The following is a 72,089-nucleotide window of genomic DNA, read 5'->3' as shown; positions in this document are numbered from 1 at the left end:
AGCCATTTTACACACAGCAGGATCGTACAAATAGCAATGAGATGAATGACCGGGTAAAATCTTATTTAGTGATGACGGTTGTGGGTGTAATGTTGGCTAGGACTCATGGGGAACTTTTCAAAATTGATCTTTAACTTTCACCTAAACAGGCAGACAGGCTCTGACTTTAACATCTCATCTGAAAGATGGGACCTCTGACTATGCAGCAATTTCCTCAGCAGTACAGGAGAGTGTCATCCTAGGTTACATGCTTAAATCCTGATTTGGGGAAGGAAAGGGACTGACTGAACTTTTTGTTTGCCTATCCTGTTTTTCTACGTCCTTAAGAAAATTTAAGCAAAGAATTCTTAACTTTAGCTGAGGTATGGCTTTATAAGTTGGTTTGAGTTTCTGTGGTAAAAAAGGTAGCTGAAATTGTGTTAATCACAGAGAAATTGTGTACATGCTTGTGCATCAATGACAATTGGGAAAATACTAAATGTTTGACCAGATTACAGTTTTTTCTAAACAGATGTATGTGGGCCTTTTCCACGGAAGACATGAACTCAACTGTAATGTACTAAAATGTGTCGATTTAAGAAAGTACTCATAAAGTCAGTGACCATATATTTTTTATATCTATGTAAACAACATTCATAATTTTTATTTGTAAAGCTGGCCCACATTGCAAAAAGTAGATGTTTGGGAATAGTCAATATTGAGATGCCCATGAGGTCAATCTATTGAGTGCTGTCATGCATAAAGTCAGTGCTCCAGCCTCAAGGCATCCCATAGTAGTCTGCAGACAGTAACATTTCCTCAGAGCTCAGAGCTGCAAATTCATTGGAAATTATCTAAAATCTTTGCGTATGCTCTTAAAAAGTAAACCAACTGTGATGAAAATTGTTTTTTGCAGCAAGGCATAAGGTTTGATTTTATTTTGTTGCTTTAGTACATGAAACATTAGTGAATTGAAGATTTCAGTCAAGTCTCAACATCTTTCTCCTTCTAAAGAAACATTACTGGCTGAAGGCTGCCACAGGCTGCCTGGAGACAGGAGCATACATTTGTACCGGCAAATCTTACTGCACAACTTCTTGATTCATTCTTTGTTTAGTGCCTTTAAACATTTATTAGCTACATTTCAGGGGGGTGAAATTCGACAAGGAAGGGGAGGCAAAACAGGCGGCATTGTATCTGTGGCCAATTATACGTCCCATCCGAAATTCTGTTTCATCCAATTGAATATCGAACAGGACGTTTAACGGGTGCCAGATACGATACCACCCGTTTTGTGTCCCTGCCCAAGTCGAGTTTCACCATCCAAAAGCCTAGAATTTGTTCACAGAATAAAAAGTCAAACAAAGTTTATAAACATTAGTTTATTGGAGTCACTATCCCTTCAGATATCATACAGGATCATCAAGTCTTATACACTGTGTCAGACTTAAATAAACCTAGCATTGTCTTGGGAGACAAAAGAGACTGGTCTCAAAGTAGTACTTATGAGGCCCTGCAACGTAAATGTTGACTGAACCCCAAGCTGCCATTTTTGCTTCAGCAGAAAACTTTATGGGCTCTAAATTAGGCTGTCTAGCACCGTTGTGTATGCGCTACGTGGACTCCTAAGGACCCAAAATGGCGTCCGAAATGCACGTGCACACTTCTGGTGTGACATATGCCGGACGCCATATTGGAAAAGGCGTTCGCGCACGCGCAGATAACAAACGCCAGCAGCATTTAAAGTAGGGAGCATATGCAGTCGATCAGTGTGCAATGCTGATTTTAAAGGGACAGATGCGATTTTGGAACTCAACGCTCCAGCCAACCTTGCACAGCTGAACAGGTCTTAAACAGCATGGGGGACCCTCCATCAGTGCTATTTAAAGGGATCATGCAGGAGTTACAAGTTAGTTGCTGGATTATTGCTTCTGGCTGCTGATGCATTTGTACTTGCTTTTGGAGATCTCCTATCAGGTCTAGGGGACATAGCCTAAAAATTAGAGCCAGGACTTGCAGAAATCAAGTTAGGAAACGCTTCTACACGCAAAGGGTGGGAGAAGTTTGGAACGCTGTTCCACAAACAGCAGTCGATGCTAGCTCAATTGTTAATTTTAAATCTGAGATTGATAGATTTTTGTTTACCAAAGGTATTAAGGGATATGGGGCTAAGGCAGGCATATGGAGTTAGGTCACAGATCAACCATGATCTCATTGACTGGTGGAACAGGCTCGAGGGGCTAAATAGCCTACTCCTGTTCCTATCTTCCTATGTTCCTATAATAAAGTTTCAATACTCTACAGGGAGTGGGCTGGCTGGCTGACAGGCAACAGCAAAGGCACTGGCGGAGTGGCAGGGGTGGGACAGGAATGCTGTCATCCTGAGAGAGGACAGCAGGTTCATGTTCCATGGAGCCACTGCCATTTGCTGCCACCTGTTATGCACCACCTTCTCCTACAAGAAAGTGGGACGTGTGTCGGTGAGTGTCCTGCAAGATGTTTGGGTGATGTGGTTGTCATCGTTGAATAGTTGCCAGTGTGTATGGCCTGTGAGTTGTGGGTGTGGGGCTTGCAACAGTGCTAATGTGTGAGGGTGAGAGGAAGCATCTGATTGGAAGAGTTGAGTACTGATTGAAAAAGTTTTTTTGGTATGTGGGTGATGGGCGGTGTAGTGGGTGCGGCTAGTAGTGCAGTTGATAGGAAACGCCACTTGACAGTTAAGCTCACTCACCTTGACCACTCATATCAAAGCGTTGAACTTCTTCCTGCACTGCATCCATGTTCATGGTGCTATGTGCCTGGCATTGACTTCGTCCCCTGCTACCTCCCACTGTCTCTTGAGCTAATGTCTGGAGGGCCTCTTGCCCCCTTGCTGATATAGGTTACCCCTCCTTCTGTCCACCTCTAACACCAAGGCCTCTAGTGCATCATCAGAGAACCTTGGTGCACGCTCTCTCGCAGGCCCAGTACAAACTCAGATCAGCAGATTGGTGGGGTCTGGGGAGCAGATTGGAGGATGTGGGATTTAATAGTGTGTATCCTTTATTCAATGTTGTAAAATAACTCAACAGTTTTTAAACATAGGGCTGGTCCTACATCTGTGTTTTACGTGTGCGATGTCTGATCGACGTTCAGACTCCGTGCAGATCCGTATCTTATATTTTGCAAATATCAGAGTCTTGCAAATGTTGAGCAGCCCAGTTGTTGCTCATTAAAAATTCCAGAGGTCCCATCATCACCATGCTGCACTTTATTGCAGCACAGATTCACTTCCCAATTGACTTCCACCACTTCCTGCAGCCACACTGCACCTCCCCTTTAAGAGGCGCAGGCTGCCTTTAAGTGGTGCTAGCCACTCGTGTTATCTGGGCCCCCTGTTGGTGAGCAGCCACTCAACAGCGCAGGTAGCACTGGCTGCACGCAGCAATCAGGTAAATCACCAGGCAGCATGAATGTTACGTGCTGCCTGCATCTCAATGACCGGGCGCAGGATAATTGCACACCGCGACTCCCGCGCCCGGTTTTGGGTTTTATCCAATATAACCCCCTATGTTTGGTGGGAGGGGGGAGATCACTAGATGAAAATCAGAGTTAAAATGGGTTTTATGAATAGGGCACAGAAACCTGGGGTGGGGACCTTCCAGAGGGCTCATATTTCTCTGCATTAAATTGCATCTGACACTTACCTACCCAATCTGATAACCTGTCTATATCCTCTTAAAGTCACTTTTAGTCCTCTTTACAGTTAATCATGCTCCCTATTTTTGTGTCATCTGTAAATTTTGATATTGTTCCCCCATAAACAAACTCACTCTCATACACACACACAAACACACACACACACACACACACACACACAAACTCTCTTGTCTCTCTGCCTTTGTCTCTGTCAAGCACTCACTCTTCCTCTCTCTCTCTCTGTGCCTCTGTCTCTCTTTGTCTCAAGCACTCTCTCACTCTCTCTCTCACTCAAGCACTCACTGACTCTCTCTGTCTCAGTCTGCATCAAGCACTCACTCACTCACACTCTCTCTCTTTCAAGCACACTCTCTCTCTCTCTCTCTCTCTCTCTCTCTCTATCTGCCCGCCTCTCTCAAGCTCTTTCTCTCTTCAGCTCTCTGTGATCTCTTATTTAATGCATCTCACCAACACTTGCAAGTTAAGTATTAAAGCATGGGACAGCAAGTGGATGCTTCCTTTCTCACTTTTTGTTGATGAAGTTGTCATCTAAACGCCTCATGAGTCACAAACACTGGAGTGTAACTCGCATAAATCTCATACTTTGTACCACTCTTAAGCTACCGTAAGCCATCCTTCACTGTAAGCACTGTGGTGAGCCTTGAATCCTAGCCTTCAGAAATAATTGTCCATTACTGGAGCATATTTATATATATTCCCTGAACGAGCATAACAAGGATGCATTTATATAGTGCATTTAACATAGACAAATATCCCAAGATGCTTTACAGAGGCATAAGGAAAATGGACATCAAAAAAAGATTAAGAAGGTTGAACAAAAGGATAATCGAAGAGGTGAGTTGTAAAGAGGGCGTAATGGAGAAGAGGGAGAGGAAGAGAGGTTTAGGGAGGGAATTTCAAAGAGTGGAACCCAGGCAACTGAATGGAGAGGGAATGCAGAAGAGGCTGTTGTCAGAGGACCAGAGAGATTGGGAGGCATAGGAGGTTATAGAGTGGAGGAGGTTATAAAGATAGAAAATGGTGAGGCCACAGAAGGATTTAAATACAAGTATGAGAAACACAAAGTTGAGGCTTGTGCTGCAGAAGTCAATGTAGTTCAGCGAGGAATGGTGTGATGGGCAAATATGGTTGGCGTGGGATAGGATATAAGCAGTAGAGTTTCGGATGAACTGAAGGTTACGGGGAGTGGAGGAAATGAGGCTGACCAGGAGAGCATAAGAATAGTCGAGTCTGGAGGTGACAAAGGCATGAATGAGGGTTTCAGTGGGATGATAGGTTAAGATAGGGATAATGGCAGGCAAAGTTAGTTTCTATGATGGAGAGGATATGAGGTTGTAACTTCAGCTTGGGTTCGAACAGAATGCTGAGAGTGCAACCAGTTTGATTCAGCCTGAGACAGTGGCCAGGGAGAGGGTTTGAGTCAGTGGCAAGGGTACGGAGTTTGTAACAGGGGCTGAAGACAATGGTCTTGGTCTTCCCAATGTTTAACTGGAAGAAGCCTCTGCTCCTTCAAGACTGAGGCCACGATTTTAACTCCAGTCAGACTTCGAGCAGGAAAGTGGCGAGATGAGTGGAAAACTTACCCACTGCTGCAGAAATTAGGCTATTTTAACTCCTGGGCCTCGTTAATATGCTGCTAGTCCACTTCCTGCCTTTTCCAGTGGGAAATAGTGGAAAATCGCAAGGCTCAGAAGCCACTCACCAACACAACTTAGATGATTGGTTCGGGTTCACAAGAAGTCTCACGATTGGGATGGGGAAGGAGAGTCAGGAGGCCGAAGCTTTGCTTGTGGGGCCAGAAGGAGCACCCCTGCTCTTCCTGACCCCACAAAGAAAAGAAAAAAAATGTACCTTTTATGACCTCTTCTGGGGATGATCCTTTTCCGACCTGGTTCAGCCTGGCCGGAATGGTGCACTGGCTTCCCCGCTCAGGCCTGAGTTAAAATAGCAGTAGGGTCCCGATGATGTCATCCGGACCCAACATGCATATGTAAAGAAGGATTGCACGGGGTTTGGGCAGGTGTCCTTGCTGCCTGCACAGGAGAATAGGTTAATATCATGGACGGGGGGATTGTGATGGCTTTCTGTCGGGTAAATAACTTGGGTGATTTTAACTGCCCACCCGCCAGTTTCTGCTGGGCAGGTACGATTAAAATCATCCCCTTGATTTCGGACAAAGAATTTGGCAGCACTTGGGCAGTAGAAGGGTCAAGCAAAGTGGTGGAGAAGTAGAGCCTGATGTCATAAGCATACATGTGCAAGTTAATCCCATGGTTTTGGATGATGTTACCAAGGGACCAGCAAATAGGTGAAGAGGGTTCCAAAAACGGATCCTTGGAGGACTGTGGAGGTAATAGTGTGGGGGTGGGAAGAGAAGCCACGACTGGAGATATTCTGACTGACTGGAGGATAAGAGTGGAAACAAGCAAGGTCAGTCCATTGGAGCTGGACAACGGAGAAGAGGTCGTGTGGTCAACTGTGAAGATCAGTTAAATACATTAAGAAAGTGCAAAGCATGAAACACTGAAGCTTCTAACAGAGTTTTTCTAGTTGTCAGTCTTCCTTCCATTACCCAAACCACTTTCGTTAATTCTTTAATCATATTAAAGAACAAAAGCATGTACTTCTGCCATTTGGTTCTGGATCTGCAATGAAGGAACCAGGGTCAGGAAAGCTTCTTAACATTATCCTTTTATCATTACAATTTAATGTCAGAAAAATACCAGATAAATGCATTGTCTGTCAGCTAGGATTTAACAGTCAAAAGGTTATGGCAACTTAAGCAGCTGAATGTTACATGGATGTGAGCATAGTTAAAGTCAAAGACTTTATTAATCTATGGGTCAGGACATTGAGTGTTCTTCCTGTGTGAAATTAGTGTATTTTTGGCATGAAGAAAAGGATGTCTGATGATAGATTTTATGAATATCTCTGAATTATAATTGATTGTATTCATTATTAATTGTTTTCTGAATTTCTTTTCCTGCTATTTTATTTCTGCACCTGACTAATTTTCCAGACTTGATAAACAGTACTGCTGATGGATCCTTTTGCCATTGAAATCAAAAGCAGTCTTTGACACAAACGAGCTGTGTTTCTCTGTTGCACTCTGCACTAAAGTCCTTCAGGTGTGAAGTCTTTGATTATGTCTCAATCACTTGTACTTAAGAACAGGAGTAGGCCATGTGGTCCCTCGAGCCTGTTCCGCCATTTAATTAGATCTTGGCTGATCTGTACCTCACCTTAGTTCGATATCCCTTGATATCTTTACCTAATAAACATGTATCGATATCTTGAAAATTTTAATTGATCCAACATCCACAGTCTTTCGGGAACGAGAGATCAAGATTTCTATTATCCTTTGTGTGAAGAAGTGCTTCCTGATTTCACTCCGGAATGGCCTGGCTCTAATTTTAAGATTATTCCCCCATGTTCTGAATTCCCGACAAAAGGAAATAGCTTCTTTGAATCTAACTTATTGAATCCTTTTATCATTTTAAACACCCCAATTAGATCACCCCTTCACCTTCTAAATGCAAAGGAATATAACCCAAATTTATGCAATCTATTCTCATAATTAATGCTTTTAGTCCCTATACCATTCTGGTGAATCTGCGCTGTACCCCCTCCAAAGGCCAATATATCCTTCCTGAAGTGTGGTGCCCAAAACTGAATGTAATACTCCAGGTGGGGTCTGACCAGAGCTCTGTACACAGGATGAGGTGGGGAACCAGCCCATTCGCAAATGCAGGGGAAAATAAATCAAAGGTCATTTCTGCTGTTAACATTACATGTGTAGTAGGCTCATGAATTAAAGTTTCATTGGTGAATTTCATGTTATTGTTTTACTACTTCTTTCTTGGCTTATTTTCTCAATGCTCTGTTGACTCCCTCCCTGCCACAGTCTGCACTGTTCCTAATTGAGGAGATGTGCAAGCATCCTTAAGAACATAAAGAAACATGGAAGAAGAAAAGGCCATTCAGTCTGTCAGACCTGTTCCTTCCACAGACTACCTACAATTTATCACCCAACCCATTGAATCCAGAGGAAAGCTTCTACAACATTTCTTTCTCCCTCCCCTCCTGTCAGGATATCTGTCGGGCCTTATACGTCGTACAGTATTCTCTCTTTGACACAAAATTACCATAGCGCCAGCATCTCAGGAACCTTGGCTTTCCCACTCTATGTTGTGAGAAATGTTCCACTCTGCATGTGAGTAGCATGAACTAACTTGATATCTGTTTGATTATTTCTACTTTGACAAGTGATTTCCCTCCACTCAGTGCCCCTCCAAATGGTGCTTGGCTACGATGGGAATTAATCACATTGGGGGGCCAAGATATGTTACACTAATGCATCACACCTGTGAATGTTTTCAAGACTGCATATTGGGGGATACCTGAAGTTAAATTTTCTTTAATGTAGTGTCACCATGATCATTATCGTTCAACCTTATTACTCTTTGTGGAGTATAGATCTTCTACTGTTTTTCGCCATTGAACTGTTTTGGGCACCACTTCCAACTGGTCCCATGTGTAGCCCACTCATTTTACTTTGGCATCTACAGCTCTATACCAACTTTTTTTTGGTCTGCCTAGTCTCTTTTTCCCTTGGCGATGCCATTTCAACAACTGTCTAACGATCTAGATTTGGGGTCGTCGAAGGTCATGTGTAATCCAACCCCATTTTCTCCATTTTATTTGTTACTCTATTCTCTCCTGTCCACTTTTTTCCCTCGGATCCTCATTCTAGATAGTCTCTAATGAGCATATGCCAGTATTAGCAGTTCTAAAATGTCGAACCAAAACAGGAACAGGAGCAGCCTATTCAGCCCGTTGTTCTGTCACAATCAATAATATAAGGTACCAATGTTCTCAAGTACAAAAACTGTTTATATCCAAGGCAAGTGTAAAATAACTTTACATTGTTTCTGAATTTCCATAGCTATGTTAGCCCCCTTCCCCATCATATTGTAGAAGAAGGGGTATGCATGCTGGCCTACTATGTATCCTTGTACATTTTGTTTCCCATACATTTTTCCTATAACCCATGGCAGGAGTCCAAAATTAACAATGTCCAGAAAAACCTAGCAAAGAACTTTTCCATTGCAATGTTCGGAAAATAAAATTTCAGTTGTGACTCTCATTACTGCCTTGTCCCTCCACATGTCTATTCTGCTCATGTGCTACATCACAAAATGCTAATCAAGGCCCACTAATGCACTTTGTCCTCAAAAAGGAATTTGTTCATGTATTGCAGCAGTGAGACAAACTGTTGATTTTGTACATGAATCCATCAGACAGTGTGACAATTAACTTTGCATTTGTCTGCATGCCTGTGTCCATAGAGATGTATCAAGGACCAAGCACTTTCTTCTGTTTTGAGCTCACATTACTTGCAAAGCAACTAATCTGTCACTTTACAGGCAGTCCCAATCCAGCCACAACAAAAACAATTTAGTTTGTCGCCAGCTTCATTAGGCTGACCTCTGCTGTGCCCAGTCTGATTAAACAGGCAACAATCTGGAGAGATGATTCACTTAGAACAAAACACCAATTCCACTGTTGTTGTGCGCATATGTGGCTCCCTCCCCCCAGTTTTCTTTTTTGCCCTCCTCCTGGTGACTTTTGCAGGGCTACATTTTCCACAGGCACTGGCAGTTCCAAATCACCATTCTTCATGTGTGAGTCCAGACAATGATTGTTTGCAATCTGTTTGTTCACAACCTGTTTGCACATGAAAATCATTACACCCAAGCCCAATCTTACCTGACAACCATGCATGCATACTTTGGAGCAGGCATCACTGGTAATGATCAGGAATGGGATTCCTGGCTGATTTTCATCTTGCCTAGCTCAGGGGTCTGCGGCCAATGATAGCACCCCAACTGCTGCCATGGTTGAGATCTGCTAACTCAACATAGTCTGGGATCCAACCTGGAACCTTCTTGGCTGTATCGCTTAAGATCACACAACATAGTGCCTTTACCAGCATCTTGGATCTAAAGAATATTTGAGTAACATATAACATTTAATCTTTTTGTTTCCCCCCAGGAGCTTTTCTTCCTATTGTAAAGCCATTTGCTACTGTAGATTTTCTGCAAACAAACAGTTGAAGTGCCGTGCAAATGCAAGGAAGTCAAACTTACTATGACGGCAAGTAAAATGTAGATTGGCCTCCTGTGGCTGTGAGTGTGAATTCTACGAAGGCAGATGCTGGTAGATTAATAATACAGAGTATTAACTGTGCTGGTGGAGGGTACAATGCTGTTAATAAAGGAGCAGCTTGTTCTCTGTTCCAATGCTCTGTCCATATATGAGTGATACCTGAGTAAATTCTGCATCTCCACAGGTTTGTTGAAAAGGGTGCATATTGTATTCTATCCAGCAGTGTTGAAGCTTCAACAATATTATCATTAATAAAATTCACATAGAGGCTGACACCACACGAAGATATCATTCTCTAAGAGGTACCTTTTATAATGATTGATCAGCTTAGTAAAGCCATGGTTTTTTGCTCCAACACAAATTCAACATGTAATCAATTAAAATATTCATACTTCAAATGTTTCAGTTGCGTGCAAAAAGATCTACAGGGGTTCTGCAAATGTCAGCTTAATAATCGGCAGGTAAAGTTTGCAGGAGTGGGAAGATCATGTTCATGTCATTTTAGACATCTTGGGGGTTAAATTCGATCACTCCCGACCCATATCCAGGTGCGGAGGTTGCAGGGTGCCATTAACCCACGCCCAGTCGTTCCGTGCAGATAGTATGTGAGATTCGTGCTGCATGCACACTTACCTGATTCCAGCGCGAGCAGCCAGGCCTAGCTGCATTGTTCAATAACTTCTCACCAGCATGGGGGCCCAGATATCACGTGAGAGGCTCGTACCTCTTAAAGGCAGCCTACACCTCTTATTTGCAAAAAATAAGATACGGGTCTGCACGGAGCCTGAACAAATATCAGACATCGCACACGCAAAACACAGATGCAGGTCCCATCCCTTTGTCTACAAACTGTTGAGTTATTTTAAAACATTGAATAAAGGTTGCGCACTACTAAATCCCGCATCCTCCAATCTGCATGCCAGACCTCACTAATCTGCCGATCTGAGTTTGTATCAGGCTTGCAAGAGAGCGTGCACCAAGGTTCTCTGATGTTGCACTCGAGGCCTTGGTGCAAGAGGTGGACAGAAGGAGGGACATCCTATATCCGCAGGTGGGGGGGGCAAGAGACCCTTCAGACATATGCTCAAGAGACAGTGGGAGGCAGAGGGGGACAAAGTCAATGCCAGGCATATAGCAATGCGAACATGGATGCAGTGCAGGAAGAAGTTCAATGCTTTGACATGAGTGTCCAAGGTGAGTGAGGTCATCTGTCAAGTGGCATCTCCTACCAACTACACCACTAGCCGCATCCACTGCTCCATGCACTGCACCCCCCATCACCCACATACCAACAAACTCTTTCAATCAGTACTCAACTCTTCCAATCAGGTGCTTCCTCTTACCCTCACACATTACCCCTGTTGCAAGCCACCCACCCACAACTCACAGGTCACACACACTGGCAGCTATTCATCCATGAGAGCCACATCACCCAAACATCCTGCAGGACATTCACCTCTATATATCTCGCTTTCTTGCAGGAGAAGGTGGCGCATAACAGGTGGCAGCAAGTGGCAGTGGCGTTTAGACCCTCGAGCCTGTTCCGCCATTCAATGAGATCATGGTTGGTCTGTGACCTAACTCCATATACCTGCCTTAGCCCCATATCCCTTAATACCCTTAGTTAACAAAAATCTATCAATCATAGATTTAAAATTCATAATTGAGCTAGTATCAACTGCCATTTGCAGAAGAGCGTTCCAAACTTCTATCACCCTTTGCGTGTAGAAGCGTTTCCTAACTTCACTTCTGCAAGTCCTGGCTCTAAATTTTAGGCTATGTCCCCTCGTCTTAGTATTCAAATATAGGAGACCTCCAAAAACAGGTACAAATGCATCAGCAGCCAGAAGCAATTATCCAGCAAGTAACCTGTAAATCCTGCATGGTCCCTTTAAATAGCACTGGTGGGGGGGTCCTCCAGGCTGTCTATGACATTTTCAGCTGTTCATGGTTAAGACAGTGCGTTGGCTGGAGCATTGTGAGCCAAAATGGTAACTATCCCTTTAAATCAGCACTGCGCACTGATCTAACACATATTCTCCTTGCTTTGCATGGTACCGGTGTTCGTTATCTGTGCATGCGCAAATGCCTTTACCAAGATGGTGTCCAGCGCATGTCACCTAGAAGCGTGTGCGCGCATTCCGGACGCCATTTTGGGACATTAGGAGGCCGCATAGAGCCTAAAAAACGGGCGCTACACAGCCCAATTTATAGCCCCATATTAAGCCAATAAAATGAGTAGGATTGGAAACACAATAACACTATATCACACTGAAAGAAATTCACATTTAAGTAGTGCCTTATCACACCACACAGCTCAAACATTTTCACATGCGGTGAATTAATTAGAAATTGCAATCATTATTACTATATAGTCAAATGAGGCAGATATTTTGCACACAGCGAAATCTCCTCATCAGCAATGAAATAAATGCCCATTGGTGGTGTTAATAGAGAGAACATGGAAGAACTCTTTGAATAGTTCCAAGTGATGTGGAATAGGCACACAGGGTCTTAGTTTACCATTTCATCCAAAGAATGGCACCTTTGGTAATGCAATACTCCCTCACTACTACCCTGGAACGTCCACAGGGCCTGAAATCACAACCTTCTGACTCATGAGTATGCCACGTGAACAAGGCTAACACAGCTCATACTGATTGCACGTGCCATCATAGTTATCATTCTTCTCTTACTCTTTTTTTACAAAAAAAATACACTGTAAAATTCCATCGCAGAATAAAGACGTCAATTATGGTGGTGTGGAAGAGGAATCTTCTGATGGGGCTGTTTCAGCAATTCATCCTATCTCCAATCTCCTCATTGGATTGTGGATTTCAATGTTACTAAGGCAATAAATATGCCAGTTGATTTTTCCACTGCTTCGGCCATTGCAATGTACACAGAACAAAATATTGTGGCCTTTACAGTTTAAAAGACAATGAAAAAGAAGCTAAACTTTAAACCATAACCAAAGTAATTCGTTTTTAATTTTTAATCAATTTCCGCTGCTATATTCCCAATTTTTTTAAGAATTCCTCGTGTTCATTGATTTTCACCCAAAAATGGACATTTTTCAACCCACACAATTCCCTGAATTCTCACAATGTTGCAATTCTCACCGTGTGCCTCTTTCAGCTGCACATAGAAACTGTATGCGATATGGAATGTGGCAGTTTTTTCTCAGCTCTTGACCATGATAAAATTTAAATATTTGGCAAACCTAAACAATCTTTGTTTGAAACTTGGAAAAAGTGCTATAAAACAAATTGTAAGCTCATAGAAATTTCAGCACATAATAAGGCCATTCAGCCCCTAGTGCTACCTCCAAATCAGAGCTATCGACTCCCATTTTCCTGCTCTTTCCCCATACCCTTTAATATTTTTCTTCCCGAGAAGTTCATCTAATTCCCTCTTCAATGTTGTGCTTGACTCAGCTTCAATAGCCACTTTCCAGATCGGTGGAAGATCCTTCCTATTCAGTCGCCCCCCAAGTTTCCCAGTATCAAAGGTGCCAATGTCCAGCCAACTTAATGCACTCAATGTGACATTAGGAGATAGCTGGGTGCACTGAAAATTGCAAAGGATATAAGCCCTGAAAACATCCCAGCTGTTGCATTGAAGACTTGTGCACCAGTACGAGCTGCCCCCGAGCCAAGCTGTTCCAGGACAGCAATGACACCTGTATCTACTCAACATGTCCAAGTCAGGACACTGGGATCAAAGGAAGTGAGAGAGATTGAAATAAAGGGAGAGACAGACTGAGGTCATAGCTACAGATGGACAGACAGACTGGGGTCAAAGATAGAGAGATAGATTGAGGTCAGAGAGAACGAATGAGAGACGTAAATCAGAGAGAAATGGGCAAGAGAGATGCAGAGAAACTGGGATAGAAAGAGAGGGGTGAGAGAGTGTGTATCATTCTTCATGCTACTGTTTCTTTAATTTTCCTAAACAACACCAGTTGAAATTTGAAGTCAACTGATTATCTCATCCGTGTTTTGAATACAGTTAGAAATGGTTAATGCTAATCTTTTACACCGGTGAGACAGAGATTCTAATTTCTAACACCTATAAAACAGAGAGAGAGATAAATAGAGAGAAAGACATAGGAAGTTTCTTTCATCAATCTAATTCGATTTCTTTTTTTGAAAGTTTCATTTTGAAACAAAACCTCTTTGAGGGAAACAGAGGAAAGAAGGGTAGCATGAGGAAGTGGAGGTCAGAAACTGTTTGAGGCTGAAGTGGCTTCTGGTCTCTTGCCACCTGTCCTTGCGGGGAGCAGATGGGAGGTGAAGGGTGAGGTGAATGATAGCAGAGAATGGGGCAGGGGAGGATACATGGGTTCAGCAAACAGTTCAAAGAGAAATAATGATAGGAGTAAGAGATTGGAAAACCCAAAGATGTTTTATAAATACATTAAGAGCAAGAGGATAACTAAGGAAAGAGTAAGGCCTATTAGAGACCAAAAAGGTAAACTATGTGTGGAGGCAGAAGATGTTGGTATGGTTCTTAATGAATACTTTGCATCTGTCTTCACAAATGAGAGGGACGATGCAGATATTGTAGTTAAAGGGGAGGAGTGTGAAATATTGGATGCGATAAACTTAGTGAGAGAGAAAGTATTAAGGGGATTAGCATCTTTGAAAGTAGATAAATCACCAAGGTTGGAGGAAATGTATCCCAGGCTGTTAAATGAAGCAAGGGAGAAAATAGCAGAGGCTCTGACCATCATTTTCCAATCCTCACTGGATACAGGCATGGAGCCGGAGGGTTGGAGGACTGCTAACGTTGCACCATTCATCATCACTGGGTTAAAATCCTGGAACTCCCTACTTAACAGCATTGTGGGAGAACCTTCACCATACGGACTGCAGCGGTTCAAGAAGGCAGCTCACCACCACCTTCTCAAGGGCAATTAGGGATGGGCAATAAATGCTGGCCTTGCCAGCGACGCCCACATCCCATAAACGAATTTAAAAAAACATTGTTTAAAAAGGGAGCGAGGGATAGACCGTGAATTACAGGCCAGTCAGTCTAACCTCGGTGGTGGGCAAATTATTGGAATCAATTCTGAGGGACAGGATAAACGTCACTTAAAAAGGGACTGAGTAATCAAGGACAGTCAGCATGGATTTGTTAAGGGAAGGTCGTGTCTGACTAACTTGATTGAATTTTTTGAGGAGGTAATAAGGAGGGTCGATGAGGGTAACATGTTTGATGTAGGGTACATGGATTTTAGCAAAGCTTTTGACAAGGTCCCACATGGCAGACTAGTCAAAAAAGTGAAAGCCCATGGGATCCAAGGGAAAGTGGCTAGTTGGTTCCAAAATTGGCTCAGTGGCAGGAAGCAAAGAGTAATGGTCGGCGGGTGTTTTTGTGACTGGAAGGTTGTTTCCAGTGGGGTTCTGCAGGGCTCAGTACTAGGTCCCTTGCTTTTTGTGATATATATTAATGATTTGGACTTAAACGTAGGGGGCATGATTAAGAAGTTTGCAGATGATACAAAAATTGGCCCTGTGGTTGATAATGAGGAGGAAAGCTGTAGACTGCAAGAAGATATCAATGGACTGGTCAGGTAGGCAGAAAAGTGACAAATGGAATTCAATCCGGAAAAGTGTGAGGTAATGCATTTGGGGAGGGTGGGGAGGGCAAGCAAGGCAAGGGAGTGCACAATAAAATGGGAGGATACTGAGAGGTGTAGAGGAAGTGAGGGACCTTGGAGTGCACGTCCACAGATCCCTAAAGGGAGCAGGACAGGTAAATAAGGTGATTAAGAAGGCATTTGGAATACTTTCCTTTATTAGCTGAGGCATAGAATATAAGAGCAGGAAGGTTATGCTGGAACTGTATAAAACTCTGGTATTCCACAACTTGAGTATTGTGTACAGTTCTGGTCACTACATTACAGGAAGGATGTAATTGCACTAGAGAGGGTACGGAGAAGATTTATGAGGATGTTGCCAGGACTGGAGAATTTTAGCTATGAGGAAAGATTGGATAGGCTGGGGTTGTTCTCTTTGGAACAGAGGAGGCTAAGGGGTGATTTAATTGAGATGTACAAAATGATGAGGGCCTAGATAGAGTGGATAGCAAGGTCCTATTTCCCTTCGCAGAGAGGTCAATAACCATGGGACCTCGATTTAAAGTGATCGGTAGAAGGCTTAGAGCGGAGCTGAAGAAAAAAAATTTCACCAGTGGGTGGTGGGGGTCTAGAACTCACTGCCTGAAAAGGTGGTGGAGGCAGAAACCCTCAACTCATTTAAAAAGCACCTGGATGTGCACCTGAAGTGCCGAGACCTACAAGGCGACGGACCAAGTGCTGGAAAGTGGGATTAGGCTGGGTAGCTCATTTTAGGCCGGCGCGGACACAATGGGCCTCCTTCTGTGCCATAAATTTTCGATGATTGATTCTATGATTGATTGGAAGAGGAACGGTTAGTGGGAATGTGAAAGGGTAGGTGAGGTATTGGGATCAAGGGGGTGAGAGAAGTATGAGTGATTGGTGAAGGACACATTTTCCATACAACCACCATTCCAAAAGCAGCCTGCAACCCTTGATGGCTCCATTCCCCCCATACCTCACCACAACATACCACCCACCACTTCACACCCAAAAGAATGAAAAAGACACAAGAGAGAGGCAGAAGAGAACAGAGAGAAACAAAATGAGTTACGGGAAGAAAGGTAGTAGAGAAGAGAATAAGAAAAGGAGACAGAGAGAGAAACAGCAATACAAAGAGATTTTTGATCGGTAAGAGAATGACCATACTCTCCAACTTACTATGTGCAATGCTATGGGAGATCAACTAGTATCCATTAAAAACTAACATCATGCTTTGCAGATGCTTCTTGTAACAATCCTTAATGTTTTTCATAACATTCCCTCAAGTAAAGCAGCTCAACAGAATTTGGAACTCCTGTCAAGAAATGTACAAATCTAATCGATGGTTTGCTTTTACACATTACAAAAAATCAGTCTGACTACAGAAGAAAAATTCACGTTGATCAATGGCCTGTTTATTAAGCGTACATTGGCATACCCCTTATTCCTTTTCAAAGATCATTTTCAAATAAAGGATTCATATCATTGTTTCCTTGACTATCAGACAGTAGAATGATGATTTACTGTATGGATGCTGTTGCACTTAATTCTATAACAATCCAGGAAAAGAGTGAATAGATTTTTTTTTATGTTGTCATAATCTCGTTAGAACATAAGAAATAAGAGCAGGAGTAGGCCATGCAGCCCCTCGAGCCTGCTCTGCCATTTAATAAGATCATGGCTGATCTTCAACCTCAACTCCACTTTCCTGCCCGATCCCATATCCCTTGATTCCCTTAGAGTCCAAAAATCTATCGATCTTAGTCTTGAATATACGCAATGACTGCGCATGTACAGCCCTTTGGGGTAGAGAATTCCAACCCTCTGAGTGAAGATGTTCCTGCTCATCTCAGTCCTAAATCGCCCACCCTTTATCCTTAGACTATGCCCCCTAGTTCTCGATTCTCCAGCCAGAGGAAACAGCCTCTTCGCATCTGCCCTGTCGAGCCCTCTAAGAATTTTATGCATTTCAATGAGATCACCTCTGGCTTTTCTACATTCAATTCATTCAAGGTGTGTAATTTCCCAGAGGTACAGTCAGATAGAAAGATTCAAGATTTTCATATACCTGCAAGGTTTTCCACTGTTGTGGGATGGAGAGTGATGGGGGATTTTCTATTTCATGCTTTAGGTATCACTTACTTACCCTCTCCCTGTGCTGTCATGACCACAGATAATGTGAGGTAATTAACATTCCATCAGCACTAGATTTACTTCTAATTGTGCTACCTATCAGATGTTTAAACAATATTGATGGAACAATTCCTATGTTTGCTATTTGTTGTTGAAGAAAAAAGACTTGCATTTATATAACGCCTTTCATGCCCTCAGGATGTCCCAAAACACCTTACAGCCAGTGAAGTACTTTTTTAAGTGTAGTCATTGTTATAATGTAGGAAACATGGCAGCCAATTTGCACTCAGCAATCTCCCACAAACAGTAATGTGACAATGATCACATAATCTTTTTTAATGGTGTTGGTTGAGGGACAAATGTTGGCCAGGACATCAGGAATAACTCCCTGTTTTTCGAAATAGTGCCATGAGATCTTTTACATTCACCTGAGAGGGCAGACAGGGCCTCAGTTTAACATCATCTGAAAGACAGCACCTCTGACAAAGCAGCACTCCCTCAGCACTGCACTGAAATGTCAGCCGAGATTTCATGCTTAAGTCTCAGAAGTGGTACTTGAACTGACAACCTTCTAACTCAGAGGTGAGAATGCTACCAACTGAGCCACAGCCGGCACTGTTAAATCGAAAGCACATGTATAAAGAACACGTTTGTTTATTTTGCTACACATAATAAAAAGAGGAAATCACCTTCATCATTTCTTCATTGTTTTCAACAATTTGGATATGTTATCAATTCAGATTTTTAAAATATGATTTTATAAAGCTATTTTCATACAATTATGTAAGCATAACTAGTGTTAAGCTTAACTGTGCTATTTCACAGTATTTTCTTCAAATTTTGGTTCATATAGGGAATCAGCACATCCCACGATTAGCTTTGGATGGTATTTAAAAATAAATCTTCGCATTGCACCTAAACAACCCGCTAATTGGAAATTTCAGTTAATAGCACAAGATTTTCCCTCTGTAATTGTGTACAAGTTTGTGCATGAAAATTGAGAGACATGTCCTTATCACCAGTAACTGTTGTTTGAATGTTGCAGTTAGACAGCCAGTTAGATCCAGATCGAGCAAATCAGACAGTCTGCAAGATGGAGAATTTAAGCAAGCAGGAGCAACTGTATGTAAAATTCTTTTAAACCGTACTAAGTCTATTCTTTACTTGTTTCATGTTGTATAATCAGGAACTGTAATTACAATACAAGAATGACAAACATTGTGAGAGTGCTAAACAGAAAAAGAAAGAAAAGCTTGCATTCATACGGCAGCTTTCACAACCTCAGGACAATGAGGTACTTTTGCAGTGTAGTCACTGTTGTAATGTAGGACAAAAGGAAAGTGCAAACTCAGTAAGTAATTGAAAATAAGAAAGAGCCATGTGTAGTAGAGTAAAATAGATTGAAATAGATCATTTGCAACCTTCAACTAGTCATCAGGTGACTGAGAACCTTTCACAAAATTGGACAAGGTTTAAACGATGGTTGGAAATGTATCAGCTGTTACAGCAAGAAGATGAAAGGAAACATTTCGTATACGTTGGGGAAGCAACATTAATTTCAACTTTGAGGAGCGGTAGAATTTGGTACTGGGTGTAACAATCAATAAGCTGGAGAAATACCACAATCCGAAGCAAAATGGGATCTGGAAAAGGCACATATATGTCATGTGTGTGCCGAGAAAAGGAGACACCATTTATCAGCATGCAGATGGATTGAGAACTCCAGTAAGGCCTGGGAACTGGCAGAATCACCATAACAGGACAGGATAATTTATGTAATGGAAGTTAACTCTCTGACTGGAAGGCTTCTAAGGGAGTAAGAGCTGACCTTAGACAAAGTAGTAGGTACATGCAAAGTAGTAGAAAAAAAAAGGCCAAAACAAAAAAGCCAACAAGTTGTACATTAAGAAAAATGGAACCAGCTGGGCAGCAATGGATACAGTAGCATAGTGGTTATGTTACTGGACTAGTAATCCAGAGGCCTGGACTAATAATCCGGAGTTATGAGTTCAAATCTCTACCACAGCAGCTGGGGAATATTAAAGTCAATCAATTAAATAAAATCTGGAATTAAAATACTAGTATCAGCAATGGTGGCCATGAAACTACCGGATTGTTGTAAAAACCCATCTGGTTCACTAATGTCCTTTAGGGAAGAAAACCTGCCGTCCTTACCCGGTCTGGCCGATATGTGCCTCCAGACCCACAGCAATATGATTGATTCTTAATTGCCCTCTGAAATAGCCTAGCAAGCCACTCAGTTGTAAAATCTCGTTGAAAAAAAAGTCACAATAAGAATAAAACCGGACGGACCACGAGGCATCGGACACGACAAAGGCAAACCAAGCCCAGTCGACCCTGCAAAGTCCTCCTCACTAACATCTGGGGACTTGTGCCAAAATTGGGAGAGATGTCCCACAGACCAGTCAAGCAACAGCCTGACATAGCCATACTCACAGAATCATACCTTTCAGCCAACATCCCAGACTCTTCCATCACCATCCCTGGGTATGTCCTGGTGGAGGTGGCGGTACAGTGATATACAGTCAGGAGGGAGTGGCCCTGGGAGTCCTCAACATTGACTCTGGACCCAATGAAATCTCATGGCACAGGTCAAACATGGGCAAGGAAACCTCCTGCTGATTACCACCTACCGCCCTCCCTCAGCTGATGAATCAGTCCTCCTTCATGTTCAACACCACTTGGAGGAAGCACTGAGGGTAGCAAGGGCACAGAATGTACTCTGGGTGGGGGACTTCAATGTCCATCACCAAGAGTGGCTCGGGAGCACCACTACTGACCGAGCTGGCCGAGTCCTGAAGGATATAGCTGCTAGACTGGGCCTGCGGCAGGTGGTGAGCAAACCAACATGAGGGAAAAACTTACTTGACCTCGTCCTCACCAATCCACCTGTCGCAAATGCATCTGTCCATGACAGTATTGGTAGGAGTGACCACCACACAGTCCTCGTGGAGATGAAGTCCCGTCTTCGCACTGAGGACACCATTCAATGTGTTGTGTGGCACGACCACTGTGCTAAATGGGATAGATTCAGAACAGATCTAGCAGCTCAAAACTGGGCATCCATGAGGCACTGTGGGCCATTAGGTGCAGCAGAATTGTATTCCAGCACAACTGTAACCTCATGGCCCGGCATATTCCTCACTCTAACATTACCAACAATCCAGGGGATCAACCCTGGTTCAATGAATGTAGAAGAGCATGCCAGGAGCAGCACCAGGCATACCTAAAAATGAGGTGCCAACCTGGTGAAGCTACAACTCAGGACTACATGCATGCTAAACAGCGGAAGCAACATGCTATAGACAGAGCTAAGCGATTCCACAACCAACGGATCAGATCAAAGCTCTGCAGTCCTGCCACATCCAGTCGTGAATGGTGGTGGACAATTAAACAACTAACGGGAGGAGGAGGCTCTGTAAAGATCCCCATCCTCAATGATGGTGGAGTCCAGCACGTGAGTGCAAAAGACAAGGCTGAAGCGTTTGCAACCATCTTCAGCCAGAAGTGCCGAGTGGATGATCCATCTCGGCCTCCTCCCGATATCTCCACCATCACAGAAGCCAGTCTTCAGCCAATTCGATTCACTCCACGGAATATCAAGAAACGGCTGAGTGCACTGGACACAGCAAAGGCTATGGGCCCCGACAACATCCCAGCTGTAGTGCTGAAGACTTGTGCTCCAGAACGAGCTGCGCCTCTAGACAAGCTGTTCCAGTACAGCTACAACACTGGCATCTACCCGACAATGTGGAAAATTGCCCAGGTATGTCCTGTCCACAAAAAGCAGGACAAATCCAATCCGGCCAATTACCGCCCCATCAGTCCACTCTCAATCATCAGCAAAGTGATGGAAGGTGTCGTCGTCAGTGCTATCAAGCGGCACTTACTCACCAATAACCTGCTCACCGATACTCAGTTTCGGTTCCGCCAGGACCACTCGGCACTAGACCTCATTACAGCCTTGGTCCAAACATGGATAAAAGAGCTGAATTCCAGAGGTCAGTGAGAGTGACCGCCCTTGACATCAAGGCAGCATTTGACGGAGTGTGGCACCAATGAGCCCAAGTAAAATTGAAGTCAATGGGAATCAGGGGGAAAACTCTCCAGTGGCTGGAGTCATACCTAGCACAAAGTAAGATGGTAGTGGTTGTTAGAGGCCAATCTTCTCAGCCCCAGGACATTGTTGCAGCAGTTCCTCAGGGCAGTGTCCTAGGCCCAACCATCTTTAGCTGCTTCATTAATGACCTTCCCTCCATCATAAGGTCAGAAATGGGGATGTTCGCTGATGATTGCACAGTGTTCAGTTCCATTCGCAACCCCTCAAATAATGAAGCAGTCCGAGCCCGCATGCAGCAAGACCTGGACAACATCCAGGCTTGGGCTGATAAATGGCAAGTAACATTTGTGCCAGGCAATAACCATCTCCAACAAGAGAGAGTCTAACCACCTCCCCTTGACATTCAACAGCATTACCATCGTCGAATCCCCCAACATCAACATCCTGGGTATCACCATTGACTAAACCTTAACTGGACCAGCCATATAAATACTGTGGCTACAACAGCAGGTCAGAGGATGGGTATTCTGCGGCGAGTGACTCACCTCCTGACTCCCCAAAGCCTTTCCACCATCTACAAGGCACAAGTCAGGAGTGTGATGGAATACTCTCCACTTGCCTGGATGAGTGCAGCTCCAACAACACTCAAGAAGCTCGACACCATCCAGGACAAAGTAGCCCGCTTGATTGGCACCTCATCCACCACTCTAAACATTCACTCCCTTCACCACCGGCGCACTGTGGCTGCAGTGTGTACCATCCACAGGATGCACTGCAGCAACTCGCCAAGGCTTCTTTGACAGCACCTCCCAAACCCACAATCTCTACCACCTAGAAGGAGAAGAGCAGCAGGTGCATGCTAACAACACCACTTGCACGTTCCCCTCGAAGTCACACACCATCCCGACTTGGAAATATATCGCCGTTCCTTCATCGTCGCTGGTTCAAAATCCTGGAACTCCCTTCCTGACAGCACTGTGGGAGAACCTTCACCAAACGGACTGCAGCGGTTCAAGAAGGAGGCTCACCACCACCTTCTCAAGGGCAATTTGGGATGGGCAATAAATGCCGGCCTCGCCAGCGATGTCCACATCCCATGAACGGATTAAATAAAAGTTCGGAAAGAGGTGAAGGAGCAATCAAATGAAAAATCTAAAATTCTATGGCCAGAATTTGCTAGGAAAATAATGGTGAGTTTAATGCGCACATCGTTATTAGTGTGTAAATAACCCAGCAATTTGTGGCGAGGAAGAGATACGTGTGAGTTGCGAATTGCGGCAAATTGCTGGATGATTTGCGCTGTTCCGCCATTAACATTGCAAAAACGGGTGCTCGCCATCAACCGCCCATTGAGTTTCAAGAAATTGCTGAATTTGCACTGTTAAAACAAATTAAGCTCGCTGCAGAAAGTTAGGGCTGGTACTTAATGATAAGAACATAAGAAATAGGAGCAGGAGTAGGCCAATCGGCCCCTTGAGCCTGCTCCGCCATTCAATAAGATCATGGCTGATCTGATCCTAACCTCAAATTTAAAATCATGTCCAATTTCCTGCCCGCTCCTTGTAACCCCTAATTCCCTTTACTTCTAGGAAACTGTCCATTACTGTTCTAAATTTATTTAATGATGTAGCTTCCACAGCTTCCTGGGGCAGCAAATTCCACAGATCTACTACCCTCTGAGTGAAGAAGTTTCTCCTCATCTCAGTTTTGAAAGAGCAGCCCCTTATTCTAAGATTATGCCCCCTAGTTCTAGTTTCACCCATCCTTGGGAACATCCTTACCGCATCCACCCGATCAAGCCCCTTCACAATCTTATATGTTTCAATAAGATCGCCTCTCATTCTTCTGAACTCCAATGAGTAGAGTCCCAATCTACTCAACCTCTCCTCATATGTCCGCCCCCTCATCCCCGGGATTAACCGAGTGAATCTTCTTTGTACTGCCTCGAGAGCAAGTATGTCTTTTCTTAAGTATGGACACCAAAACTGTATGCAGTATTCCAGGTGCGGTCTCACCAATACTTTATATAACTACAGCAATACCTCCCTGTTTTTATATTCTATCCCCCTAGCAATAAAAGCCAACATTCCGTTGGCCTTCTTGATCACCTGCTGCACCTGCATACTAACTTTTTGATTTTCTTGCACGAGGACCCCCAGATCCCTTTGCACTGCAGTACTTTCCAGTTTCTTGCCATTAAGATAATAACTTGCTCTCTGATTTTTCCTGCCAAAGTGCATAACCTCACATTTTCCAATATTGTATTGCATCTGCCAAATCTCCGCCCACTCACCCAGCCTGTCTATATCCCCTTGTAGGTTTTTTATGTCCTCCTCACTCTCCACTTTCCCTCCCATCTTTGTATCATCTGCAAACTTTGATATGTTACACTCGGTCCCCTCCTCCAAATCGTTAATATAGATTGTAAAGAGTTGGGGACCCAGCACCGATCCCTGCGGAACACCACTGGCTACTGGTTGCCAGTCCGAGAATGAACCATTTATCCCAACTCTCTGCTTCCTGTTAGATAACCAATCCTCCACCCATGCCAGAATATTACCCCCAATCCAGTGATTCTTTATCTTGAGCAATAATCTTTTATGTGGCACCTTGTCGAATGCCTTCTGGAAGTCCAAATACACTACGTCCACTGGTTCCCCTTTATCCACCCTGTACATTATGTCCTCAAAGAACTCAAGCAAATTTGTCAGACATGACTTCCCCTTCACAAAGCCATGCTGACTTTGTCCTATTAAATTATGTTTATCCAAATGTTCCGCTACTGTCTCCTTAATAATAGACTCCAAAATTTTACCCACTACAGATGTTAGGCGAACTGGTCTATAATTTCCAGCCTTCTGCATACTACCCTTTTTAAATAAGGGTGTTTCATTCGCGGTTTTCCAATCTGCCGGGACCTTTGCCGAGTCCAGAGAATTTTGGAAAATTATTACCAAAGCATCCACAATCCCTACTGCCACTTCCCTCAAAACCCTAGGATGTAAGCCATCAGGTCCAGGGGATTTATCCGGCTTGAGTCCCATTATTTTACTGAGTACCAATTCCTTAGTGATTTTAATCATATTTAGCTCCTCCCCCCCAGAGCCCCCTGTTTGTCCAGTGTTGGGATATTCTTAGTGTCCTCTACCGTAAAGACTGAAACAAAATATTTGTTCAGCATTTTTGCCATCTCCATGTTTCCCACCATTAATTTCCCGGTCTCATCCTCTAAGGGACCTACGTTTGCCTTAGCCTCCCTTTCTCTTTTTATATCACTGTAGAAACTCTTGCTATCTGTTTTTATATTTTTTGCTAATTTATTTTCATAATCTATCTTCCCTTTCTTAATCAATCCTTTAGTTACTTTTTGCTGTCTTTTGAAGACTACCCAATCTTCTATCCTCCCACTAAGTTTGGCTACCTTATATGTCCTTGTTTTTAGTCGGATACTATCCTTAATTTCTTTACTTAGCCTCGGATGGCTGTCATTTCTTTTACACCCTTTTTTCCTCAGTGGAATATATATTTTTTGAAAGTTGTAAAATAACTCCTTAAATGAACACCACTGCTCATGTACCGTCTTACCCTTTAATCTATTTTCTCAGTCCACTTTAATCAATTCCGCTCTCATACCATCATAGTCTCCTTTATTCAAGCTCAGTACGCTTGTTTGAGAACCAACCTTCTCACCCTCTAATTGGATATGGAATGTAACCATGTTATGGTCACTCATTCCAAGGGGATCCTTAACTAGGACATTATTAATTAATCCTGGCTCATTACACAGGACCAGGTCCAATGTTGCTTGCCCCCTTGTAGGATCAGTTCCATACTGCTCAAGAAATCCATCCCTAATACACTCAATAAACTCTTCCTCAAGGCTGCCCTGCCCAATTTGATTTGTCCAGTTAATAAGATAGTTAAAATCCCCCATAATTATAGCTGTTCCCTTATTACATGCCCCAACTATTTCCTGATTAATACTTCTTCCGGCAGAGTTGCAACTATTAGGAGGCCTATATACTACGCCCACTAGTGTTTTTTTCCCCTTATTATTCCTTATCTCTACCCAAACTGTTTCATTATCCTGATCCTTTGTCCCAATATCATTTCTCTGTATTACAGTGATTCCTTCCTTTATTAACATAGCCACCCCACCTCCCTTTCCTTCCTGCCTGTCCTTCCTGATTGTTAAATACCCTGGCATATTTAATTCCCAGTCATTGTCACCCTGCAGCCATGTTTCTGTAATGGCCACAAGATCATACCCATACGTCGTTATTTGTGCCGTTAACTCGTCCATTTTGTTACGAATGCTACGTGCATTCAGATAAAGAACTTTCAAATATGTTTTGTGACACTTAGTTCCTGCTTTTTCCTTTTTTAACACTTTACCTTTTACTCCATACCTTCTGTCCCTTCCTGACACGCTTTCCTCTGTCTCCCTGCTCAGGTTCCCAACCCCCTGCCACAGCTTTGATGCTGGGTTAATCGCCTTACGCCTTCTGGTTTTTATTTTATCTGTCGTGCCTAAAGTACACTTTCTTTCCGCTGCTCTACGCTTTTCCCTTTCACTTGTTCTAGAACAACTGTTTGTACTATTTGTATTGTAGATTTCCCCTGGGTCTTCCCCTCTCTTGCTGCTCTCAACTTTATTCCCTTCTGACTCCCCGCTCAGGTTCCCATCCCCCTGCCACTCTAGTTTAAACCTTCCCCAACAGCACTAGCAAACACCCCCGCAAGGACATTGGTCCCGGTCCTGCTCGTGTGTAACCCGTCAAGCTTGTGCAGGTCCCACCTTCCCCAGAACCGGTCCCAATGTCCCAGGAATCTAAATCCCTCCCTCCTACACCATCCCTGCAGCCACGCATTCATCCTGTCTATTCTCCTGTTCCTATACTCACTAGCACGTGGCACAAATGATGTAAGGTCCTTTTTAATGACAAGATTTATGTTCCTGCAATGCCACTCAACCTCTTTGGCCCAGAAAGGGAACAATTGAAACTGTGGAGTCTCATTCCTGAAGGTAGTAAATTGTTCCTAGAGATTTTTTTGCATTTCAAACTTTAATTTTTTTTTTACTTTTCCTTTCTGTCTCATTTTTTCGCTCTCTCAATTCAATCTTTCTTTTCCTTTCTTCATTTCTCTTTCTGTATCTAATTTGACTCTAATTCATCCTATTTCCTTCTCCATCATTCATTTGTTTCTTTCTCTTATACTTAAATCTCATTGATTAAGGAGATAGACTATTGGTCCCGCCGTTCACCAAGGTCCTAGATGCCCTGTTGACCTCACCTCACCTTTATCAGCTCACATTTCCAGTAATATGTGACAAAAATAATTTTCAAGCTGAAGGGTGAAGGGTGAGGGAAAAAAATCTAACAGAGCACACTCCAGCAAATTCTGGGCCAACCTGAAGAGGGAGAAGAACCAAGACTTTGTATATGATGTGGAACACAATATGGACTAAAATTTTGTTCAGCCTTTGGGAAAGCATCCAAAAGGTTTGGACAAAGGCGACCATTTCTTCATCATTGCTGAGTCCATTTCCTGGAATTACTTCGCTAACACCATTGTGGGAACACTATCACCGCCATCAATTCAAGTGGAAGGTCCACCACCTACACAGGGCAACTAGGGATGTGTAATAAATGCGGACTTGCCAACATCGCTCACATCCCAAGAACAAATTTTAAAAAGTGTGTAAAAATGACTAGGATCCAAGATGTTGCAAATCACAGCACAGGCACTTGCGTTTCATTTGGATATAATAGCTGCAAGACCAAACAAATGAGAAATTGGCTGCTACCATTAGTTGTGGATTACACAGTGATATCATTTAAAAATTGGACACCAAAGCACAAGTGAGTATCATGTCTGAGATTCCGGGAGATTACAGCATTAACCTAAACTGCAGGAGACTAAGATAAAAGTGGTGGGATACTCAGAAGCAGACGTACTGATAAAAGAACGATGCATTGTTGTATCACATATAAGGATATCAAAAATACAGAATGAAAGGAAAGAACATACGAAAGTGCAAAGAATAGTGTAGATCCAGGGGACTGGGAGAGATATAAAGAACAGCAAAAGAAGACAAAAAAGATCGTAAGAGCTGCAAAAAGGGTATACGGAAAGAAACTTGTGAGGGATATCAAGATTAACACAAAAAGCTTTTACAATTATATTAGAAGAAAAAGGGTAATGTGGGCCCTTTAAAAACAGATGCAGGTAATATTGCAAATGAAAATTAGGAAATAGCAGTCTTGTTGAATAATTACTTTGTGTCAGTCTTCACAGTAGAGGAAGAGGAAAGTACACCTGACATTCCAGGGAAACTAATAATGAATCAAGGACTGAAACTCACTAAAGTTAACATAAGCAAGAAAACAGTATTAGAAAAAATAATGTCACTAAAGTCTGACAAATCCCCAGGACCTGATGGTTTCCACCCCAGGAAGTAGGTGAGGAAATTGCAGATACTTTAGCCATAATCTTCCAAAGCTCTCTCGATTCAGGAATTGTCCCTTTAGATTGGAAAATTGCAAATATAACTTCATTATTTAAGAAAGGTGAGAGAGAGAAACCAGGAAATTATAGACCTGTTAGACGAACATCTGTGGTGGGGAAGTTATTGGAATCTATAATTAAGGACAGTGTGACGGAGCACTTAGAGAAATTTGAGCTTATTAGAGAGACTCAACATGGATTTGTAAAGGGTAGGTCATGTCTAACACACCTAATTGAATTTTTTGAGGAAGTAACTAAAGTAGTAGACAGGGGAATTTTTTTTTCATTCATTCATGGAATGTGGGCATCGCTGGCAAGGCCAGCATTTATTGCCCATCCCTAATTGCCCTTGAGAAGGTGGTGGTGAGCCGTCTTCTTGAACCGCTGCAGTCCATGTGGTGAAGATTCTCCCACCGTGCTGTTAGATAGGGAGTTCCAGGATTTTGACCCAGCGACGATGAAGGAACGGCGATATATTTCCAAGTCGGGATGGTGTGTGACTTCGAGGGGAACGTGCAAGTGGTGTTGTTAGCATGCACCTGCTGCTCTTCTCCTTCTAGGTGGTAGAGGTCGCGGGTCTGGGAAGTGCTTTCGAAGAAGCCTTGGCGAGTTGCTGCAGTGCATCCTGTGAATGGTACACACGGAAGCCACTGTGCGCCGAGGGTGAAGGAAGTGAATGTTTAGGGTGGTGGATGGGGTGCCAATCAAGTGGGCTGCTTTGTCCTGGATGGTGTCGAGCTTCTTGAGTGTTGTTGGAGCTGCACTCATCCAGGCAAGTGGAGAGTATTCCATCACACTCCTGACTTGTGCCTTGTAGATGGTGGAAAGGCTTTGGGGAGTCAGGAGGTGAGTCACTCGCCGCAGAATACCCAGCCTCTGACCTGCTCTTGTAGCCACAGTATTTATATGGCTGGTCCAGTTAAGTTTCTGGTCAATGGTGACCCCCAGGATGTTGATGGTGGGGGATTCGGTGATGGTAATGTCGTTGAATGTCAAGGGGAGTTGGTTAGACTCTTTCTTGTTGGAGATGGTCATTGCCTGGCACTTTTCTGGCATGAATGTTACATGCCACTTATCAGCCCAAACCTGGATGTTGTCCAGGTCTTGTTGCATGCGGGCATGGACTGCTTCATTATTTGAGGGGTTGCGAATGGAACTGAACACTGTGCAATCATCAGCGAACATCCCCATTTCTGACCTTATGATGGAGGGAAGGTCATTGATGAAGCAGCTGAAGATGGTTGGGCCTAGGACACTGCCCTGAGGAACTCCTGCAGCAATATCCTGGGGCTGAGATGATTGGCCTCCAACAACCACTACCATCTTTCTTTGTGCTAGGTATGACTCCAGCCACTGGAGAGTTTTCCCCCTGATTCCCATTTACTTCAATTTTACTCGAGCTCCTTGGTGCCACACTCGGTCAAATGCTGCCTTGATGTCAAGGGCAGTCACTCTCACCTCACCTCTGGAATTCAGCTCTTTTGTCCATGTTTGGACCAAGGCTGTAATGAGGTCTGGAGCCAAGTGGTCCTGGCGGAACCCAATGAATGTCTATGGATGTAGTTTATATGAACATCCAGAAGACATTTGATGAGGTTCCGCATAAGAGACTGTTAGTTAAAATTGTAGCTCATGGAATTGAAGGCAAGTGATTGACCTGGTTAGTAGATTGGTTACTAACCAGGTCGACAAAGAGTAGGGGTAATGGATATGTATTCGAATTGGAAGGAAGTGACTAGTGGTGTCTTTTTCTTTTATTCATTCATGGGATGTGGGCATCGCTGGCAAGGCCGGCATTTATTGCCCATCCCTAATTGCCCTTGAGGATCCCACAAGGATCTTTGCTGGGGCCTCAACTATTCACTAAATGTATTCATGACTTCGATAACACAATATAGTTTGCCAATGACCCAAAGATTGGTGGCATAGTAGGTAGTGCAGATGGAAGCATAAAATTACAAAAGAGACATTGATAGATTCAGTGAGTGGGCAAAACTGTGGCAGATTGATTTCAAATCAGGTAAGTGTGAGTTCATCCATTTTGGACCTGAAAAGGATGGATCCAAGAGTTTTTCAAATGGTGAAAAGCCAGGATAAGGGGAGGTCCAAAGAGATTTAAGGGCCCATGTACACAGATCACTAAAATGTAGTGCTCAGGTAAAAAAATAATCAAAAAGGCTAATGGAATGTTAGCCGTTATATCTCGAGGGCTTGAATATGAAGAGGAGGAAGTTTTGCTACAGCTGTACAAAGCCCTGGTTAGACCACATCTGGAGTACAGTATACAGTTCTGGAAACCGCGCCTTGGAAGGAGTGCAATGCAGATTCGCCAGAATGTTACCAGAGCTGCAAGGGTTAAATTATGAGCAGAAATTACATAAACTAGGTTTGTATTCCCTGGATTATAGAAGGTTAAGGGGTGATCTGATTGTGTTTTTTCGGATTTTGAAAGGAATTGATGGGGTAGATAGAGAGAAACTTTTTCCACTGGTGGGGGGAGTCTAGGACAAGGGGACATAAGCTTAAAATCAGAGCCAGGCCATTCAGGAGAGAAGTTAGGAAACACTTCTTCACACAAAGGGTGGTAGAAGTGTGGAACACTCTCCCACATAAAGCAGTAGATGCTAGCTCAATTAATAACTTTAAACCTGAGATAGATAGATTTTTGCCAGCCAAGGGAATTAATGGACATGGAGCCAAGGCGGGTGAATGGAGTTCGGATACAGATCAGCTATGATCTCATTGAATGGCGGAACAGGCTCGAGAGGCTGAACAGCCTACTCCTGTTTCTATGTTCTTATGTAGAGACTGCCATTCCTACTGGTTCCAAAAAATGTCTAGCCAATTTTAAATCTGAGGTCTGTGAAAAACTTCGTCTAGGTATGAGGGTACTGACAATAAAAGCTTAGTGCTATGGAATACAGAACTATTGGTGCTTAGAAGGATAAGAATGAATGGCAGTCCTTCCCTCTGTCTGCACAGCTGCACAGATGACCTAGAGATGGGGCAAAGGGGCAAGAGTTAGCTCATAATGTCAATGGTAAACAGTAACGGATGAGTGACAGCGCAATGCATTGCCAGGTTGTCATGGTGAGTGTATATCAGTGCGTGTGTGAATGAGCGGATTAATGGAAAGGGAAAAGGAAGGGAGGATGCCCAAACATCCTGCTGTGCCTGGCCTCCAGCCTGGTCACCACCAACGCTGTGTATCCTCCCTCTGCCAATGATGTCGATAGCTGTCTCCTCCATTCATGTCAGAGTTTGTAGCCCAACAGGACTCCCTCCTGTTCTTGAAAGTCTCACTTCAGTTGAGCGCCAGCTCCTCCTGTAAGGAGAATGACAGTGAGTTAGTGTGTGCTCTGTTGAAGGGTTTTAATATGTGTGAGGCAGATTAGCAGAGTGTGAATGCTGAGAGGAAGAAGCAGCAAGTGTGGGCAAGTGGGAGAGTATTTGTGAGGCCGGAACCAGCTGTAAAGTGTGTGAGTACAAGCAGAAGGTGCTATTGTGAAGTGTCCTGTGTGATTGAAGAAGAGGCAGCGGAAGCAAGGAAGAGAAATATTGACAGTGCTGGGGATAAAATTATGTGGTTTTGGGCTGTACAGAAAGTAATAGAGATGAGAAGAGGAGACTTACATTGGCAGATCTGGGGACGTCATTAACTTTCTTCCTGCACTGCAGCCAGGCCCTTAAAACAATGCTGCTAGCATTGATCTGCTCATTCACCCCTTTCCAGTATTTCTGGCTAATTTGATGTTGTAGCCACCGTCTATCAGAGGTGAAGGCCTCCTTCCTGTTTCTCATTTGCTTCACAAGCACTTCCATGGCTGCATTGGAGAATCAGGGGGCCATGCATGATGCTAACCTGACCGCTCCTTCAATAACACGTTCTCCACTGGCTACCTTTGAAAATTGTACCTTCCCTTTAAGGACCATCAGGCCGCCCCAACAGATTTCCCATCCTCCCAAATGGCGAGCTGCATATAATAAGAAGGGCAATTTTTGCTGGCAGCTCATGTGTTGCTCACAAATGAGGCTTGACCACAAAAACTGTGGCCGTCCCACCCACCCGATATGTGCTCCACACAAAAATGTGTTTTTGTTTTGTTTACATGATATTTCCTTTTGAATCCAAACATTTTTTCAGGAAGAGGCTTCTGGCTGTGGCCAGATATCCCCTTTGATGTCTAACAGCAGCATGATCAGCACATGGACGATTTATGATTGGTCGGAAATAATGTAACCTCGCATGGCAACCTGTGCCCGGCTTATGATTGGTGTTGACCCTCGTTAAGTATGTTCCAACCCTATTGATTTGTATAAAAACGTGTGGACTTCTGTATGTTGTTGTTCTTGCTCTGCCAGCATAGAGGGACTCTATCAGGAGTCCAAATCAATGCTGCAGACTAAGAACCCTGCTATTAAAGATGTGTTGAACTTTAAAATGTATTCGACTTCAGTTATTACTGAACCAGACTGAGGGGAAAGAATCCGGATCGTCAATTGGTGTTTGGTGGTTTTTTTTTCCTGTTTGGTTTCTCATGTCTGTGATTCAGATATGAGTTGTAGTCTTTCCACTGCTAACTGGAATTGTTACTATTATAATTCAGACTTTTCCCCGTACTTTTAACTTGTGTTCACAGCAAAAAGGCACCTTCTGGAAACAGACCGAGTTTTTTTATGAACTGAAACTTTCAGCTTTATGTGTGCCATAGATTGGATAATGTGCTACAGAAGTACCAATGATCTCTTAACTATTGTATAATACACCAGAGACCAAATGAGATGTCCACCAGATTCTCCTGCCTACTCTGAAAGGCAATAAATAGCGTTACACCATTGCATTCTGGCTAAAATAAATAGATTTATTTATAAGTAAGATATTAGTCACAGCGGGATACTAATGATTGTATTCCGCTGTGTCTAACTACTTAGAAAACAATACAGATAGAATCAGTCCATAAGAGGTTAAAGTTCCTCTCCTACACAGACCAATAATGCAAGAGTTTTGGATGAACAAACTTTCATGGACTTCCCAATGCAACGGCAAACAGGGTAATGTGAAATTCCTGCATACTACATGGAGTCCAGCTGTCAGTTGGACTGAATTAAAGATTACAAGAACAATCCAAAGTTCTTGTACAACAGTTGGGTCTCCAAAGTCAGACTCTTTGCACCCAGCAACAAAGACACTGCAGGAAGGACTGTTGCACAGCATACAAATAAAAAACTTGATACACCTTGATACACATCATCTGTGCCCCACACTTCGAGATCAAAGCCCTCTAATCTGCTTAACTGCCAAATCAATCAAGGTGGCCTTTCCTCCCATAGATAGTCTGACTCCAGTCTCCATTTTGAAGATTAGTGAGAAAAGACAGCATTCATTTTGTTTCTAATAATTTTAATATAGAGACATTTTCTCAATTTGATGCAGGACAAAAACCCTGCTTTCATCAAAATTACTTGTAAATTAAAGTACTCACATCTCATATCCCCGAAAATAAAATAGCCTGCTAGGAGCTTTAATTGCTCAGGAACTAATAGTAAGTGAAAACGAACTGTTGACAAATGTTTGTTCATCAATAGTTTCACCTAATTTTACTCAGATTTTAATCTTCTTTAAAAGAAAGGCTTCCACTTTCGTCGCATCTTCTCATGTGTCCAAAATATCTCAATCCACATCTCATAAAATGAAGTTGAGTGCCTATTGTTATGTGGAAATTTAGCAACCATTTTGTGCACAGCAAGGTCACAAAAACAGCAGTAAGATAAATATTGTACCATAATTTGCTGTAGCAGGGTATCTAATGGTAACAGCAGTTAGTTAGACCTACCTTTGCAGGTTTAGGTTTTTACATTTTTAGCGTGGCAAGTTGCTGATAGTGCAACCTGATAACTTTGCAGAGAGGGAAACAGGGTATCTGGGACCTGAGTGAACAGGGCAACCAACTGTGTCCCTCCTTAACCAAACAGATTGAAGGATTGAGAAATTAACAGCACAAGGACTGAGAAGGAAGTGTAAATTAGAGTGGGTGAATTCAATGTCAAATCAGGTACAAAAAGAGAAATGAAGAGAAGGAAAGAAAAATTGGATTAAGAGAAAGAAAAAAGAGACAAAAGGGAAAAGTAAAAAAAAATTAAATTCAAAATTTTACATTTTTATAATCTCTAACAACAATTAAAACCTGAAGGAATGAGACTCCAAACTTGTAATAGTTAATTTTCAATGCCAGAGAGGTTGATTGGCAGTAATTATCACTTATCATGTCGTTAAAAGGGTACTTAGACTTGAAATGACAAGATTTAACTTTCTGTGGCGAGTTTAGTTCATATCTCCTGCACAAATTCAGCAACTTCACGCCATTCAATGCCTTTCAATGGTAAGGCAGACAGCGAGGTGCTGTTTTTGTGACGATAATGGCAGAATGGAGCAACTCGGGCAGCAACTTTTGGATATCCGCGTTTAACCATGCATCTGCCCCTTGCCTGAAGTTGCTGTAACATTTACACATAAATAACGGCAAGCGCCATTAGCCTCACCATTATTTTGACAGCAAATTTTGGCCCGATAAGTTCATTTGTTTTTGGTATTAATTGAGGGAGGAATTTTGACGAGGACACCAAAGAACTCTTCTTTGAAAAGACCTTGTGGTTTTAAATGTCTGCTGCTTCAAGTGGACATCTTATTCCCTTTGGGCTGGACTTGGATTGGCAGCTCAGGTTTAGGCATGGAGAAGGTTTGGAATCCACAACTTTGTACCTCAGGGATGAGGATACCATCAATTCAGCCAATCTGTTTTTTTACTGAAAGAAAACTGAAAGCATGGTAAAACACATGGTAAAGCCTTAGAGGGGGTACAGAAAAGATTTACTGGAATGATTCCAGGGAAGAGGGACTTCAGTTACTTGGAGAGGCTGGAGAAGCTGGGGTTGTTCTCCTTCGAGCAGAGAACGTTGAGAGGAGATTTGATCGAGGTGTACAAAATCATGTGGGGTCTAGACAGAGTAGATAGAGAGAAACTCTTCCCATTGGCAGAAGGGTTGAGAACCAGAGGGCGCAGATTTAAGGTGATTGGCAAAAGAACCAAACGCGAGATGAGGAAAAACTTTTTAACACAGTGGGTGGTTATGATCGGGAATGCACTGCCTGAAAGGGTGGTGGAGGCAGATCCAATCATGGCTTTCAAAAGGGAATTGGATAAGTACTTGAAAGGGAAAAATTCTGCAGGGCTACAGGTAAAGGGCAGGGGAGTGGGACTAACTGGATTGCTCTTGCAGAGACCTGGCACAGGCTCGACGGGCCGAGTGGCCTCCTTCTGTGCTGTAACCATTCTATGATTCTATAACACTGGATGTAGTACAGCAAAAAGTGGCTAAAAATAAGTTCAGAAAATTGTAAAATACTAACACCAAAAACTGGGAACCCAATTAATTTCCTGGCTTTCTTGTTAACTTCAACTCATTTTTCTTCCTGCCCATTATATTAATTACCATTGTTCTTTAGTTCACAGTTATTTGGAAATCCTCTAACATCACTAATTTGACCTAAAAAGCTTTGGCTCCTTTTAGCACATGTACATTCACACACAGTTTTCTGTTTATTTCTGTATATTTTGATCAACAAAGATTTGTGTTTTTTTTAAGGAACAGTAAAAGTCCATTAAACCCAGTAAGCTGGACCTTTTTCATAAATCCACACTACCTATCTGCCTTTTCATTATTTTTTCCCTCCCTTCTTGTTCCAGAAATACATCTAATTGTTTCTTAAATCCATTTGCACTATCCACTTCAATAGATTTCCTTGGTAATTTACTCCACCACTCCATCTTGTTTTGGATGAAAAACTATACCTGATGTCTCTTCTTACTCCCAATTTCCTAATTTCTAACTTGAGTCTCCTGGTATTTAAACCCATTGACATAGTGAACAATTTGCCCGAATCAACTTTGCGATTTCCCTTCGAAATCTTCAATTAATTCACCTCACAATCTCCTATTTTCTGAAGAAAACAAGCCTAAGTACTTTAGAGTTAACCTCAGGGAATTACAATAGGTGCACTTACATGAAGTAGACCTCCTTTTGAGTTCATTTTGTTTTGAGTTCATTTATTTGAAATTGTGATTGCAGCAAGGAACTGGAAATTCATTTACCCTGCAAAGGAGTTAGTGACTGCAGAAAATAATTTATTATCCTCAGTTGAGGGTGTTAAGTCTCCAGCTGGACACTGCTAATGAGCTGGATTCTAATGAGTGACAGTTAGTTGTTCTTTGAATTAGTTATCGAAAATAGTTCTGCAGGTCATAAGTGATTGAAGTAATTCTGTATTTACAAAAATAGAATTACATTTGTGGTGACCTATGTTTCACGCTACTTTCCCATGGAAATTTTCCAATCTGAAATTCAGCTAATGTGTGAAAATTCCAACTGGCGACAGTACTTTCAGTAGTGAGAACTAGGCTGTGAAATTTTGTGATTTTGCTGGCTTCCCAACCGATTCACACTTCCCATGATTGGATTCCCATAAGTATTGCTCACTGTCACGCAGAATGTGCAAGACCTTCATTAGACAATGAAATTCAATGCGAATGAAGGCATTATGATTTTCCTAGTTTCACTCCCAGCACTGTCCACCCATTTAAAATTGGCATTAAAGTCCAGAGAGGTCACAGACCAGGAAGGGATCTCTTAAAAATATAAAACCAATTTTATAAATCAGTCATTCAATTGCAAGTTGTGGGGATTGATTTTAAAGTGCCCCATCACAGAAATTTGTATAATAGGATAAAGACGGTTAAAGGGGGATCATATGGCACCAGAAGAGAACTCCCAGAACTGACATTATTGCAGCCAACCATATCTGCAGACCCAGGCTCAACTATTTGGCAGTGACTAAAAGAATCTTCCACCGCAAACATTGATTCAGCAAGGAGACAGAATTGAGTCATCTGTTACAAGGAGGCCTACCACCAACCTCCAGTATAGTGACAGGACTGCCAGTGCCATCCAAAGTTACCTCCTCCCTCAGTGTTTCTATCTCCACCTCCTTCCAGGTTACTGTAAGGATCATCTGCAGTATCAGCCAATGTGCTACCCATAGATTTATCAAACATGATACATCTATGGGTAGCACATTGGTCAGATGATGCATTGTTCAGCTGGGCTAATGTTTTAATTTGATTTGCCAATATCTAGCAAGAGGATCATGCCATAGCTGCCCAGTTTCCCCATTCTCCTGGATTTCCCAAAGTGCAAGGGTATTCATATGGCCATTCATTAGGTTCCTGCTCCTCCTCTGGCAAGAACATTTATTCCTCATCTGTGCACTGCGACTCACCCAGTGCTATCTCCTTAAGTGCATCATCTGCATTCTCGTGGGGGTTGGGGGGGGCGTCTGGAAGCTTTGTGCTGGTGTTTGGAAACATAGATGTTTGTAGCACAGAAGGAGACCATTTGGTCCATCTTATCTATGCCAGTTTTTCCTCGAGCAATCTCAAACTACTTCCACATCCTGCTCACTCTCCATGTCTTTCTCTGCTTCAAATATTTATCCACTTTTCCCTTAAAAGGTGTAATGGTCTTTTCCTCAACAACTTCCTGTGGTAAAGTATTCCATGCTCCCATAATTTTCTATATAAAGAAATTTCTCCTAAGCTTTCTTTTTTCCTATGACAATTTTAACTTGATGATCGCTCATCATTGACTCCGTAGTCAAAGGAAACAGTCTTTCACTATTCACTATCAAAGTCCTTTCATAATTTTAAAAAATCTCTTATATTTTTTGCTAGCCTTGTTTGTTCCAGTAAAAATAATCCCAGTGTCTCCTCATAGCTAGTTTCTCATCCCTTGCATCACCCTAGTTAACATGTATTGTATGCTGTTTATGGCTTTAAATTGTTTTTTATAATAGGCCACCGAAAACCGTACACAAAACTTTAACTGTGGCCTTACTTTAACCACGGTCTTGTACAAATTTACTCTTGTACTCTACGCCGTTGTTTGTAAAACCCAAAATGCTACTGGCCTTTTTATGGCTTTATCTACCTGCACTTGCATTTGTAAGGAAAGATGTATTTGAAGCACTGGGACTCTATTCGTCCACACCCCTCAGTATCTTTTTTTTGAGTGGAAACTCCCATTCCTTATTTTTCCTTCCAGAATGTATTATCTTGTATTTCTCCACTTTAAATTGTGTCTGCCATCTGTTGCCAACTTTGCTAACCTGTCTATGTCCTCCTGAAGTGTTTTATATACATCGAACAGGAGTAGGCCATTCAGCCCCTCGAGCCTATTCAATTTGGTTATGGCTGATCCATACCTCAGCTCCATTTACCCGCCTTTGGTCAATATCCCTTGATACCCTTACCTAACCAAAATCTATCGATCTTAGTCTCTCATTCCTCACTGTTCATCAAACCCCCTACTTTTGTGTCATCAGCAACTTTCAATATTGTGCTCCCTATCACCTCTATGTGCAAAATCATCCATATATACTAATAACAAAAGACACCCAACACTGAACCCTGGAGTACCCTTTTCCACTCCTGCTCCGATCTTAACACTTACCTTCCAGTCCATTAACCAACTTTCTATCCATGCTGTTGTACTTGCTCTCATACCAAATGCCTGAATTTTTTGATAACCCTAATCCAACACCTTCTAAACATTAATGTGTATCACATCTACTGCATTCCCTTTAAATATGCAATTGGTTATTTCCTCAGAAAACTCTATTAAATTTGTCACCCACAACATGCCTTTAACTTTACCATGCTGAGCCTTCTTGAGCAACCCAAGCTTTTCTAAATGCTCACTAACATCATCTGAAATTGTGAATTCTAAAAGTTTGTGCACAACTAATATTAGATTAATCGATCTATAGTTACCTGATTTATCCTTCTCTCCCTTCTTGAACAGAGGTGTCACATTGGCTACCCTACAAACCCATGGCACAGGTTAATATGAGGTGCTGTCTTGTTCTGGTCCACTGCCAATGCTAATAGGCTACTTCTCTAGGCCTACCATAAGTCAAAAGGAACATTTCATGGAATGTTGATTCTGAGACATACATAGCTTACAGTTCAGGGTACCATGTGTGATGTTCTTGTGGTTGTGTAATAGCCTATGTGTCAGTGAGTGAGAAGGAGGACAACACATAAGAGCAGAGTAATAGCCCCGAGCCTGGGGGAAGTCTCACCTTCCCTGACTTTCTTAGTGCTCTCATGATCAAGGGTGACCTCCTCAAAGGTGTTCCATGATTCATAATTTTTGGATCCTTCTTCAGCTCTGGTCTCTTTCCTTTTATTCTGTGCCTTAGGAAATGAGGAATCAGAGGTACTTTCTCATCAGCAAAATAGAACCTAATTTATATATCTAGATTTGTTTTGATAAGAAATAAACATAATTTGAGAAAAACATAATTTTTACTAAAAGCAGATCAAGAGAATGGAATGTGTCCCCACCCCCATCCATTCAATGCATTCAGCTTGAGACAAATGTCTCTTGTAAATGAGATAATAGTTCCAAACTCTCCTGGCTTTTCACACACCACTAATGTATCACTTCTCTAGACTCTCCATCTGACTGGATTTGTGCAGGAAAGAAATAAAAACGTGATTGGGTTTTGTGGCAACATTTTTTGTTTTCTTTCTTGGGAGATGAAGTTTTGCTTATTTTGGATCTCGAACCATTCAGTGCAGATTTGCCAATTTCATTGTTTCAGGGATGGAGGAGCATAGCCTTTTTGGAAAGCAGTCACACTTGGTTCTCACAAGTAAATGAAACAAATAAGCATGGCTGGTTTAATACAGATTGACATGTGTTCCACTGCGAGACATCAACCAAGCGTTTGAGCCTAAAAACGAGGATTGGATAGGTGCTGCTGTATAGCCAAATGGTACTGAAATTTTATGGAGCCTCATCTGTTTGGGGCTTGCATGGAATGCTTAGATGACCAGCTGATTGGTGAGCCTGGAGACCTAAAATAGCAGGTGTTCACAGAACTAGGATTAATTTAATTACATTAATTATGAGGTTGAACACTTTTTAGATTTTTTTTTGAAGGGGTTGGGATCCTTTTAGTTGAACTAAATGTGAGGGTAGTACACATGTGGTATGTGACCACCCCCAGTCTGAATTTAAAGGGTTCACACTTTCTAAAACTGCCAAAAACACACTTTTAAAAAAAAATAATTGCCAGCCTTGTACATGTACTGCTATTTTTTGAAACAATAAAAGAAACTCCAGGTGTTCTTGACACAAAACACTTACTATCTTCGTTGTGCCACAGGTTAAAAGAAAATAGCAATCCTGAAAGCAGTTGGAGTTTGTGTTGTGTTAAAGTAAGCCACCCCAATTACTTGTAGTAGAATAAGACTTCCTGACTTCGCAGTCTGTAAGATACTGCAGATGCTACGCCCCACAGTGAGGTGCCATGCAGAGCAATGTTCCAAATTCAGCTCAAACTTCTGTGAAGTCAGGAAGTACCCAGGGTATCAGTCAGGAAGATGAAACTCTGTGTGGTGGCGGTGGTGTTTACATAAGATGAGGTGCAACAATCACATAATCTCCCTTGACTATATTCATTTATTGATGATTGTTCCCTGTGAAATGTCTTACATTTTCCCAGCTTTGAGTGATTCAAATAAATGATTGGTGTCTAACTTTTGACTGCCAGTGGCTTTCACAGTAGCTAACAAACTGTTTTTCCCAATTAGACATTACTGGATTAAACAATATCCCCATGATAATACGATCAGTGATTCTCACTGCCTGAAACAATCACAAAGTGTACTGCAGTACTGGTGATATCCTCACATCTCAACGCTTTCATTCTGTTATTATTTTACTTGTTTGCTGCCCAAAATGAAGGAATTAGAAATAGAAATAAAAATAGAAAATGCTAGAAATGCACAGAAGGTCCATCAACAGTTGTAAAAAGAAAAGACCAGTTAATGTTTCAAGTGTGAACCCTTTCATCAGAACTGGAAACTTGAAGATAAGTGAGCTTTTTAATGGAATGGAGCAGAATGAAGCAGGGGATGGGTAGGTGACAGGAAGAGAGATAATGGCTGGAATGCCCAAATAGATATTTTTTTAACACTGAAGAAAGGTGAAAACTGCTGAATAACTTATGAAGATCATTTAATGAGCCACAAAAAAAGTATTAAAAGAGCAAGCGACCCTGGAGCCTTTTGGTGTGGACATTGACAGTAGCAATTTTCCGAGAGGCGGAGATCCTGAGATGTAAGGTGAATTTACCAGTGTCTGAGATGAGGGGGTGGGCATTGTGACTGTGATCTGGACACTTTGTCAGAACACTGTTCAGCACGTTTTTGGGCGATCTTTTCTCTTTCAGATGCTGATTGACTGCAGTAGGTTTCCAGCACTTTCTGTTTTTATTTCATATCTCCACCATTTGCACTTCCTCTCATTAGCTGTGTTCTTTTAATGCCTTTTCACTGCCTCACAAGATAATCTTTATACATCACTGCCTAGTTTCCTCCTCTTTTCAACTTTTCCAAATACCTACTTGGGCATTCCACTCATTGGGCACGATTTTAAAAGGGAAAAACAGGTGGGTTGGGGGCGGGGGGGTGGGGGGTGCAACCAAAATCGTTGTTTTCGGGAGCGGGCAGACATCCCGGCTAGAACCCGCATATTTTTGAATGAGACTCAGGCAAATGTGTGTGCGTGCCTATAGCAGATACCAGGAAGTCCCGCCCCCATTTAAATCCGGCAAGCTGATAATTAAAGGAGCAAATGTACCTCATTGAGTACAGGGTGGATAAAGGGGAACCAGTGGACGTAGTGTATTTTGACTTCCAGAAGGCATTCGACAAGGTGCCACATAAAAGATTATTGCTCAAGATAAAGAATCACTGGATTGGGGGAAATATTCTGGCATGGGTGGAGGATTGGTTATCTAACAGGAAGCAGAGAGTTGGGATAAATGGTTCATTCTCGGACTGGCAACCAGTAGCCAGTGGTGTTCCGCAGGGGTCGGTGCTGGGTCCCCAACTCTTTACAATCTATATTAACGATTTGGAGGAGGGGACCGAGTGTAACATATCAAAGTTTGCAGATGATACAAAGATGGGAGGGAAAGTGGAGAGTGAGGAGGACATAAAAAACCTACCAGGGGATATAGACAGGCTGGGTGAGTGGGCGGAGATTTGGCAGATGCAATACAATATTGGAAAATGTGAGGTTATGCACTTTGGCAGGAAAAATCAGAGAGCAATTATTATCTTAATGGCGAGAAACTGGAAAGTACTGCAGTACAAAGGGATCTGGGGGTCCTCGTGCAAGAAAATCAAAAAGTTAGTATGCAGGTGCAGCAGGTGATCAAGAAGGCCAACGGAATGTTGGCTTTTATTGCTAGGGGGATAGAATATAAAAACAGGGAGGTATTGCTGCAGTTATATAAGGTATTGGTGAGACCGCACCTGGAATACTGCATACAGTTTTGGTGTCCATACTTAAGAAAAGACATACTTGCTCTCGAGGCAGTACAAAGAAGGTTCACTCGGTTAATCCCGGGGATGAGGGGGCGGACATATGAGGAGAGGTTAAGTAGATTGGGACTCTATTCATTGGAGTTCAGAAGAATGAGAGGCGATCTTATTGAAACATATAAGATTGTGAAGGGGCTTGATCGGGTGGATGCGGTAAGGATGTTCCCAAGGATGGGTGAAACTAGAACTAGGGGGCATAATCTTAGAATAAGGGGCTGCTCTTTCAAAACTGAGATGAGGAGAAACTTCTTCACTCAGAGGGTAGTAGGTCTGTGGAATTTGCTGCCCCAGGAAGCTGTGGAAGCTACATCATTAAATAAATTTAAAACAGAAATCGACAGTTTCCTAGAAGTAAAGGGAATTAGGGGTAACGGGGAGCGGGCAGGAAATTGGACATGAATTTAGATTTGAGGTTAGGATCAGATCAGCCATGATCTTATTGAATGGTGGAGCAGGCTCGAGGGGCCGATTGGTCTATTTCTGCTCCTATTTCTTATGTACTTAAGGTAGTTTATTTTTTGTGTATTGGATGGTTAAAAAGATTTTAACATTAACTGGGCAGCTTTCCCACAGCTTCCCATTTACGCCTGGTAAAACCAGGCGGGAAGGGCCGGATCAGGCAAAAATAAACTAAATAAATTAAATTAAATTACATTTCTCATTGCAAACAAATTAAATAAACATACCTTAAAAAACAATGTTGCCTGGACCCCCCCCCCACTCTGATCCCAATGTTTGCCCTCTGATCCCAATGTCTGCCCTCTGATTTGTATAATCAATGTTGAGCAGCTCTTGTGTAGATCACCAGGGGGCATTTCTGCTTTGTTGTGTATTTCTGACCTCCTGCTCAAAGACCGCTGGTTGTTAATAGTCTTTTGAAATTTTACAATAGCTTTTTACCTCTGTTTGGAAACATTCACCTGGAATTTCCGCAGAAGTTTCTGCCGTTTCCCCAGGGTCTCTGCCAACGTTACAGTGACAGGTTGGAAGCAGCCCACAGAAAGTTTCCCCCATTACGTGTAAAACAACATCACTTGTATTTATATAGCGCCTTTTACGGAGTAAAATGTCCCAAGGCACTTCAAAGGAGCGTTATCGAACAAAATTTGACACCGAGCCACATAAGGAGATATTAGGACAGGTGACCAAAAGCTTGGTCAAAGAGGTAGGTTTTAAGAAGCGTTTTAAAGGAGGAGAGAGAGGCGGAGAGGTTAATGGAGGGAATTCCAGAGTTTAGGGCCTAGGCAGCTGAAGGCACGGCCGTCAATGGTAGAGCGAGGAGAATTGGTGCTACACTTCCCAATTTTCAGGTTCAACTAATAAAACACCACTGGAAATAAGTCTGCGTTTATGTCAGTAAGATCAATTAAAACCTCTCAGCGGGGTGAGGGGGGAAACAATATCAGAAACCAGTCGGTGTTGCAGGTGAGAATGGTTCAGCCATTTGGATGGTTCCTCCAGCTCCTGATGGCACTCTGTGCACATTAATGAGTCCACCAGTTCCATTGTCCACACCATACGGTACTGTTCCTAAAATGTCCCGATTTTACTCTGATTTTCATTTTAAGAATTTTTAAAGACAATGAATGTACAGATAAAACGCCAATTTAATGAAAAGTTAAAAGGCAAAAATAAGCACAGAAAGCTGGGAATGCAAATTGTAATGTAGACTTTTGTGGATACTTGAGTTAAGCTCTTTTTAAAAAAAAAATCAGCTCCCAATAAGATTGGCCAGTGGAAATGCAGTCATGCGCAGAGGGTGAGGTTACTAGGTGAGAAGCTAAAACTGCAGCAGTGAGAGTGCGCAGACATTTTAAGAAGGGATAGTCCTGTTTAGTGTCATTGTTTGATCATATTATTTCAGCTTTGCCAGTTAGAACAATAAATAATTAAACTTTTCATTGTGTTCCACCTAGAAAACTGACAAAAGCTGATCGACAACTTCAAGAAAGCTGACATGAGAAACAGCCTTTTATAGGTCTTATGACACATGTAAAACAAGGAGTTAGACTGAAAGTGCAACATTTAATAACTTAAGCTGCAGGTATACCCAGTTTCCTTCAATTTTGCAGGAGAAATAGCTAAAGTACACAAAAGTGCAGTTTGCATCAGTAGTGGATTTAGAATTTATTGAAGGAGCATGTGAACAAAATTAATTTCTCCTGAAAGGATGACACATATTTAAAAAATGAAAATAAATGAAGTTGCAGGGATTTCAATACAACTTTACAGAGTCCAGTAAATTTGACCCGAGATCCGTACATACATTTGCAAACTGAAATCGTTACAACACAAGATACAATTATCACGAGCAGTAGTGCATTTTATATGCACAAAACAACATTTCTCATTATTGCACTTATCTCTGACCCCTACCCCATAGCAATGTGGAGATCAGCGTTTGATTATATGAACTGAGATTATGCTGATTTAACTATTTTTAAGTAGCTTCAGGAGTGAGTCATTATCATTGAAACAAAACCATAGAACCAAGTTTTGATGAAGGGTAATAAAGAATGAAATAACTTGCATTTACAAAGTGCCTTTCACAGCCTCAAAACGTCCCAACGTGCTTTGTAGCCAATAATTACTTTTGAAGTGTAGTCACTGTTGTAATGTAGGGAAATGTGGTCGCCAATGTGCAAACAGCAAGATCCCAGAGAAATTAGTTAAATACCCAATTAAACTATTTTAATGGTGTTGGTTGAGGGCTAAATATTAGTCAGGATACCGGGAGGACTCACCTTCACTTCTTCTAATAGTGCCATGGAATAAGACCATAAGACCATAAGAGATAGGAGCAGGAGTAGGCCATTCGGCCCCTCGAGCCTGCTTCGCCATTTAATGAGATCATGGCTGATCTGATTATTACCTCAACTCCACTTTCCCGCCCTTTCCCCATATCCTTTGACTCCCTTGCTGATCAAAAATTTGTCTAACTCAGCCTTGAATGTATTCAATGACTCAGCCTCCGCAGCTTTTTGGGGTAAAGAATTCCAAAGATTCACGAGCCTCTGGGAGAAGAAATTCCTCCTCATTTCCATCTTAAACGCGCGACCCCTTATTCTGCGACTATGCCCCCTAGTTTTAGATTCCCCATCCTCTCAGCATCTACCCTATCGAGTCCCCTCAGAATCTTGTATGTTTCAATAAGATCTCCTCTCATTCTTCTAAACTCCAATGAGTATAGACCCAACCTGTTCAATCTTTCCTCATAAGACAACCCTTCCATACCCGGAATCAACCTAGTGAACCTTCTCTGAACTGCCTCCAATGCAAGTATGTCCTTTCTTAAATAGGGGCACCAGAACTGTGCGCAGTACTCCAGGTGTGGTCTCACCAGCACCCTGTACAGTTGTAGCATGACTTCCCTGCTTTTATACTCCATCCCCCTAGAATTAAAGGCCAATATTCCGTTTGCCTTCCTGATTGACTGTGTTTCATGTACGAGGATACCCAGATCCCTCTGTACCGCAGCATTTTGTAGTATTTCTCCATTCAAATAATATTTTGCTTTTTTATTTTTCCTCCCAAAGTGGATGACTTCACATTTTCCCACATTATATTCCATCTGCCAAATTTTTGCCCATTCGCTTAACCTTTCAATATCCCTTTGCAGACACTTTGTGTCCTCATCGCAACTTACTTTTCCACCTATCTTTGTATCATCAGCAAATTTGGCCACAAGACACTCTGCTCCTTCATCCAAGTCATTGATATATATTGTAAATAGTTGAGGCCCCAGCACTGATCCCTGCAGCACCCCACTAGTTACAGATTGCCATTTTGAAAATGATCCTTTTATCCCGACTCTTTGTTTGCTGTTAGTTAGCCAATCCTCTATCCATGCCAGTATATTACCCCCAACACCATGAGCTCTTATCTTGTGCAGTAATCTTTTATGTGGCACCTTATCGAATGCCCTTTGGAAATCCAAATATACTGCATCCACTGGTTCACCTTTATCCACCCTGCCCGTTACTTCCTCAAAGAACTGTTATGTCCATCTGAGAAAACAGACAGGGCCTCAGTTTAATCATCTGAAAGACGGCACCTCCAATATTGCAGCATGCCTTTAGTACTACACAGGAGTTTGAGCTGTGATTATGTGCTCAAGCCTCTGGATTGGAGCTTGAACCGCACCTTTCTGACTTAGAGGCAAAAATCATAGAATCATAGAATTTTACAGCACAAAAGGAGGCCATTCGGCCCGACGTGCCTTTGCCGCGTCTTTGAAAGAGCTGTCCAATTTAGACCCACATCCCAGCTTTTTCTCCATAACCCTGCAAATTAGTCCTCTTCAAGGACAGTGTCCAATTGCCTTTTGAAAGTTCCTATGGAATCTACTTCCACCACCCTTTCAGGTAGTGCGTTCTAGATCTTAACAACCTTCTGTGTGAAAAAATTTCTCCTCATTTCCCCACTAGTTCTTTTTCCAATTATTTTAAATCCATGACCTCTGGTTATCAACCCACTTGCCAGAGGAAACAGGTTCTTCCTATTTGCTCAATCAAAACCCCTCATTATGTGAATACCTCTATCAGGTCTCCTATAACCTCTGCTCTAAGGAGAACAGTCCCAGCTTTCACAATCTCTTCACATGAAGTCCCTCATCCCTGGCATCATCTTGGTAAACCTCCTTTGTACCCCCTCCAAGGCCTTGACATCCTTCCTGAAGTGTGGTGCCCAGAATTGTACACAATACTCCAGCTGAGGCTTAACCAGTGATTTGTAAAGGTTTAGCATGATTTCCTTGTTTTTGTGTTCAATGCCCCCATTTACAAAGCCATACCCTTTGTTAACTGCCTTATCAACTTGTCCTGCCACCTTCAAAGATTTGTAAATATGCACCTCCAGGTCCCTCTGCTCTTGCACCCCCCTCAAAATACTACTATTTACATTATACTGTCTCTCCATGTTGTTCCTCCCAAAGTGCATCACTTCACACTTATTGGCATTAAATTGTATCTGCCATGTGTCTGCCCATTTCACCAGTCTGTCTATGTCCTCCTGAAGTCTGCTACTATCCTCCTCACTATTTACTACGTTGCCAAGTTTTGTTTCATCCAAAAACTTCAAGATTGTACTCCCTATAGCCAAGTCCAGGACATTTATATATAACAAGAAAAGCAATGGTTCTAATACCGGCCACTGAGGGACCCACTGTATACTTCTATCCAGTCAGAAATACATCCATTCACCACTACTCTACCTCTATCCCTTAGCCAATTACGTACCCAAGTTAGCATCGTCCCTTTAATCCCATGTGCTTCTATTTTCCAAATAAGTCTGTTATGTGGTTTTTAATCAAATGCCTTTTGAAAGTCCATATATACAACATCCACTGCACTACCTTCATTAACCCTCTCTGATACTGCGTCAAAGAACTCAGTCAGGTTAGTCAGACATGATTCACCTTAAGAATGTTGCCACTAAGCCAATGCTGACACCTATACCTATCTCTTCCTCTTTTAGATGCTGATCAACACACTGGGCATTTCAAACATTTTCTATTGCCTGAATCTAGAAATTACTGTTGGTGATCATAGTGGATGAATGCTTAATACACTGGGATTATATTTTTCTGCCCGTTATTTTAACAGAGGGCTTTACCTTTTTAAAACAAATTGGGTTTGTATCCTCCATTAAAATAGTGGACAGAGAAGAAAAGCATTTATTCAGAGTGGTGAGAATGTAGAACTTGCTACCAGATGGAATGGTTGAGACGAATAACATAGATGCATTTAAGGGGAAGCTAAATAAGTACATGAGAGAGAAAGGAATGGAAGGCTATGTTGATAGGGTGAGATAAAGTAAGGTGAGAGGAGGCTCATGTGGAGCTTAAACACTGGCATAGACCTGTTGAGCCACATGGCTTGTTTCTGTGCTGTAAAATTCGATGTAATTGCATGTAATTCCAATGTTGTAAACATTCATCTGTAATTATCAGCAGTAATTTCTGGCCTACTTCGCTCTTCTATCTCTGAAAAATATTAATTTTCTTCTACTGGAAATAAAAACAAATACACATTGTGATCATCAAAAAAACATGCACAAAAACATGGTTTGTAGAATCAGTGCTGAATTTTGTGCTCTCGGGTGGACCTGACTGACTGCCTCCTGTCTGAGGTTTGCAATCTATTGTACTCTTGTTGATTATTAATGTCAACTCTTCAGTTTTCCCCATGGATGTTGACCGCTCACTCCCTGATTAACATATAATAACAAAGGAACCTCTACTGTGAGTGTGAAAACAAACTGAAAACCGCTTTCAAATTTACAGAACATAGCTGGTTTCTACAACCTTCACACAAACAGGCCAACTGTCTGCATCATATTTCATAGCAGCATTTTGTATTAAAATGCTATTGTGGAAAGTGTGCATGGCATGTCTGCCAATACCTCACAAAGTTGCAGCTGTACCTCAATCATTCTCATTCCCAACAATGGTCCCCAGAGTTCTGCATCTGTGTCCAGCTGAGCAGAGCTTGGAGAGGAGTGCGCCTTTTGACGCGGACTCTCCACAGCTGCCCCTGCCACCAGTGTCAGCACGTGCTCACTTGTGAGTTGTGAACCACCGGGCAACAACCCAACTAACTGTCTAACAGACCCACCGAAGAGCCAGTATCTGCGCTGGTGCATGCCTGTATGTCCTGTGACGGTGCACCTCAGAAAGAATGAGCTCCTCTGAGGGATGGTTTTATAGATCTCTGATTATTGTTCTTCTATGCGTGAGGCCCTGGAAGACAAAATAAAGCGATATGAATTAGTTATGTCAAACTAACAATTTTGGCAATCCCTATACTCAGTCTTCTCATAATGTAGTCAGTCACTCATGAAATAAAGGGCAGAATTTTAACTGTGAAAAATGGGTGGGTTGGAGACGGGGGGGGGGGCATTGAAAATTGCAACAATTTCAGACCTGCCCCAAACCCGCCTCAACCTGCCCATTTCTGGTTTTCACCAGGGTGGGACGAGGGGTGGGCAGCCAACCCACTCACAACGAGGCTGCGGGCCTCCATTTTGAAAGGTTTTGCAATTTCAACCCCTGGGGGCCGGCATTCCTGGGCCTTCTCCTTCACGCCACGAGAAAGGAGGCGAGAAGGCCCAAATATGCAAGTAAGTGCCTTTATAGCACAGCTTGTGGGCCCGGAGGAGTCGGAGTGCTTCCCCCAGGCCCCACAAGCCTACCCGCAGTGACCCCACGCCACAACGAAAGCGGACCCCCCCCCAACGATAGTGGAGACCCACCCCCAAAATGATCGGAGCCCCCCCCAATGATTGCAGACTCCCCTCAATGATTGCAGACCCCCCCCAATGATTGCAGACCCCCCCAACAATAGCAGACCCCACCCCAACGATCGTGGACCCCCCACAACAATCGCGGACCACCGCGATGACCCCCGATCGCACGCCACACTCCCTCCCGCCCCCACCCCCATCCATACAATCTAAGACTTACCTGAAGACTTACCTTTTCATGTCCTCTTCCTTGCTCTTCTCCCGTCCGACAGAGGCCAGCCTGTCAATCAGTCCGGTCTGTTGGACGGCAAACCGACAAAAAAAAAGACGTCCTTACGTCAAAACCATAAGGATGTCTGGGAAACCCGTACTTTTGGGTTTCCTATCCCCGATTCAACTCCCCCGCCCCCTTCCCGGCTCCGAGTCAAAGTCCTGGCCAAAGTCATTGTGTGTGTGAAAGATGTTTAAATTCTGTCATCAGGCATCTGCGGGTTCCCAGTCTCCATCTCCGATTGAGAGGGATGCAGATGTACCACTAATCTCCATGGCATCCTCCTCTGCATCTGTCAGCTGGACTATTTATGGAGGCCCACCTCCAGTCCTCTCCCTCTCCCTTGCGTTTTGCGCTCTCTTCTCCTACAAGGGGTGAAAGAACAGACCTGTGAGTGACTGAAGGTGACATATTCACCCGATGGAGGCAGTACATTGGGTGAGGGTGACCATGAGACAGATGCACCACATTGTATAAGGATAGGGGTGGTGGCAGCGGCGGACGGATACATGGGGAGGTGAGGAAATGCATGGAAAGTGAAGAGTGGTTGCTGCTGAAACTTAAGTGGGTGTGAGGAGTGATGTGATGGAGTATGGTTGGCAAGACAGAGTGAGAGTGTACACCACAGGATGTCGGTGAATCAGAAACTGTACTCACTTTTCCTGACCTGACTAGGTCATTAAACCACTTCCTGCAGTGCAGTCAAGACTGGAGCAAAATGATCCTGCTGCTCACCTTCTCTGCCACCTCCAGACATGCCTTCTTGGTAGCAAAACCAGGTTTCATCACTGCTGGGATAAATGAATTCCCTCCTGGTCCTCACTGCACCCAGCAGCAGTTCAAGGGAACCATCTGTGAATCTGGGTGCTGGCCTTGCTTTCTTTCAATCTATGGCTTCATTTCCTCCTCCTCTCCTCCAAAATCCATTTTTGCATTGGCCCTTTAAATAGTGGACTGCAGATCACGTCATGCGGGTGCGCAGTACGCCCGCGACGTAGCTTGGAAACGTGAAACCCGGAAGGAAAATTTTTTGGCTTCAATTAATTTGCGACACGCTCACTTCACTTCCGGGTTTCATGCGTGAAAATCCATCCCCTCCTCCTCTGCCCAGTCTATTCCCGGCTCCAGGTAAAAATCATGCCCCTTGTATCTAATCCTGTGAGCCAACCTATAGATTACTTTGAAGTGCTGAGGTTTGTATTACATTTTGTTGTCAAGGACAGTCTCACCTGTGACCTCATCTAAACACATGATCATGAACCAAAAGAGAAAAGAAAGCAGTTAATCTTCAGAATGCAGTGGCTTTGAGAAAGATTTTAAAAATCCATTTGAATATGTTTGTGAGAAGGGGTGATGCACATGACTGGATTAGATATTGATTTTCAATTTAGGTAGTCACTTGTGCTCTTCGGGACCCCAGTATTTCAGCAGTCCTTGTTAAGCATGTAAAGGAACGTAAAAAAAATTGTAAAGTGTGAAATCCAACATTAAAAAAAAATCTCAGCTGGCGATTTGCTTTCTTTTTGATGATTTAAAATAGAAATTGATACTTAGAATAATAAAATCTCTAGTTGCTGAAATGTTGTTTCTGTAGACTCATTGTGCATGCAGTGGATTCAGAAAGCTGTTTTTCTCGAATGTCAAAGGCAGTTGAGTTTTTGGAAGGTGAAATTGGGTAAGAGGCATACTCAGTATGGCACTGTACCCTTAATTTCTGTCTTAAGATTGGTCACCGTGGCTTACAAAAACAAAAAAGTAAGCATTTTTTGCTATTAAGAACAGAAAATGCTGTAAACACTCAGCAGGTCAGGCAGCTACTACGGAGAGAGGAAGGTAGGGTTCACATTTCAGGTCGATGACCTTTCATCAGAACTGGAATTTGCTTTGCTGTTGTTTCCTCTCATTATTGTTTTAGTTCACATTTGCCTTTCTTCCCTCGGCGTGATGGTCTGCAGCTATGAACCTCAACTCAGTTCTATAGGTTAGAACTGGCCCTTTTGGTTCTACCTGTTGCCACAGCTGCCCATGCCATGGAGGGGCTCAGCTGAGAACGGGCAAAACTCATTGTCGGAATATTTGAGTATAAATGAGAGTCAAATCTGTGATTTGACGTCAGGTAGTATCTAAGTTTTCTATCACTGGAACTACTGAATTATTGTACATTTTAGTTCAAGGTCAACAAAAATAGCATCATGGGAGTAAAAGAACTTACCCATTCAAGGAATCCTGGGATGCCTGTGGATTTCTCTGATTCTGTTCCAATACTTCTGTTTCACCAAAAATTATATTTACACCGATGTAAAAAAGTATGCTGTATTTTTAAAGCTATAATTGGAATTAAGTACTTTAAATGTGAATTATTATGGACCATTATATTCTATACACTTAAGTAAGATAACTTGCCTTGTCTGAGACATAGTGATGCAATCAGGTGTGTAATGATGCCTTTGAATCAATCTTATGCATCCAGTTTGTTGTTTTAAATTATTGTTCAAAAGTCCACATTTAGTTAGTAATGTTACTTACTACTGTAGCTAACAAGGAAGAAGAAATCTTGGCAACCCAGACAAGCTAATTAATTCTTACACTATGGCAGCTGCAGGGAATTCAGTACTCAATTGTTGCATCTTGGCTCACATACTATGTGATTAAAAATTCACCAGATATTATAATAATAACGCCACGGCAGTGTGAGCAGTACCTATATTACTGCAATTTTAATGTAATACTAAATATATAGATATATATTTTTAAAATACTGAATTAAAATGTTCACTATCTAGAATTCTGTGGCAAATACAAAGCAAAATACTTTAAATACTGGAAATCTGTAACAAAAACAGAAAAAGCTGGCAACACAGCAGGTCGGTCAGCATCTGTGGAGAGAACAGACGGTCAATGTTTCAGGATCGTAACCTTCAGGACTAAAAAATAAGAGACAATCAAGCATATTCATGGAAATTTCTGGTTCTATTAATGTGCATGTTCGTCTCTCATTCTTTAGTTCTGAAGAAGGGCACAATCCCGAACCATCAACTGTCTGCTCTTTTCACAGATGTTGACTGAACGACTGTGTGTTTACCAGACCTCCTGTGGCATTGCTCACAGTAAGTCAGATGATGCATTGTGTTATAAAGAACATTACACCATGCAATCCACAATGTATTATTCAGCTACTAAAGTGATTCTGTGTATAATAAATATATCCTGTCGCTTTAAGACCACACAGTCCATTAGAGGATAATTATTTTCTATAGATTGGCAACTGCTTGTAAATCTCTGGGTCCTCCTGAAAGTCAAAACATAACAGTGGGAAATGATGGAGCAAGATCAGCCTTGGCCCAGTGGTAGCACTCTCACCTCTGAATCAGAAGGTTGTGGGTTCAAGCCCTACTCCAGGGACTTGAGTACATAATCTAGGCTAACACTTCAGTGCAGTACTGAGGGAGCGCTGCACTGTTGGAGGTGCCATCTTTTAAATGAGAGGTTAAACAATGATCCCTTTCCAATGGACATTAAAGATCTCATGGCATCATTCAAAGAAGAGCAGGGGACATCTCCTGGTATCCTGGCCAATATTTATCCCTCAACCAACTTCGAAAAGGATTATTCGGCCACTTATCTCTGTTGTTTGTGGAACCTTGCTGTCTGCAAATTGGCTGCCTCATTTGCCTTGCAACGTGACTACACTAAAAAAATACTTAATTTTGGCTGTGAAGTGCTTTGGGACACCCTGACGTTATGAAAGCTGCTAGATCAATGCAAGTTCTGTCTTATTACTCTTTTTTTGTATACTTTTTAAAAAATCTCATGCAGAAATTTGCAACTATGGCAAAGTCTGACATGCATACATACATCTGCTAATATTCCTATCATTAGATTGACTCATTTGCCACTGTGTCCACTGAATTCCATTCTGCTTTAAACCTGGGTTCCACAATTCAAAATTTTGCTAATTAATTGACTGAATACTTATTCCAAAGAGGTTTCCCAGTCATTCAAGTGACATTGCTGTTAGACCAGATCAAGTTGTCTCCATGGCAGTGGCCTGCGAGCTACGTGACTACAGTGAATCTGACCAGAAGAGTTAATAAAAAAGAGCAGAAAAACACTTTGAGCTATTTAATAAAGGAAAGTAGATAGTATGTCCAAACCAGCAGTGCAGTACATTATCGCACTGCTGGCCACAATGTATTCTATTTATGACACTGGGGCCAAAATTTCTTCTGTGTATAACGTTCGCAAAAAAGTTGGAATGAATTCCTGTTTTGTGCTGACAAACCTCACCCTGATGTTGTTTTCTACTGGAAAAAAAATAAGTTTTTTCCTTGTTTTTGTTGTTCATGAAAATTAGTTGAAGCTGCTTTGTAACAATAGTTTATTTCTACGGGTATGTCTCCACACAAGCGAATAATGTAATGAAAGTAAATGCTTTACCACTAGCATTCAGTATACTTCTAAGATATGTAGCTTGCAATAGCTTGAATAATCAAAAATCAGATTTCTTTTTAGAAAACAGTATCAGAATAACTTTTTGAATTGCTGTTATAGATCCACAGGTCTCTTTATTTGATTTAGCTGAAATAAGAAATTCCAGTTATTGGAATATTAGCTTTTTGTTTAAAATGAATCTTATTTTTTTTCTCATGTATTTTTAAAGCCCTGCACAAAAATGAAATAAGAAAAGAAAGTCAGATTTAAAATGTCATTGTTATCAGATTGTTGTGTCTTCTCTTGTGTATAAACTAAGGAGAGTATAGTGATTCAGTTACTAAAATAATTAATGTTTTAGGGAGGAAAACAAATTAGAAAAGATTGGCATTATTTTTATCGCAGTGATGTCATGCACAAGCAGCACGATGTCAGCATATTTATAAACATGGCTAGAATACTTATGGCCAATAACTTTCCAATGGTTATGATGCCTCATTAAAAGTACATTGCAAAAATGACATTTCACAGAATCCATCACAGCAGGTAGGTTTTCAGAGCATAATGTTCCTAGCTATCACAGGAACTGAGAGCAAGCTCTCTCCCACGATACTGATGATACTCCTTTAACAACATTTCTGCAAGCCACAGAATCACATATAATAGTTAAAGATTAATGTGCTTCTGTTTATGCATCTGGATTCCCCTAATAGCCACACTAATCCTATGGTTCACTGATTGTCAATTAATGCACACCTCAGGTCAGAGTTTATTGTTGTTTAATTATTTACTGGTATCTTCTTTTAAACATGAAATTGAAATGCTACTGTGGAGGTGGTAAAGGAGGAGATTACATAACAAAGTAGCAAAAGCTCACTCTTTAGGTTGTCATGCTCTTCACACTATTGCTGTGAGGAGGAGACAGACTGATTGATTAGTTGGCTGGCTAGTTGTCATGTGAAAGCAGCCAGGTACCGAGACAGCTGTAGTATTTGTAGTTCTGTTCTATTACATCCACTGAAATGTACTTACTTATACCCTTCTAAAAGTCCAGTACTCTCAGCCAAATAACCTGAGGGTGATTTGATGTCCTCGAAATGACAGCATTTCTAGTATTGAAGCTGGGGGCATGATTTACTTTCTGTCCAATTCATCATCTCATAATTTCTCATATGTCATCTAGAATGTTTTCCTCTAAATTCTAGAGGATTTGTGGTCTTTTTATTGGAACAGCCTCTATCCATTATGAATATTTCATTTGCACTGTAGATGAAAATATATATTGTATTATTACTATATTCTATATTACTTCAATGTTTGCTTTCAAGGTTATGTTATAATCTAGTGACATTTGTAAAATCTATAGAAAACAGAGCTGATGAAGCATTAAAAAAAATAACATTTAAATAATAAATAAACAAGATAGACTCCCTTTACTCTGCTGTCTTTTGAAGCCAAAGAAAGAAAATTAGTTCTGGTAATAAGGATGTTACATGCTTCACTGTGGGAGACTATTATTGGTGTTATTTCCTTCTTTCTCAGTGGAGAGGTTGTATGCTTCTATCTCGGTGGGGGTGTTATATGCTGCTCTCTCAGTTAGTGCTATTGCTGCTTGCTACTTTTTTCTTGCTCAAAGAGTCTTCCGGGTGTTACATATACATCCCTCTCAGTAGGTTTTTTTTACATCTCTCTCTTAGTGGGGAACATAAAGGCGTTATACATTTCTGTCTTGGTCATGCGGTCTTATAACTGTTCACTGCTTCTCTCTCAATGTGCGAGTTATTATTGGTTTTCTAAGTTGAGGAATATGTGGGAGTTGGTTGCTTCTGTGTCAGTCATTGAACACGTGGGTGCTGTCCGCTTCTCCGTCACAAAGCACGTAGGTGATGTTTGCTTTCCTCGCGATTGGTGAATGTGAATGTGTTACATGGTTCTCTCAGTTGTTGAAAGTGTGGGTGTTATATGCTCTTTCAGTCATTGAATGTGTGTGTGCCGCATACTTCCCTCAGTTGGGAAGCACATGGGTATTGTATGCTTCCCTTTTAGTTATGATGTGGAGATGCCGGTGATGGACTGGGATGGACAAATGTAAGGAATCTTACAACACCAGGTTATAGTCCAACAATTTTATTTTAAAATCACAAGCTTTCGGCGATTATCCCCTTCGTCAGGTGACGAATTCACCTGACGAAGGGGGTAATCTCCGAAAGCTTGTGATTTTAAAATAAAATTGTTGGACTATAACCTGGTGTTGTAAGATTCCTCCCTTTTAGTTGTTCAAGGTGTGGTGCTGCAACCAGGGATGTGTGGCTATTGTATATGTGGGAGTTATGGAAATCATAGTTTATCAGATTTAGTGCAGGGCTACACAAGATAAAAATGTATCATACAATGGGTTAGCCGTTGACTTTTCACTTTTGAGTTGTTTTCATCCCAGTGAGGACAAACTCTTCCTCTCTGCTGGCTGTTAAGCCACTGTTTTCAATCCATTTCCTAAAAGCACTGTGCAAAACTGCCCATAATTCAACTTTAAATATCACTAAATTAAAAATCTCATGTTGCAAAAGTTCTGTTTCAGACTGTTACTATGAGTAATTTGGCCTGAGTACTTCTTACAGATATTGTTTAATGCCCTGTAGTAAGGACATTGATTTGGATTTCTCAATGGGCATCCTTGATACTGAGGTGCTCATTACTGGCTCAAACAAAACAAAGGATGACAAAGAAACTCTCGGCTGAAAATCACAATAAAGCCTCCAACCCAAATTATATCACTATTGTTATTAACTTAAGTGCTACAGGTTTAATTCTGTACACTCATGGTGCTTTCTGATGTTGAACAAGACCAGGGATTTCTTGAAAACTGTATGCATTGTGAACAAACCGATGATCTATTCTTCCACTGTTAAGTCTTGTGCACACTTAGTCATTTGTCTCAGTAACAGGTTGAACTGTCTCCACAACAACCAGCTACTTAATGCTGATAAGGTATTTCATTGGCCATTTTAAACAAACAGCTCATCAACCCAAAATGTTTCCGCAATACCTGAATCAATTCATCATTTGAGGCTCTATACATAAAGATAAGGGAACTCAATTTTTGAACTGCATATCAGCTGGAGGGCCAGCCGAAACGGAACCCAGCAGGTAAGTTTTACTATATGTTTGAGGGGCTGGGAGGAGCAGGAGTACACATTATCAATACTTTTTTTTTAGCTGTATCCCGAAATTAAAATAAAAGCCATAAACCATGTTTATTTAAACATCTGTTTGCCTTTGGTCAATGGAGGAAGATAGCACAGCAGGCCACAAACAGTACTGGCCTACCCTGATTGCAAGCATCATGCCTCATTAAACCTAGTCGAGTGGATCTCCTGTGGTGTTACGTATGAGGCTCTGCTGTTTATAGTGACTGGAGTGTTCTGCCATTAATCGTACATTGTATTATTATATGATATTGGGCTGAATTTTCTGTCCATTCATAATCAATAGGCAGAAAGCCTAGAGGAGTATAGAAAGGGCAGGGGTGAAATTAAACAGGAAATTAGGAAAGCAAAGAGAGGGCATGAAAAAATACTGGTAAATAAAATTAAGAAAAACCCAAAAATATTTTATAAATACATAAAGAGCAAGAGGATAACTAAGGAAAGAGTAAGGCCTATTAGAGACCTAAAAGGTTACTTATGTGTGGAGGCGGAGGACGTGAGGATGGTTCTTAATGAATACTTTGCATCTGTCTTCACCAAAGAGAGGGACGATACAGAGATTGTAATTAAGGAGGAGGAGGAGGAGTGTGAAATATTGGATGGGATAAACATAGTGAGAGAGGAAGTATTAAGGAGTTTAGCATCTTTGAAAGTAGATAAATCAACAGGCCTGGATGAAATGTATCCCAGGCTGTTAAGAGAAACAAGGGAGGTAATAGCGGAGGCTCTGACCATCATTTTCCAATCCTCCCTGGCTACAGGCATGGTGCCGGAGGATTGGGGGACTGCTAACATTGTGCCGTTGTTTAAAAAGGAAGAAAGAGATAGGTCGAGTAATTATAGGCCAGTCAGTCTAACCTTGGTGGTGGGCATATTATTAGAATCGATTCTGAGGGACAGCATAAATCGTCACATAGAAAGACATGGTTTAATCAAGGACAGTCAGCATGGATTTGTTAAGGGAAGGTCATGTCTGACTATCTTGATTTAATTTTTTGAGGAGGTAACAAGGAGGGTCGATGAGGGTAACGTGTTTGATGTAGTGTATGTGGATTTTAGCAAAGCTTTTGACAAGGTCCCACATGGCAGACTGGTCAAAAAAGTAAAAGTCCATGAGATCCAAGGGAAAGTGGCTAGTTGGATCCAAAATTAGCTCAGTGGTAGGAAACAAAGGGTAACAGTTGACAGGTGTTTTTGCGAATGGAAGGCTGTTTCCAGTGGGGTTCCGCAAGGCTCAGTACTAGGTCCTTTGTTTTTTGTGGTATATATTAATGATTTGGACTTGGATGTGGGGGGCTTGATCAAGAAGTTTGCAGATGATACAAAAATTGGCCGTGTGGTTGATAGTGAGGAGGAAAGCTGTAGGCTGCAGGAAGATATCAATGGACTGGTTAGGTGGGCAGAAAAGTGGCAAATGGAATTCAATCCAGAGAAGTGTGAGGTAATGCCTTTAGGGAGGGCAAACAAGGCAAGGGAGTACACAATAAATAGGAGGATACTGAGAGGCGTAGAGGAAGAGTGGGACTTTGGAGTGCATGTCATAGAAACATAGAATGAGAGAAAATTTACGGCACAAAAGGAGGCGATTCGGCCCATCGTGTCCGTGCCGGCTAAGAAACGAGCCACCCAGCCTAATCCCAATTTCCCGCACTTGGTCCGTAGTCCTGTAGGTTACGGCTCTTTAGGTGCACACCCAGGTATTTTTTAAATGAGTTGAGGGTTTCTGCCTCTATCACCTTTTCAGTCAGTGAGTTCCAGACCCCCACTACCCTCTGGATGAAAAATGTTTTCCTCATTTCCACTCTAATCTTTCTATCAATCACTTTAAATCTATGCCCCCTGGTCATTGACCCCTCCGCTAAAGGAAATAGGTCCTTCCTATCCACTCTATCTAGGCCCCTCATAATTTTGTACACCTCATTCAAATCACCCCTCAGCCTCCTCTGTTCCAAGGAAAAACAACCCCAGCCTAACCAATCTGTCATCATAGCTAAAATTCTCCAGTCCTGGCAACATCCTCATAAATCTCCTCTGCACCCTCTCTAGTGCAATTACATCCTTCCTGCAATGTGGTGACCAGAACTGTGTGCAGTACTCAAGCTGTGGCCAAACTAGTGTTTTATACAGTTCCAGCATAACATCCCTGCTTTTATATTATATGCCTCGGCTAATAAAGGAAGGCATTCTATATGCCTTCTTAGCCATCTTATCTACCTATCCTGCTACCTTCAGGGATCTGTGGACATGCACGCCAAGGTCCCTCACTTCCTCTACACCTCTCAGTATCCTTCCATTCATTGTGTGCTAACTTGCTTTGTTTGCTCTCCCCAAATGCCTCACACTTCTTTGGATTGAACTCCATTTGCCATTTTTCTGCCCATCTGACCAGTCCATTGATATCTTCCTGCAGTCTACAGCTTTCCTCCTCACTACCAACCACACGGCCTATCTTTGTGTCATCTGCAAATTTCTTAATCATGCCCCCTACGTTTAAGTCCAACTCGTTAATAAGTACCACAAAAAGCAAAGGACCTAGTACCGAGCCCTACGGCACCCCACTGGAAACAGCCTTCCATTCACAAATACACCTGTTGACCATTACCCTTTGCTTCCTGCCACTGAGCCAATTTTGGATCCAATTTGCCACGTTCCCTTGGATCCCATGGGCCTTTAATTTTGACCAATCTGCCATGTGGGACCTTGTCAAAAGCCTTGCTGAAATCCATGTAGACTACATCAATTGCGCTATCCTCATCGATCCTCCTTGTCACCTTCTCAAAAAATTCAATCAAGTTAGTCAGACACGACCTCCCCTGAACAAATCTGTGCCAACTGTCCTTGATTAGTCCATGCCTTTCCAAGTGACAGTTTATCCCGTCCCTCAGAATTGATTCCAATAATTTGACCACCACCAAGGTTAGGCTGACTGGCCTGTGATTACTCGGTCTACCTTTTGCTCCCTATTTAAACAACAGTACAATGTTAGCAGTCCTCCAATCCTTCAGCACTACGCCTGTATCCAGTGAAGTTTGGAAAATTATTGTTAAAGCCTCCGCTGTTTCCTCTCTGGTTTCTTTTAATAGCCTGGGATACATTTCATCCGGCCCTGGTGATTAATCCATTTTCAAAGATGTTAATCCCCTTAAAACTTCCTCTCTCACTGTGTTTATCCCATCCAATGTTTCACACCCCTCCTCCTTAACCTGCATCACCCCTCTCCTTTGTGAAGACAGATGCAAAGTATTGATTAAGAACCATACCCACATCTTCCACCTCCACACGTAGTTTACCTTTTTGGTCTCTAATAGGCCCTACTCTTTCCTTAGTTATCCTCTTGCTCCTCCTAATATTTTACCTCCTAATATTTATAAAACATCTTTGGGTTTTCTTTGATTTTCCCTCCTAATATTTTTTCATGCCCTCTCTTTGCTTTCCTAATTTGCTTTTTAACTTCACCCCTGCACTTTGTATACTCCTCTAAGCTTTCCATAGTTTTGAGTTTCCGGTGTCTATCATAGGTTTTCTTTTTCTGCCTTATCTTACCTTGAATGCTTCTTGACATCCAGGGGGCTCTAGATTTGGCAGCCCCTCCCTTTTTCTTTGTGGGAACATGTTTACCCTGAACCCCTTGAATCACCCCTTGTGTCCACAGATCCCTGAAGGTAGCAGGATAGGTAGATAAGGTGGTTAAAAAGTCAAACGGGATACTTTCCTTTATTAGCCGAGGCATAGAATATAAGAGCAGGGAGGTTATGCTAGAACTGTATAAAACATCGGATAGGCCACAGCTTGAGTACTGGGTACAGTTCTGGTCACCACATTACAGGAAGGATGTGATTGCACTAGAAAGCGAACAGAGGAGATTTACGAGGATGTTGCCAAGGCTGGAGAATTTTAGCTATGAGAAAAGATTGGATAGGCTGGGATTGTTTTCTTTGGAACAAAGGAGGCTGAGGGGAGGTTTAATTGAGGTATGTAAAATTATGACGGGACTAGATAAAGTGGATAGGGAGGACCTATTTCCCTTAGCAGAAGGTCAGTGACCAGGGAGCATAGATTTAAAGTAATTGGTAGAAGGATTAGAGGGGAGCTAAGGAGAACCTTTTAACCCAGAGGGTGGTGGGGTCTGGAACTCACTGCCTGAAAGGGTGGTAGAGGCAGAAACCCTCAACTCATTTTAAAAAGTACTTGGATGGGCACTTGAGGTGCCGTAACCTACAGGGCTACGGACCAAATGCTGGAAAGTGGGATTAAGCTGGATTGCTCTTTTTTGACCGGCACAGACACGCTGGGCCGAATGGCCTCCTTCTGCGCCGTAACTTTCTATGATTCTAAATCTGGCCAACAGTTTTTTGTCCAAAGGAATTCTTCATGGGCAAAAATGTAAGAAAAAGGTCTTTATAACTGTGCCTCTGTTTCTATCAACTTTGCATCTTGCTGCTCCCTTTCCCTGCCATTCGATTCATCTTACACTCATTTCAGATCAGATCGAAAAAGCAGTCCTGGAACTTGTGGAACATGAGGGTGACTGAGAAAATGAGGAGCTCGGGACTTGGGGCTTAGGTCAGGGGCATGGATTCCCTACACCGGGAGTTCTGGGGGCAGGTACACCCAGTGAGATGAGGTGTACTGGCTTCCAGACAGGTGTAAATGAGTCCCACCTGGCGGGAGATGGGTAAAGGCTCCAGGACAAGCAAGACCCCCAAAAAATGGTGCAATTGAAAAAAATCCTGATTAACCCCCATACACAGGAGGCTTAAGGGAACAGGGCTGGGATCTGGGGGGCCCTGGGAGCACCCTCCCCCACCTCCAATGGTGGGCAGACATTGAATTTTATGACTGCATGGGGAAGGCGCACTCAGGCTGGGTCAGCACTGAAGGGCACGGGCGGGCACGATTCTGGTGTAACCGCCAGGACTGTGTCCCATTATGTTTCGGGGACAAGATTTTGAATTATATAAATGTAGTTGTTTGCAGTCAAAATAAAAATAGAGTGGGTAAGGTTAATTTTGGGAGTTAACATGGTGGGGGAGGTCGCACTGCATTCCTGCACCGCACCCCTCCCACCACCCCCCCCCCACCGCCCCCCAGGCTTCATTTGCTTGAATGCACCTGAACCACGCCCCCGACTAAGGCCCTTACAATCTCAAACTCGCCAGCGAAAGTTGGCGGCAGACACGATCATGGGTCACAGGGGACCCTTTTTACTTTTAAAAGGTTCCTTATGGGTCAGGAGCAGCAGGCATATGAGACAGTGTTGATTGACTATTCTGCTGCAGGGCATCACAGCCTTGCTGTCATCTGCCAGCTACATATCGGCACTTTCCACCAGGGGTCACTGGCTACTGGCCAGGAGCAATGGTCCTAGCGATATGTTCACTTCCTATTTGACGGGTGGGTTGGGGGCAGGGGGGCATTGAACATTGCCACCATTTCAGACCTGCCTCCAACCCGCCCATTTGCGGTTTTCACCGAGGTGGGACGAGGGGCGGGTGCCCAATCCGCTCCCAGGAGGCGGGTCGGGCCTTAATACATTTTAAGGAGGCTTCAGGCCTCCATTTTTCACCAATTCCCGATTTCAACCCGGAAGGCCGGGATTCCCGGACCTTCTGTCTTACACCTTGTTAAAGGAGGCGAGCAGGTCCGATCGCAGACCCCCACTAACCCCGATCGCGGAGCCCCCCCTGACCCCGATCGCGGAGCCCCCCCCAGCCCCGATCGCAGACCCCCCCCCCCCCCCCGGGCTCGATCACAGACCCCTACCGACCCTGATCGCGGAGCCCCCCCACCCCGGCCACGATCGTGGACCCCCCCCAGCCCCAATCGTGGACCTCCCCGCAGCCCCGATCGCGGAGCCCCCCCCGGCCCCAATCGCCGACCTCCCCCTGGCCCCGATCACCGACCCCTCCCGACCCCCCCGACCCCCCCCAATCTCCCAATCTCCCGACCCCGATCTGCACCCTCCGACCCCCCAATCTCCCGACCCCGATCCCCGATCTCCCGACCCCGATCCTCCCCCCCACCACTCCGATCCTTCCACCCACGACCGTCCCCCTCAATGATCACGGGCCTCCACGATGTCCCCCGATCCCGAGACCTGCAGCCCCCGTGCCCACCCATGTCCCCCATGCCCCTCCATCCATACAAACAAAGACTTACCTGCAGACTTATCTGAAGACGTCCTCTCCCATCCGACTGAGATCAACCTGTCAATCAGGCCGGTCAGTTGGACGGGAAACCGACAAAATAAATAAAAGATGTCCTTACGTCAAAATCGTAAGGACGTCCTGGAAACCCGTACCGATGGGTTTCCTGTCCTCAATTTGACCCCTGCCCCCTTCCCAGCTCCGTTTTAAAATCACCCCCATTAAGGCTAATCGTGGCATCAACACAGACATGAATTCGGTACAGACCTGGAGGTTTTCTGGTCTGTATGACTCAGCACCACAACGCACAATTCATTTACCTATTGAGCTCTAAGTTGTTAAGGGAGAAAACTATATGTACTTTTAACAAAGAGTAAACATTGTCTGCCTTGTTAATGTTCACGCCTCATGTTTGATGCTGAACGCTCTGCAATTTAAGCAAACTAACCTGAGGATTGGATGTTGTGGGTGCTTGTTACTGACTGCTAATTCCCCAACAGTTGGTCAGTTTTCTGAAATTCCACATCACCCAGGAGCACAACGGATCAGCACACTGTTATACCAATGTGCTATTTTTGGAACGTGAATTGTCAATTCTTATTTGTGGTTATCTGGTCAACGAGTTCCAACCTTGGTAACATTGTCAGGAGGGGATGAACTTTTCTAAAGAGATAGTGGAAGTAAAAGCAAGAGTGCCTCTGATGCACGTTCTTCAGGCAGATTAAGTGCATTGACACCCTCTCATTGGGGAATTGTGTAGGGCAGGGGTGGAGTAAAAGAGAGAGTTAAAATGAAAACTCAAAGTCAAGGAAAGAAAATAGTTTTTTTTTTAAATTCCAGTTGATAATACTGCTGCCTTGAACACTTTCCCAGTTGGGTTTGGTTGACCAAATAAAAATAGTTCCCTTTGGGAGCTCAACTGTGACATTTGGTGAATATCAGCAAAACAATTTGGTTTCACTTTTGTCACTTTGACGCATAGTCCATCACTAGCTCTGAAGGCTGGCATGACGCTTGAAACATTATGTGCTTTATTGCATTAAAAAACGAGCAGTCTTTGATATTCGAGTCCCAGTTGGCACATTTAACATGTGGATCATAACAACAACAGCAACTTGCATTTATATACATTGCCTTTAACGTAGTAAAACCTCCAAAAGCACTTCACGGGAGCACTATCAGACAAAATTTGACACCGAGCCACATAACGAGATATTGGGACTGGTGACGAAAAGCTTTGTCAAAGTGATAGGTTGGATGTCGAAGGATGTCTGAGTTTGCATGAGTACTTTTACTCACTGTTGTTTTGGTAGTTAGATTATAGATCATCTCTGCTGCATTAGATAAAGGTTTGTGATTGTGAAACGTTGAATTGTATCATCTATGGGAAAAGTGAAAACCTAAAAGTAAATTGTGAATTTTAAAGAGCAATTGTCACTATTTTGTGGAGAGAATTTCAATAATTTCATTCTGGAATGTTGCCAAAACAGTGCTCAACATTTTCATTTTTGCAGCATCATTATGTACTACTCACAAGTTAGAGATGGAACACCATATTCCGAGGTATATGACATCATCCACGACGCAAATTGTGTTTTTAACAATGAGGATGACATCATGCTTTGAATATGACCCCATCGCATTGCATAATTATCAAACTTACAAAGCTGTGCCAATAATTTTAGTTGATGTACTAAAATGTTTCATTGGCAACATCATCCCTTTTACATGTAACATTTTATTGTATGATATCCTTTTCAACGTGGGAAATAGGCAAGTGAATATTTTTAAGACTGAAAGTCCAATCTCAAAAACTACATTTTGCAAGGATAGAGTGTAAAGTCAAATATAATTTCAAAACTATACACATAAATACTGAAAACCATAATGTGTCAGTAATGAAGATTCAGCCGTATAAATATACGCTTCAGGTCCAATATTAAAACCTGTCAATGTATATTGTGCGATAGATCCATGTATGCGGGTGGGGGCAGTAATTCATTGATTCAACACCAACCATATAGTAGGCGACGCTAACCTTCCCAAATACTTTCTGAAAAATCAGTCTATCAATTCTGCCATGCTATTTCAAATATTTTCCGTCTTTCTATTCTATCTGTAATAAACCCAGCAGTGTTACGGCAAAACTTACGGCGGCCTTTTTCTTTTCATTTCATTGTCAGGGTGTAAACATTTGACCATCATGGTGCAGTTGCTTCGAAAAATGGAAGGAACACAAAAATGCATGCATATCATTTAGCCTGCTACGAAGTGCAAGGATGCAGTCAGCTGAAAAGAGTGGAATCAGCAAGACCCAAATCAGAAACATTTTAATGGATTTGTTAGCTCATCCAAAAATCTAATAAAATCTGAAGTTCTACTATACTTTCAGCAGATCTGTAATTTCTGACACTAGCAAATTAAAATAACAGTCAGCTCTCCCCTGTGACTCTTAAAGGTCATGTACCTGGCTTCTATAAAACACTGTGGAGATCTATCGATTTTTTTAGGCTAAGGCAGGGACCAAAAAATCCACGTTTAGACAAGTTGGTATGAGTAGCTACAGCTTTATGCCAGCTAATGTAGCTACAGCATACTTCAAGAACAACATTATCCAAAATAGATCAGCCATCCAAGTATCTGACTAGCCAGAATAAGATTTTTATGGAGAAACCTATTTATACCACAACCAACTTTTTCAAATTCGCAAACAAAGGAAACCTTAATCCATGGGGGTTGGATGATTTAATTGACGCTTTATCTTGCAATTCCTTCTAAAGATGTTGGGAATGGGAAGAACCACAACTCCACTGTCCTACAACACAGCCTCTCAGGATTGTTACAAGCACACTTTGTTCAGTCCCTGACATCCTGTTAGTATGTAGCACTTCAGCTATCCACATAACAGTTTGTCAATCAAATGAACAGAATTAATCAAAACTTTATTTCGGACTTAGCTTATTGCTCAGCTACAGTTTTCTTTGCCTAATCGTGGTATGAAGATCCACTTAAGCATTGGAAAACCGAGCCTTCAATTTCTTCCAGACAAAACTCCACACATGGTTATGTATATGGGACTGTGTGTATTTAATAATAACTTGTAACAATGATACACTCAGCAACTGCAACTGAACTACACCTTCTGCCTTTCTCTTTCCCTCTCCACTTATCTTCTGGATTTTGCCTTGGAAATCCAACTTCCTCCTCCCCTTCCTCAGAAGTGGGAGGGACCACATCTTCACCTTCCCACACTCCAGTCTTTTAGAATTGTTAAATTCCCTACCCAACCGCCACCCCCCCCCTCCCCCCATCCCCTGCCATCCCTTCTCTCTGCCATCCTGTCAAATAAACGAACAGGTTTAACAGCAAAGCGTTGATGAAACATACATACATAGATGTCAAATTTCAAGATTTTTTGACTATTGTTTCCACATAAAGGATTTGAAAATAGAATTATTTTTATTTTTTAAGCAAAGCATATTTCCACAAATCTTTTTTAAATGATATATTGGATATTTTTCTTGTAGGAATCTGCCAAATCAAAGTTGTGTTCCCCAGAGACTAAACAATGAGCATTTAGGTAATCAAAAAACACCTCACATCCGTTGTGTTCGAAAGCCTCTTTATCTCTTTCTGTCTATTAAGCAAGTGATTTATAAAAGAGAGACATAAGGACACTAGAAGCTTTTGAAATGGGAAGTTCTGTGAGGGCAATCAGGTTTTGTTAAAGGGAGAGCTGTGAGGGCCTTTGCTGAGACTAAAAGGTTAGACGTGCTATTTAAATCAATTAAGATGACCCGCTGATGTGAGGAAACAGGTATTTTTTAATCCTGGGTTGAAACTGTAGATACTCCAAATGTGAAACAAGTAAGAAATTTAGTGTCGTGAAATACTAATTATAAATGTTCTTAAGAATCAATCAATTACATTTATCTTGATTAATCTTAATTTTCTGTCATTTATCAGCAGAGTAGTCATACAGAATGCTAGACCGTTCTGCTATTTTAATAAAGCTTTATTTTTAAAGCATCATCATACCTAAAATAACACAAGGACGTAATCATATGATGGGGTAGTTACATTTTCAAGTATGTGTAATAATTATGAAGAATTTTTGAGTTGATTACTAATAGCTATGAATTGAAATTAGTAACTATTATATGTATAGGACATTTGTAGCATACAATAAGTTTTTTTTTGGAACTAAGCTTGAGGCGGGGATTGGATAGAAAAATGGGTTACTGCCTCATCCTTCAGCCTCTCGGGATTATGTTGAAATCCAGCCCAGAACGATGAAACAATATTTTAAAACCAGTGCACCATCATACCTTGAGGAAGTTCTTACTTTTACTTAAAGGGAGGGAAAGTGTGTGGCAGCACTGATAGTTCAAATGCTCACCCTTTTATAGAAGAAAATAACCATCTTACAGAGTTCTGATGAAAGGTCATTGACCTGAAACATTAACCCTACCTTCTTCCCTCCACAGATGCTGCCTGACCTGTTGATTCCAGCACTTCTTGTTTTATTTCAGATTTCCAGCATTTGCGGTATTTTCCTTTTTGTCTATCCAGAGATTTATTTTGTGTTTTTTTTTAAATGTCAATTTTATAGCCATGGATTTTAGAAGGCAAGATCCTACTGCCTTGACTTTCAACATCAAATTGACAATGGGAAGCTCTGTGACTTAAACTGCAACCCGTGAGCCACATGTAGCCATGAGCACTAAAAAACAATCTGATCCTCAAAGCCAAACTCTCGCTCCTATTTTCACTTACATTTTTTTATTTGTTGATTTGTTCTGTTTGAATATTATGGGTTTGAAGGTGTAGAAAGGGGTGTTTTTAGCACTGTTGCCTCATTGATAGATAAATCATAAATCGGAACAATATCTGTGAAGCACCTTGAGATGTTAAAGGTGCTGTATAAATGCAAATTTTATTGGTAACAATGAGCCACTCAATGCATCTTTTTCAAACCAGTGAAAGGGTTAAAGCTTGTTGCTGCTGCTGTAACAGGCTTCTAACTTTCTAGGTCTATCTCAAATTAAACAGTTGGAATGATTCAGAGAAATATTTAATTATGATCAAGTCCAAATAAACATATTGGGGGTGATTTTAAGAGGCAATCGCAGGTGCGTTGGGGGTGGGGGGATCCGAAAATCGCGGAAATCCCGTTCGGGTTCGGAAGCCGGCTCCAACCCGCCGACTTCTGAGTTTCCCAGAGACCCACCTGTGTGCATGCGGCGACCCGAAAACTGAGGTCCCACGGCAATTAAAGCCGGCGGGATGACAGCTAAAGAGCCAAATGTACCTCATTGAGGTACTTAAGGCACTTTACCTGTGACAGATTAAGTACTTAGAAAGATTTTTAACTTACCTGGGTGGCTTGCCAATCATAGATGGAAGTGAAAACACTAAATGAACCAACCTTTGCACCCTGCTACGATGTCCCCCTCTTCACCACCCCCGATTTTCCCCCGATCTTGCCCTGATCTTCCCCTCTTCCTCCCCCCCAACAGATCTTCCCCTCTCCCCACCCCCCCACCCCGGTCTTCCAGTCCATCGCCGGATGACGTCTCGCTCATTCTCTTTCTCGCCCCCCCCCACCCCCCTCACATTGCAGCTCCTGACGGCAGCCATCCCGTCAATCAGGCTGGCTGCCGGGCGCGAAACCAGGAGAGGACGTTAATCATCAGCAATCAACATGTGATTGCGTTGGAAGCAGTAAGTTTTGTTCATGCGGGTTTACCACACGCACCTACACCCCCCCGCTGCCAACTCGCCGCCATTGTAAAATCAAGCCCATTATGTCATTCTCCCTGTTTGATTTAATTTTTCTTCTTTATTGGTGACGTGACTGCTTTCAAAACCAGAAGTTGCAAATTTTTTGTGACAATGTCGGCTATCTCCTCTCACCATATTGAATATACTACACAGAATACACTTAGTCCATTGTGCTGCAGTCTACTTTGGATCACTGAATCTGCTCCAAGGAGCTGCAGGGAGTCATTGGAAATTTGATTAGCTGTCCCTGGAAGTCTGATTGTTTGGCCCCGTGGTTGCATTTTAGATTATTTTAGCACAATAGACCCACAATAAGTATAAATTTTGGGTTTCTAGGAGGGCTTGCCACTGTTAAAATCATGCCAAGCAATTAAGGCCCATATTCCATGAAATGAAACAACTGATCTAAGCTATTTTATGGGGACGTTTATTACTAGTCTGAAGGACTTTGGCTGCAGTGTTCTTCTGCACACAAATTATATTCTGGCATTTAATGCTTTGAATTTGGAACTGCATTATGGTTCCATTATAGCTGCAACAGTCGTACTAGAGTATATTGAAATGTACAGTTTTTTTCAGTGTAGTTACACAAAGCCAGCTCTTTAAACATGTGAAAGAGTGTGGCAGTAACTGGTTATTTTTCCTTAAGTATGTAGTGGGAGAGCCTTCACCACACAGACTGCAGCGGTTCAAGAAGGCGGCTCACCACCACCTTCTCAAGGGCAATTAGGGATGGGCAATAAATGCCGACCTCGCCAGCGACGCCCACATCCTGTGAAAGAATGATAAAAAAGTGTGCAGGCACAAGCAAGGAAGACTGCAACTTGAAAGAAGGAAAATTGGCATTTTGGTAACAAATGGTGAATACCAAAATGTCAGCTGAGATGTATAATAATGCTTTGTAAGTTCACTGTTTTATTTCATCTGTGTGCCTCAAACCAGCAGCTACTGCATTGGAGTACTTGATGATTAATGAAATATTCTTTACTAATAGTTGGCCTTAGAGAAGGGAAGCACTGATTGCAGAGGGCACCCAACAGCAGATGGAACATGAACTGTCGTCGTGACATAATAGAGGATAGAGTGCCGCCAATGGGAAAGTAAAGAGCTGCAGAGGAAGCTATAACAACAACAACTTGCATTTATATAGCGCCTTTAATGTAGAAAAACATACCACGGTACTTCACAGAGGAATAATATGTTGTAACTAGGGATGGTCATTCTTGACTGGTTGTGTCGTCAAAGCTTGAGGAATAATTGTTGGATGACAGTAATATTTAATGAAACAGCTTTCAGGATTTCATATAATGACTAGTAGATGATGTGATGCAGTATTATTATCCTCTGTACTAATATAGTGTTTTGATAATCTGACCATCCTACAGTTGACTGTTAACTTTCTATAATGTTGATAATCGTTAGGGCTGGTGACAGCATTTGCATTTCTGGCTGTCAATGCAGAAAATCAGAATGTTGTGACTACAGCATTAACATTAATCTGTTTAACCATTAATCACGATGTCTACATTTGGTGATTTGTTTGACAGTGGAATGTGCTGATACTGTTTGTAACATTAGAATTAGGTTTTCTTTTTTTCACAAAAAGGGTGCACACAATTTTCCTCTGGGCTATTTCGTAAAACTTGATTTTACTGGGAGGAACAACAGAAAACCACCCACAACCCATTCGCACCCCACCTATACTATAATAATAAAAGCAAAATACTAGAGATGTGGGAAATCTGAAATAAAACCAGAAAATGATGGAGGTTCAGCAGGTCAGGCAGCATCTGTGGAGCGAGAAACAGAGTTAACGTTTCAGGTCGATGATCTTTCATCAGAACCCATCAGTACTTTCATCAGTATATACGATAATAATGCTCCTTTCACACCACTTAACTTGCTAAGTAGCCACTTAACAAGTATACCTGAAAAAAAACTCAGTCAGGATCTGTGGAGACCATTGATAAATTAACGTTTCAGACTCTTCATCAGTTCTGACGAAGAGTCGACATCAGAAACATTAACTTGTCTGTTCTCTCCACAGATTCTGTCTGACCTGCCGAATGTTTACAACATTTTCAGTTTTTGTTTCTGATTTCCAGCATCTGCAATTTTTGTTCATCCAGCTAGAGTGGCACAATAATGGAGAATATCCTGATTTTCCCACAAGGATCATTCTTCCCAAAATACAACAAGCACGTCCTTAGCATTCTCAGCAAAGTGTCTTATTAAAATCTGAGTTACGTTATTATATTGGTGCATTTTTACCAGTGCACCCCTCAAACTGCCAAATACAAATCAGAGATTTTCCAGAAGAA

Source organism: Heptranchias perlo, chromosome 6, assembly GCF_035084215.1.
Source record: "Heptranchias perlo isolate sHepPer1 chromosome 6, sHepPer1.hap1, whole genome shotgun sequence".
In the NCBI taxonomy this organism is placed as follows: Eukaryota; Metazoa; Chordata; class Chondrichthyes; order Hexanchiformes; family Hexanchidae; genus Heptranchias; species Heptranchias perlo.
This window is presented reverse-complemented; position numbering follows the sequence as displayed.